At 55.5% G+C, this 65,511-nt stretch overlaps 2 protein-coding genes across 3 annotated transcripts in view; both read right to left on the bottom strand.

Annotated features, from left to right (window-relative positions):
* Positions 1-5,012: 5,012 nt before the first annotated feature.
* UGP2 (UDP-glucose pyrophosphorylase 2) lies at positions 5,013-43,410 on the bottom strand. Of its 2 annotated transcripts, XM_078617065.1 has the most exons (11): positions 43,304-43,402; positions 20,380-20,492; positions 18,336-18,483; positions 14,578-14,685; positions 13,980-14,165; positions 13,271-13,404; positions 8,855-9,152; positions 8,096-8,284; positions 6,126-6,368; positions 5,848-5,952; positions 5,013-5,209 (listed from the first exon to the last, which is right to left on the bottom strand). In XM_078617065.1, exons 3-11 carry the CDS (start codon positions 18,462-18,464, stop codon positions 5,102-5,104), a joined length of 1,500 nt encoding a protein of 499 aa, XP_078473191.1. In that variant the 5' UTR covers positions 18,465-18,483; positions 20,380-20,492; positions 43,304-43,402; the 3' UTR covers positions 5,013-5,101. The 2 variants fall into 2 exon arrangements, with proteins under 2 accessions (XP_078473191.1, XP_078473192.1); XM_078617066.1 differs by lacking the exon at positions 20,380-20,492 and having other exon boundaries at positions 43,304-43,410.
* Positions 43,411-60,151: 16,741 nt separating this feature from the next.
* The window catches only part of EXOSC5 (exosome component 5), a 19,903-nt gene continuing 14,543 nt past the window's right edge, over positions 60,152-65,511 (bottom strand). Inside the window, exons 3-6 of the mRNA XM_078616896.1 lie at positions 62,919-63,040; positions 62,208-62,348; positions 62,013-62,102; positions 60,152-61,446 (exon numbers count right to left, since the gene is read on the bottom strand). Coding sequence (XP_078473022.1) covers positions 61,354-61,446; positions 62,013-62,102; positions 62,208-62,348; positions 62,919-63,040 — 446 coding nt within the window. The 3' untranslated portion in view covers positions 60,152-61,353. The remainder of the gene's footprint in view (positions 61,447-62,012; positions 62,103-62,207; positions 62,349-62,918; positions 63,041-65,511) is intronic.

Raw genomic sequence — 65,511 nt, 5'->3', positions numbered from 1 at the left:
CCCACACACTCACCACACTAAACCCGCTGCACTACCGCTCCCACACACTCACCACACAAAAACCCGCTGCACTACCGCTCCCACACACTCACCGCTCCCACACACTAAACCCGCTGCACTACCGCTCCCACACACTCACCACACTAAACCGCTGCACTACCGCTCACCACACACTCACCACACTAAACCTGCTGCACTACCGCTCCCACACACTCACCGCTCCCACACACTCACCACACTAAACCCGCTGCACTACCGCTCCCACACACTCACCACACTAAACCCGCTGCACTACCGCTCCACACACACTCACCACACTAACCCGCTGCACTACCGCCTCCCACACACTCACCACACTAAACCCGCTGCACTACCGCTCCCACACACTCACCACACTAAACCCTCTGCACTACCGCTCCCACACACTCACCACACTAAACCCGCTGCACTACCGCTCCCACACACTCACCGCTCCACACACTAAACCCGCTGCACTACCGCTCCCACACACTCACCACACTAAACCTGCTGCACTACCGCTCCCCACAAACTCACCGCTCCCACACACTCACCACACTAAACCCGCTGCACTACCGCTCACACACACTCATCACACTAAACCCGCTGCACTACCGCTCACACACACTCACCACACTAAACCCGCTGCACTACCGCTCCCACACACTCACCACACTAAACCCGCTGCACTACCGCTCCCACACACTCACCACACTAAACCCGCTGCACTACCGCTCCCACACACTCACCGCTCCCACACACTCACCACACTAAACCCGCTGCACTACCGCTCCCACACACTCACCACACTAAACCCGCTGCACTACCGCTCCCACACACTAACCGCACTAAACCCGCTGCACTACCGCTCACACACACTCACACTAAACCCGCTGCACTACCGCTCACACACACTCACACTAAACCCGCTGCACTACCGCTCACACACACTCACCACACTAAACCCGCTGCACTACCGCTCCCACACACTCACCACACTAAACCCGCTGCACTACCGCTCACACACACTCACCACACTAAACCCGCTGCACTACCGCTCCCACTCACTCACCGCTCGCACACACTCACCACACACACACGCCACTTATTATACACATCCGGTGGAAACTGCTGGCGGAAATAGCCGCAATCAGCTGCTTCGTGACCTTTACGAGACGTGGGTCGTCGGGGTGGAGCCGGCGGCAAGAGCCACAGGTCACGTGGTTGCGCGCCGCTCAGCTGATCCACGGCGCCATTGAGGCTCGTCGACCTGCCGACAGCCCTGCAGAGCGCAGCGGCCGCCATTCCACATTGCTATGGTGGGGGCGAGATGATCCAAAGGAGGGCAACATCTTGTTTGACTTCCCCACGAACGTGGAGCTATTTTATCGACCCGAGAGGGGAGGTGGGGGGGGGAATGATGGGCTGAGTCAATGCCACCAACCAGGATTTCGAACTCGCGACCTTCCGATCGCGAACCGCTCGCTCCGAGCCAGTGGCGGAAATTCCACCTTCCTATGCTGGGGGCGAGATTATCCATAGGGGGACAACCACCGTTGACTTACCCACGAAGTGGTGCCCATTTTATCGACCTGAGAGGGCGGGGGGGGGGGGGAGGATGATGAGCCGAGTCAATGCACCAGCCAGGATATTGAACTCGCGACCCTCTCTCTCCGCGAACATCAACGTGGCAGCGCCGCTGTTCGAATCGACCCGCGCGGTTCCCCCCCAGCTCACGACGACTCGACGAGTTTCACGTCGCCTTTATTGCCAACGGATGCCGCGAGCCGGCGGCAGACCGACAGACCACACCGCGGACCCCCGCGACGCGACCACTTGCCCACACGGCGGCGGCGGGCGCTGGTTCACATCAATATATTATCGTCATTATTGTTATTATACCGTACCGTAATAGACATCTCATCTCGACCATCATCGCCACACTCGTACACCCAACGGGATTCTTTAAATACACAGCGACGACGACGACGCGTAGGTAGGTGGTGGTGGCGGGGGGGGGTGTAACGTCGTTCGTTTAAAACGCTCCGGGCCGCCCCCGTTATTCACCGCTCCACGCAAATCTCCGGGCAAGGGGGGGGGGGGGGGCACCGCCGCGTCGAGACCCACGGGGGGGGGGGGGGGGGCGAGGGTCTCGTTCCATCGCGCGGGGAGTTTAAAAGCATAAATAGACCAGGGTGGGAGTTCACTCCCGTGCTGGATTGTGGATCGGAGGGAGTAAGAGGAGCAGAGAAGCTGTCAGCGAGAGTCTCACCCCCCCCCACCCCCCGCGCTCAGATCCATTCGTGAGTTCCATCGCGCGGTCTGTGGGACGGCGGTTTGCTTAGCGACTTGTTAGCGGCGTGCGTCACAGCGGCGTGCGTCGCGACGAGGCTTCACCGGTTTTCCAGCTCGGTTTGGTTCCTAGGAGGCAACAAACATTGGTGGTGGTGGTGCGGGCGGGGGAGGCGGGAGGGGGTGGTGTGGTACGCTGCCTCCTCTGAGAAGCCGTGCGGCGAGGGGGATATGGGGGTGTGTGGGGGGTGAGAATCCCGTCGCGTGCCACCAACCCCGGGCCCCCCACGACTTGGGGCGGCTCCTCTCGCTCCTCCACCGCGGTGGTGTCGACGTCGCCACGGACGACGCCTCCCGCAGCCGCCCGGGCGAGAACGACGAGAAATACAATGAATAAATAAAGCCTCACCGCAGCAACAACAACCACAACAACAAAATGAATCCCTCCGAGCAGCGACGACGAGCGGCAGGAGGAGCCCGCCAACACATGAGGCACCGCGGGCACCACGGACCCGCGGCAGGGGTGGGGTGGGCGGTGTGCGAGGGGGTCGATTTCTCTTTTTCCACTACAACACGCGAGCCGGGGGGTAGTGGGGGCTCTCACACGATTGGCTGGCTGTCCACCGGACTATTCGGCGTGCCGACGCGGAACCAAACCATGCCACCGCGTGGCTACGCAAGGCAACAACATCGGAATCTGGCTCGGGGAGGGGGGGGGGCAAGCAGGGCCAGGGGACGGTGCGTTGCGTGCTACGTCCGCCGGCGTCACCGCGCCGGGTGCATCTCGGCGTCGATGGCACGGATTGGCTGCCGCGGTGGAAAAACGGACCGGAGGGGGCTTTGCCGAGCCACGCCGCGCCGAACGCCGGGCCTGTGGCGTGCGCACACCACAGGCAATACTCTGAACAAAACCCGTGCGTCCGCCTGCACGTGTCCCAGCAAGCAGCGATCACCACAGTGCAATGACCTCGGCGACCCGGGTTCAAATCCTGAATGGACGACGAAGCTGCCCTTAGGTCGACTCAGCCTTAAAAATTTCCACGGTGCGGTGTGTAAAACATCAGTACTGCGCAGGCGAAGGCAGCCCCGGGGGGGGGGGGTGGGGGTGGGGGGCCCAAGGTTCTAAGCGGAACCGCCGATGTGCCGTTCCGGCCTTAGCAGGCGCTCGCAAAAAATGGCGCTTTCCTTCACAAACGGGGGGGGGGGGGGGGGGGGGGGGGACACGCGCTTTGCCTTCAAGGTGAGCCCCGAGGCACGAGCGCCGAGCCGACGGCTGCCGTCGTGGCGGAGTAGAGAGTCGAGATTCAGCCGGGCCACGCGGCAAGAAGCTGCGAGTGGCCCGGCTAACAAAAAAGAAAATGGGTCGGCGTCGCCTGCTGCAGCTCTTCATTGAAATGCGGAGATCTCCCCCCGCGGGGATCGGCCGGATCAATTGGACAAACGCGCCAGGTAGCGGTCGGGGCTCGGTAGCGGATCCGCCTCTCTCCCGGCTGGACTTGCAAAGGGGGGGGGGGGGGCAGTGGCACGGGGTGGACAGAGACAAACGCCTCTATCCTCCCCTCACCCCCCCACCCCGCCCCCACGCCCCCCACCCCCCACCCCCCGTTGCCTTGAGACTGTTGGGGCAAAAGTGCTGTTAGCGAGCAGCGCCGAAGAAGGTGAGGTGGGGGGACCACACGCACACACACAAGACAAAGATCTCCTGTGTAGCCTTAACAGGCTGTGGGCGGCACGGAACACAAGGGGGTGGGTGGGTGGCCAACACCACGGCCGGCCGCCTTTGTCTCCCCGGTGGCGATGTTTCACAGGCCGGTTCAGACAACAGTCACCGGTGTTTGCCGTGAGCGGGAATCCAACTGGGGAGTTGCAGGTCTTCGTAGCGCAGCGCGCTATCCGCTGCGCTACCGCTCCCCACCACCACCACCACACACACACGCACGCGCGCGCGCATGCACGAACGCGCATACGAAGACCCTTAATTCAAGTAATTGCCGAGGGCTGCACGCGACTGATTGTGCAGCAGCTACAACCCGGCGACACCGAATCGCCGACGGCGGCGGTGCGCGTGGGCGATCGCTCTTCTACGCTGGTCAATGCACATTTCTCCGAGGCACCGACGGGATTTGTATCGGAGGCAAATCGAGGATTCCGTGTGTGGGCGAGATCGGGATGGTGGTGTGCATCTAATCGACGCTGGGCGTGCTTGCGATCGGACAACACCCGGGGTGGGTTCTATGATCGGATGACACGGGGGTTCCGTTTCAAATCACAGCTAATATGGCAAAAAGAGTCATTTTAAAACCGTTGTCACCGCAAACCGCAATTCGAGAACTACATCAATATTTGTTACAGCCGCTCCATCCATCCGCCTGCTGGATGAAGTCATCGCTGCGGCGTGTCAAGTCACGTGGGTGGTCTGACCATACTTCACCGTGCCGGCGAACGGAACGGACACTTGGGGAGGGGGCGGGGCGGGGGGGGGTGACGGTTCGGACGTCGCTCGCCACCCACCGCCTACCGCGGCCTAAAACCGACGGCGCCGCGGACGCGAGGAACCCACACGGCGACGCGTCACCGGCACACGACGCGTCACGGGGCGAGCGGTGGGGCGCGCGAGCGAGTCGGAGGGAGGCGGCGACGAGCCGAGCGCGAGACGCGGAGCGAAGTGGGCGACGCGCGACCGTCGCCATCGGCGTCGTCCTCGTCGCGGAGACTCCGTTGCCGCGGCGAGCGCGTTGCCGCGGCGACCCTGCTGCCGTGGCGACGCCGCCGCCGCTGCCGCCGGGACTCCTCAGTGGTCCAGGATGCGGAGATTGCCCGACACGATCTTGTTCTCGAGGAGGGCCCCCGTGGGGATGTCGATGCGGTCGCCGTGGTTTGCGATGATGATCACCGTGCCCTGCACGCCAACGCACGCCATGGGAGTCATCGGCAGGCCACGTCTGGATTCAAATTGAACGACGTTCATGTCGCCTCCACGGCGGCGTTTGGTTCCGTTCACAGGAGGCCGAGAAGGACGCAGGCATCCAGAACGAACGCCTCTCTTCCCAGAGCCAAACGTCATCGCTCCGTCCATGAATGGAACGTCACAGGAGGGAGGAGGGGGAGGAGCAGAGGTCGCAAACGGGTTTTGATTCCTTACCCGTACCCGGCCGCACCAGGGTCGCAAATGGGTACCCGTACCCGGCCGGGTACGGGTACCCGTTCCCTACTCGTACCCTACCCGAAATGAGTGACATGAGTGACAAACGGTTACTCACCAGTGACTCACAGCCTACCCGTACCCGGCCGCACCAGGGTCGCAAACGGCTACCCGTACCCGTACCCGGCCGGGTACGGGTAGCCGGGTATCGGGTAGGGTATGGGTATCGGATACCCGGTTGCGACCTCTGGGGAGGACGAGGGAGGGGGGAGGAAGAGGGAGGGGGGAGGAAGTGGGAGGAGGAACTGCAAAATCGAGAGCATCATCGCAGCTGGCGTTGGCCAACGGAGCGTGGGGCACGAGCCGAGGGAAGGCCCCGTCGGCTCGCCGCTCACCTTGAGAACGACGCCCTTGCCGAAGGTGACGTCCCCGGACACGGTGAGGTGGTCCAGCTCCAGCATGTCGGGGATGCTGGCAAAGCGGCGCAGGTAGTCTTGCACCTGCGCACCCCACAGGCAAAAGTTCCCCCCGTCAGCACGTGTACCTGCGTGTCCCACGTGTCCCACGTGTCCCGTGTTATCCACGTGTCCCACGTGCCCCGCATGTCCCACGTGTCCCACGTGTCCCTTGTGCCCCGCGTGATCCACGTGTCCCACGTGCCCCCGGCGCATGCCTTGGTGAAGGAGCTGCCGAGCTTGACGAGCGGCACCGTCTTGAACTCGCGCGCGTCGCTCATCGTGAGCGAGCCGGCGCTCAGGCTGTACAGGTTGGACATGACGAGCAGCAGGTCGGAGGTCGTCTTGACGGGCAGGAAGCGCGAGCGGGGCACGTTGATGCCCAGCGCGTTGTCGAAGTTCTTGAGCGCCGCGCCCACGGCCGTCTCCAGCTGGATCACGTTCAGGCCCCCGTCCAGGGTCTGCGCCGTGTGGGAATGGGAATCGTCGAGATAGTTTTTGACACCGCGGGAGGATTACGATGAGCTACAAAGATGTTTTCCACCAGGTGCTCATCAGCACGGGGGGGGGGGCACGGGGTCAGAATGTTACGCCAACGACAAACACGCCCCCCCATACCCCCCTCGCACGGCTGCTCAGAGGAGCCAGTGCCACACAACGCATGTTCCACCAAACTACGGGAAAGGTAAACAAGTCCCTTTAAAAATATATATAAACACAAAGAAAACTAATTTTTTTTTTATCTTACCACTGGAACTATTCGCTTATTCTTCTTGGTTCTTTTGGTAAAGTCACGTAGAAGGGAAATAATAAAATAATAAAACAATAAAACTCTCACGACGTTTCGATTGCAACACAAGCAATCATCGTCAGGTGTGAAAACCAAAACAAGAAAATGTGAAAAAAGTGGCGGGTTTTTCAAATTTTCTTGCTGTGGCATTTTTTAAAATTTTCTATTTTATTTATTAAATCGAAATTTATTCGCTTATTTTTCAGGTGTGCGCAGTGCGCGCAGTTGAGCGCAGTTGAGCGGGTGCAATTGGGGACGAGCAGGTGTGCGCGCGCTGGGGGCACGGGGTTGGCGCCGGAGAGGCGGGAGATGGGGGCGATGATTGGGGATTAGCGAGTGTGCGGTTTATTCCGGGACGATGAGTGCGAGTAGCGGGAGGGGTTGTTCGCGGATCAAGAGAGGAGACGTCTCCGCTGGCAACAACCGTCAGACCCCCTTCATGCCAGACGTACTCCCCCTCGCAATCCTCGCGCGCTGCGTCACCACAGCTGCCACTGGGGGGTCCGTCCCCCCGCCAGGCCAGACCACGTAGCAATCGGCGACCCCTCCCGGGCAGACTAATTCCCCGCTCTGCGGACCACGTGCCGAGTCACCTTGCCCCGCACGAGGACGGCTGCCACTGGGGGTGCCCGCCACGCCGATGCGCTGCGGTGGGACGCCCTCCCCAAGGGTGGCACAGTCAGGTTTCTTTACAATCGGGTTTAATTGTCTTTTTATATTAAACCCGATCATCTGAGATTGGGAGAAATCTGGTTTAATTGGTTCTAATTGCAGAAGCGCACTTCTCAACGATGGGCTTCATCCATTCCAAGCGAAGGAACTCACTGACGCCCACGATTGTGGAGGAGAAGCTCCTCGTGTTCATCAAGACCAACCTGCCCGCCGCATTCTACGACTACCCCGTGCCCGACGGCCCCTCCGAGTACGATAGCAGCACCGACGAGGAAGCAGCCTAAGCCTTGGATCAGAGTTTCGTATTCATTAAACCAGGGTTTAATTCCCCGAAATCGGGTTTAATTGTATTAAAGAAAAAACCCGATGCCTGCTGCTGGAAAAATCGGGTTTTTTCCACCCATGGCCCTCCCTAGCAGCAGTGTGCCAGGCGAGGGGTGGAGGTGAGTGGTGGAGGTGAGTGGTGGAGGTGAGTGGTGGTGGTGAGTGGTGGAGGTGAGTGGTGGTGGTGAGTGGTGGAGGTGAGTGGTGGTGAGTGGTGGTGGTGAGTGGTGGTGAGTGGTGGTGGTAAGTGGTGGAGGCGAGGGGTGGAGGTGAGTGGTGATGGTAAGTGGTGGAGGCGAGGGGTGGAGGTGAGTGGTGGAGGTGAGTGGTAGCGAGGGATGGATGCTAGCGGTGCAGGTTCGTAGCGGTGGTGGTGGTGGTCGTCGAGGGTCGAGATCGCACCTTGGGGTTCACGATGATCTCCATGTCCAGGTCCGTGTTCCTCTTGATGGCTCCGAGCGAGATCCACAGGTTGTTGGTGTTGAAGATCTTGAACTTGGTCACCGACTTGAACTCGTCCACGCGGTCCTTGGGCACCTGCGCGATCTCCAGCAGGCGCAGCTTCCCGTCGTACTGCATCAGCGTGCCGCCCTGCAAGGCCGCACGGGGAGGGGGGTCACGGTGGGGTCACGGCGGTGGTCAGCGGCGAATGGACGCGACGCGTGTGAGAAGCCGGGCCCGTCGGCGCTTCGACCTCCGAGCCGCCTGACCTCCGAGTTTGCCGGTGGCTTTTATGCGAGTCGGCGGCTCTCCGTTTCGAGTCGACGGAACGCGGCAAAAAAAAAATCGGTAAGCCAACGTCTCGGTGGTGCCGGCTCAAGCGGCTGTTGGGGCAAGTGCTGTTAGCGAGTAGCAGCACCTATGAAGGCCGGCACGGCACACGAGGGGGGTGGGTGGCCAACACCACGCCTCGCCGCCTCTGTCTCCCCGGTGGCGATGTTTACATTCTGCACCAGGTACTCATTTGAGGCCGAGTCGACCTAGGGGATGCCCATGACCGGTTCAGATAATCGTCAACCGGTGTTGGCCGTGAGCGGGAATGCAAACTCGGGTAGTGGGGTTCCAAGCGCAGCGTAGCGCTAACCGCTACTAACACTACCGCTTCCCCACACACGTACACATGCGCGCGTGCACACATGCACACACGCACACGCGACCAACCTTGACGTCGGCGCGTGTCTTGTCGGTGACCTCCATGACGAACTCGCAGCGCTTGCCGTTGGGCGGGTTCACCAGGTGGTTGAGGATGTGCAGGTCGACGGTGGCGCCCAGGTTGTCGATGTTGGAGACGAACAGGAACTCCTTGCCCTGCGCCAGCAGCTTGTCCAGCAGGCCCGAGTTGCGGAAGCTGTCGTAGATGTCGCCGTGGCCCGGCGGGTACCACGCCTCGTTGGCGCCGCCCGCGCTCGACACGTTCTCCGCCACGGGCAGCAGCGTCTCCTTGTTGATGCGCGGGTACCTGGGCGGTTGGGGAGGGGGGGGGGGCGGTGGGGGAGACGCGGGAGGTGTCACGGGAGGGGGGAGACGGGGTCGGGAGACGTGGCGACGCCACGTGGTACGGAGGAGGGGGGGGAGACGCGGGGAGGAGAAGGGACAGAGGACAAGGACGAGGGACATTGACGTGAGATGGAGGGGATCGGGGCGAGAGGCGAGAGATGCAGGAGACGGAGAGGGGGGCGTGGGCGGGAGACGCAGGGTACGGTACGGAGACGGGATGCGGGACGCGAGAGAGAAGATTACGGGACAAAGGGAAAATGCGTGGGACACAGGACACGAGACACGGGACACAGAGTGGGGGACAGCAGATACAGGACACCGATGAGGAATAGAGGAACACACGAGAGAGAGAGAGAGGGAGAGCGAGACATCGGCTAAAAGGCACGCGGAATGGATTTAGAACTACGATTCGGACAGAAATAAGTTTGATTCCACCAGGACGGGGAAACCGGGGCACGAGACGTTGTGATTGCTCCCCTCCCCCGCGGAACGGCGCTGGCGTGACCCAGGCGGCGTGGCTGTGGCACGGGGTGGAGGGGGGGGGTGGCGACTATTCTTATCCCCGTGCCCTCTCTGCCGTTGCCACGTTTAGACCGCTCGGCAGGGAGTGGCCTCCGTCCGCGTCTCTCGCTGCCCCTTTATTTTGGGGTCAGCGATCTTCATCGAGCCGCCCGCCGTCCGTCCCCTTTTTTAAAAATAAGCGGCTCATGCGTGCGTCTGCACGTGCGTGCGTACGTGCTGGTGCACACGCGCGTTTGTGTACGCACGGAAATACACACACACGCGTACGTATGCGCACGCGTGTGTGTGTTTGTGCGCGCGTGTGTTTGTGCACGTGTGCGTTTGTGCGCGCGTGTGTGTTTGTACGCGCGTGTGTGTGCGTGTGTGTGCTTGTGCGCGTGTGTGCGTTTGTGTGTTTGTGCGCATGTGTTTGTGCGCGTGTGTTTGTGCACGCGTGTGCGTGTTTGTGCACGCGTGTGCGTGTTTGTGCACGCGTGTGCGTGTTTGTGCACGTGTGTGTGTGTTTGTACGTGTATGTGTATTTGTGCGCGTGTGTGTGTTTGAACGCGCGCGTGCGTTTGTCCGGTGAACGCCTCCCGGACCGCTCCACCAGCAGTTTCAACGACTCATGTTCCATCTGAAAGTAGTTCACGTGAACCGATGAATTTGTGTTCCCTCTGGCCCGGCGATTCGGCTTATTGGCCCCGAAATCAATTAACCGCGAGTCCCATCTCAAAATGATACAGTGGATAGGCCGGTGCTCTGGGGGGAGGGGGGGGGGTGACGGGGGAGGGGGAGCGTGTGGTGCAGGGTGAGATTCATCGGGGAGTCGACGAACAGCGACGGGCTTCTCACTCCGTCGTGTAAAAGCTGGAATCGCGAGGGTCAGGCGGGGACTCATTAGGTGAGCGTTACGCGATTTCATTTTATTTTTGTTGTTGTTCAAATCTTCCGTGAAGCTTCTGGGCCCCTACCAACCCCCCCCCCCACATCCCGAACCGCAACCACGCAAACCCATGCCAAGCAGCAGATGCGGACACTCGGTGGTGGCGATGGTGATGACGACTACGACAAAGCACAAACGGGAGATTATAAACTCTGTGCAGCGACTGTGGTCACCGCCGCCGCCGCCGCCGCCGCGGCCACGCAGAACGAACGGAACCATGGAACATAGAAACGCGAAGGTGGCTCCTGACGCGTAATCGCAGAGACCACAATGCCGTTTGCTCCTGACGCGACCGCACGGCTTCGTCAACCACCTCCACGCTAAAAACAAAAGAAAATCACGGCCGTTGTCCTCTCTACATGAACATCCGGCGGCCGCGTGAACAAGAAGCAGCAGCGGCAGCAGCTTTTGTTGTTGTCGTTGTTGCGACTGCGCGTCAGAAACCGGGCCCCTGGCTTACGTGCCGTTGCCACACGACCAGCGGGACGCAAGGTGACCTTGGGGAGAGCGCGCGTGGGGGGGGCGGGGTGGAGGAGGGGCGTGCGGGGGCAGGTGTGGAGGAGGGGCGAGCGGGGAGGCGGGGGTTGAGGGAGCGCGTCCGACCTGACCCCCAGCCGCTCCCGGAGTGAGCCGTGCGGTTTATTCCGGGACGACGAGTGCGAAGCGCCCGGAATAACTGCAGGAAATGTCACGGCGCCAGGAATAGGGCGGCGGCAGTGAGACGAGTTCGCAAACAGCTCGGCGCGTTTGCAAACCGCCGTTTCCACACGCACGGGGGGGGGGGGGAGGGCGCAAACCAGCTGACCTCCACCTACTCGGAGAAAAGTCAGCCCAGTACGCGAGCCCGAGCCGCGACTGTCAAACGGCCGGCCGAGTCAAACGAGTGCGAGGACGCTACGGCTGCAGTCCTTTTGGGAAAGGGTCATCGGCCTTTCCTCCCGTCAGATCGATGCCCGCTCGCCGGCCATGTGCCGGAGTTGCCCAAGGCGAAACCACGAAGCAGCGTTCGCCGCCCTCTCCCCTGGTAGACCCGATGCCCGCTCGCAGACCGGCATCCGAGCCACTTTCTATGCCACACAGTGACAGCTACCCAAGGGGGTGCCCCCCTCCTCTCGAAATGATTTGAGACGCGACGCGGGGATGTTTTGAGAGGCAGGGGGAGTTCACGCGGGCGTCACCAAGCGCCCAAAGATGACTACCCATCAAGATTGTTGTCGCTATTTAGGGATTTAATGCAGGTGCAATACCAATTAAAGATCAAGTTACTAACGCAGCGGGCGCTGCCGTCTTACCGTGGATTATTACACCCGAGTTCATCTCCCGACTGGAGCGATTACACAGTAACCATGGTAATAGATTAACAGGGTGCCCCCCCCACCCCACCCCCCCAAAGTCAAAGATCCCCCGTGTAGCCTTAACAGACTGTTGGGGCAAGTGCAGTTAGCGAGCACCTACAAAGGCCGGCACGGCACTCGAGGGGGCTGGGTGGCCAACACCACGCCCGGCCGCCTTTGTCTCCCCAGTGGCGATGTTTACTACACACCGCACCAGGTACTCATTTGAGGCTGAGTCGACCTAGGGGAGGCCCGGGACCGGTTCAGATAAACGTCACAGGTGTTGGCCTTGAGCGGGAATGCGAACTCGGGTACCCGGGCTCGTAGCCACTACCGCTCGCCACCCCCCCCCAACCATGCCCGCCAGCGATCGCTCGCCGTACTTTGTGCCACACGCCTGGAGTTGCTTTCCGAGGAGGCCTGCGCCACACGCTGGGGCACCGTCGCTCTCACGCGGGTCCAAAGGTGCCAACGCCGGGGTGCGGGCGCGGGGAGGAGGAGGAGGGTGCGGGGAGGAGGAGGGGGGGGTCACGGGAGTCGGCAGTTTCGTAACGAGCTCCATTAACGAGTCATGAAAGATAACGTTTTCTTTTTCCACATCCCATCAGACGCACACGCGGCCGGCCTACTGCTAAGGAGTGCGTCTTGTCCGTCAGTTCTCATGTCAAGGCCGAGGTCGGCTTGGGGGAGGGCCCGTGCTAGCAGTGAGCGGGATTCGAACTCCAGTCGCCGCTGCGCAACCGCCACGCGCGCACACACACGGTCTCTCGTACACATACGTACGAGCTCACACGGACACGGCAACGTACAACAACCGCCATTCGCCACCAAGTGGCGGTGACGTTACCACGACGCTTGTGCCAGGCCATGTGCACCTTGAGGCCACGTGAAGTGTCGAACGCCCGCTGGCAGGAGGTCACGGGGCAGACCCAGGTGCCACGGGTCGACTGACCGAGATTACCGAGATGACTGGCTGATGCACCACCTGAGCCACCCGGCGCTCCGCTCGTTGTTGTGAGCGTCGCTCCTCCGCCCTCCGTTGTTGTTGGAGGGCGACTGCCTCCAACTGCCCAGTAGCGTCCTTCACGAGCCTCCTCCACAGAGGCCGATCTTGACACCGCTGATACCAGTCATCGGCAAATCCACTGAGCTCCACGTCCTCCTGTACCACATCACTCCATCTCTTCTCTAGCCCGTGCCGCGCCCGTTCAGCCCCCTCGATGCACGTACAGACGCACTCGCACACACGTACGCAGACAGATACGCACACTGCTTCCTGCTGGTGGGCGAGCGACGCACCTGCTCTGGTTGAAGGTGTAGATCTTGACCTGGAAGTGGCCGTACTTCTGCAGGATCTTCTGCGTGTCCTCGTCCGTGTTGAAAGAGTTCATCAGCACCAGCGGAACCTCGCTCTTGTGCGTCTTGTTGAGGTGCTGCAGCGCGGAACGACGGCGCAAGCGCAGAAAGTCGCGGGTCAACCCAGCGCCCTGCCGTGCCGCTCGCACCCCGCCGGGGTCAACGGGCGCAAGCCCTCGCAATTTCCGGCTCGTGCCACTGCCGGCGGATGGGTCTCCGCCGACTACGGGGAGCTTTCTAGGGAGCCCCTCTCTAGGTGGCATTTGGCCTACTCTTCCATGCTGGCCAGGCGTCTTGGAAGAGGTGGGAGCACGCACGGTTTGTGTCGTGTCGCCAGCTTTCACCGTCGCGCCTCTCCTCACTGTTGCACTCACCACTATCCTCACCACCACACTCACCATCATACTCACCACCATCATACTCACCACCATCATACTCACCACCACCACACTCACCACCACCACACTCACCCACCACACTCACCCACCACACTCACCCTTGCCTCACCACCACACTCACTACCACACTCACCACCACGCTCACCACCACGCTCACCACCACACTCACCACCACCTCACCATCACACTCGCCACCGCACTCGCCACCACCTCGCCTCACCGCCACACTCACCCTGGCCTCACCCCCGCCTCACCTCGATCTGCTGCACGGTGAGGTCCAGGAAGTTGTTGTCGCTGCGCACGCCGATCAAACTCTTGGGGCCCTTGCAGCCCATGCTGGTGCCCAGGCCGCCGTTGAGCTTCACCACCACCAGCTTGTTGAGCAGCGACGCCAGGTCCGAGGGCAGCTGCCGGCTGCGGATACTCTCGTACGGCTCGATCTAAGGGCGGTAGCGATAACAATCACGACGGTGATGATGACGGTAGCGTGGCGGGATGTAACGTGGTGTGACTGGGTGTCGCGTGGCCGAGTGTGGCTGGGTGTAGCGTGGTTGGAAGTAAGACGGTGTGACTGGGTGTCTTGTGGCTGGGTGTGGCTGGGTGTAGGTGGCTGGAAGCAAGGCGGTGTGATTGGGTGTCGTGTGGCTGGGTGTCGTGTGGCTGGGTGTGGCTGGGTGTAGCGTGGCTGGGTGTGGCTGGGTGTAGCGTGGTTGGAAGTAAGACGGTGTGACTGGGTATCGTGTGGCTGGGTGTGGCTGGGTGTAGCGTGGTATGACTGGGTGTAACGCGGTGTGTCCGAGTGTGGCTGGAAGTAAGGCGGTGTGTGACTGGGTGTCGCGTGCCCTGACGCACCGAGCCCTCGGGCGGGCGCTGGATCTTCTCCCAGTTGAGCGACGGCCCCTTCTCCCCAAGGAAGCGGTGGAACAGCTTCTGGAACCCATTGAAGTCCCTCTGAACGGCCTGCAGCAACACACAGAGGTCACACACACACAGAGGTCACACAGAGGTCACACACACAGAGGTCACACACACAGAGGTCACACACACAGAGGTCACACACACAGAGGTCACACACACAGAGGTCACACACACACACACAGAGGTCACACACACACACACACACACACAGAGGTCACACACACACACACAGAGGTCACACACACAGGTCACACACACAGAGGTCACACACACACACAGAGGTCACACACACACACAGGTCACACACACACAGAGGTCACACACACACAGAGGTCTTACACACACATAGGTTACACACACACACGCAGAGGTCACACACACACACACCACACAGAGGTATAACACGCACATCTCTACATCTCTGCTTTACTGTCCTGGTCAAGGCCTACCCATCAATAGACCAGGGCTCTGGGTTATTCTTCATGCTTTCGGGATCCCGGACCCATGCTCACAATCACGAAGGACCTTCGTCATGGCGGGAAGGTCAGGGGAAATTTACGTGGCAGGCAGTTGCAGCCTTAATCTGTTCATGTTTGAGTGCATACACGGATGTCATCTTGACTCCTACATTATTTAACATTCTTTTTTTGGGTTTAACACACACACACACACAGAGGTTACACAAAGCCAAATATCCCCCGTATAGCCTTTAGCAGACTATTGGGGCAAGTGTTGTTAACAAGCAGCGCCTGCGAAGGCTGACACGGCACACGAGGGCGTTGGGTGGCAAGCACCACACTCGACCACCTTTGTCTCCCCAGTGCGGGTGATTTACACACCGCACCAGGTGCTCATATCGAGCTGCCGGCCTTCATAGGTGCTCGCCAACAGCACCCGCTCCAAAAGCCTGTTCAGGCGACACGGGGTATCTTTGTCTGTGAGAAAGCGTGCGGAGTTTGTGTGTTCTCTCCCCATCCTGTGTGGGTTTCCTCCGGGTTCTCTGACTTCCTGCCGTAGCGAACAAAAAAAACCCCCTAAAACCACGTGTAACCGGTATCGGCCAAAACATCACCAATGCCCACACATTTCCTGCAAGTTACTCAATTGGGATCGCACAGCAGCAACAACATCGACCCCCTCTGCTGTGAAAACCTTGGCAGGACCCTCCCGAAAAAAACCCCCAGGAGTCTTGAGACTCGGCGAGGCTTCAACTGGGCAACCAAGCGCAAGTAGTCACGGCCTGAATCTGCGGTCAAACCCCAAACGACTCAACTGCAGCGTGCACGCGCGTTGAGCAACGCGCCAAATGTTCTCCTATCCGCTCGCCCGCTCAGTCGAGCTGACCGGCTCCCACAGCCAGCACCCTTGAGCCACGGGCGCTGACCCCGCAAAAGCAGAAATAGTATTCGTGCGGTTAGGTTCGGAGAGTCACGTGCTAACACCCCTCTCCCCTGCTGCGCCCGTTCTCAGCGACGCTGATGTTCTTTTAATGATTGTGGGGCTCCCTTTCTTTTGTTAGATGCCATCCACCTGCCCAGTAAAATAGCCGGGGAAACCGGCTGAACGGGATCATCTGCGTAAACACAAATCAAGACAGACGTCAACGCGAAAGGGGAGGTGGGGGGGCAAAGATATCCCCCGCGCGTAGCCTCAGCACACTCGTTGGGGCGAGTGCTGTTAAGCGTGCGCTGATGAAGGCCGGATTCGCGCACGAAGGGGGTGGGCGGCCAGCAGCACGCACGGCCGCATTTGTCACGAGGTACTGATTGAAGGCCGATCGACCGGGGAGAGACACGGGACCCATTCAACATGTTCGCGCCGCCGCTGTCGGTCGCGGGCAGGACTCCAACTCGGGTCGCGGGGTTCATAGCGCCGCGTGCCAAACGCCGTGCCACAGAGGTCGCAACCGGGTACCCGATACCCGTACCATACCCGATACCCGGCTACCCCTACCCGGCCGGGTACGGGTACGGGTACCCGTTTGCGACCCTGGTGCGGCCGGAATCGGGTAGACCGTGAGTCACTGGTGAGTCACCGTTTGTCACTCATTTCCCAACGTCTTGTCTCTTCTCACAATTCAAGTTCCTAGAATCAACCCACCCACGCCTGCAACATGGCTTCATCCCAGAGGTCGCAATCGGGTACCCGTACCCTACCCGATACCCGGCTGGGTACGGGTAGCCGGGTATCGGGTAGGGTACGGGTACCCGTTTGCGACCCTGGTGCGGCTGGGTACGGGTACGGGTAAGGAATCAAAACCCGTTTGCGACCTCTGCCGTGCCACTTGCACCTGTCAGAAAGACAAAGATCCCCCGTATAACCTTAAAAAGCTGTTGGGGCAAGTGCTATCAGCGAGCACGTACGAAGGCCGGAACGGCAACACGAGGGGAGATGGCTGGCCAGCACCACACCCGACCGCCTTTGTCTCCCCAATGGCGGTGTTTACACACCGCAAACAGGTACTCATTTGAGGGCGAGTCGAACGAGGAGTGGCACAGGACCGTTTTATGTATTTGCCACCATTAGATTTCGATTTAAAGCTTTCGTGACTGCAGGGATTCATCTTCTTGGTTCTTTCGGTAAAGTCACGTAGAAGGGAAATAATAAAATAATAAAAATAAAACATTAAAATAGTAAAAATAAAACATAATAAAATAATAATAAAACATCATAAAATAATAATAAAACATCATAAAATAATAAAAATAAAACACAATAAAATACAATTCTCACGACGTTTCGGCCACAATGCAAGCAGCCGTCCTCAGGTGAAGAACAGGGCTGTCGGAAAGACAGCGTCTGCCACCATCGTCGGTCGTAAGCGGGGCTCGAACTTCGGAGGCACACGCAGACCACCCCATTCCCGCATGGCCCACAGTTGCAAAACCATTTTGTTGTTTCTGTGTGGTGCTCTGTCCACAGCGGCGGGCGGCCCAGCTGGCGCGACCCCCCGTGACCCCCCGCGTCCCGTAGGGCCACCGCTGTGGGAGGGGGAGACTCGTTATGCCGCGGTGGCGAGATGTTAACTACCTCGCCTGGTATGCAGGAGGTCCTGGGTTCGACTGCGACCCTCACGCCTGCTGTGTATTTGGAGTTTGCGTGTTTTTCTCCCCGTGGGAGTGTGGTTTTTTCTCCGGGTCCTCCGGTTTGTCCCTCCACATTTATTGACATGCGTCTCTATTACTTTGATAATTTTTTTGCTTTAAATTCCCACATGATAGGGCTACTTTGCCGAGCTATATATTTGTGGCCGGGTCCCTTCTGAAAGGTAAGCTAATAGCTCCAGTGGCAAGATAGATTTGTTTAACTTTTATTTGTAAATATATCTTTTTCAAGTGATGAGTTTACCTTTCCTGCAGTTTACACTCCTATCGTGTTTGTCGTTGGCGTGACATTCTGGCCCCCCGTCCCCCCGCGCTACTGGGCACCTGGTGAAAAAGAGCTTCGTAGTGCTCGTCGAAATCCTCCTGCAGTGTCAAAAAATATTCCGACGATTCCCATTCCCACACCGCGCAGACCCTGGACGGGGGGGGGGGGGGGCCTCAACGTGATCCAGCTGGAGACGGTGGTGGGCACGGCCCTCAAGAGCCGTCACTCGTGGCGAGGTCGCTTCTTTAAAAAGAGCTTTATACACACCTCGGTGGGCCTTACCTGGCAAAATAAAAATTATTTCGAGTCGAGTTTTGAGTTACCTCCAGCTGGTCTTTGCTGCACGTGTGCATCAGCTTCTTGAGCTCATGGTCCATGGACTTTTCGATCTCCAGCTGAACCTGGGCCTGGAACTGCGAGGTGGCGTGAGCGGAGTCCATCGCTGTCGTCATCCCTGTGCGGGGTCACCGCCTGCAACAGAGACAACGGGAGGGTCCCACCCACCCCCGTGTCGCCTGTCACGGGCTGCTGGGTGCAAGCGCCGTTCGCGACGCCTGTTAAACGGGCGGCACGGCACACGAGGTGGGTGGGTGGCCAGCAGCACCACGCCCGGCCAGCTTTGTCTCCCCAGTGCTCATGTTTAATACACACCGCGCCAGGCGCTCAGCTAAGGTTGAGTTGACCCGGGTGATGGTCCAGGACCGGTCTAAACATTTGCCACCGATATTTGGTCGCGGGCGGGGAATTTAACTGTGGCTTGGACGGGTTCGTGGCGCAGTGCTCGGACCACTGCGCCACCGCTCCCCCCCCCCCTACCCCCCAGCACGCGCAGAATATTTCCGATGCAAGTTCGGCAGGTCTGCAGGGCGGCGGGTATTGTGCACAACGGAAACGCTCGTGCCTCGCAGCGTTCGATCCGCGTCGCGGGCAACTTTGTGCGTGGAGTGTTGTACGTTCTCCCCACCCCTGTTCTGCACGGGTTTCATCCGGGTTCTCCGGTTTCTGTCGCACAGCTAAAATAAGACGACACAACATAACCGATAATCTTGTCCAAACAACATTGCGGCGATCCTGGGCTCAAACCCAGGTGTCAGCTGCCCGTGATGAGGACGCCGCGGAGGCTAGGAGATGTTAACTACCTCGCCTGGTATTACAGGAGGTCGTGGGTTCGATCTCGACCCTGACGCCTGCTGCTGTATATTTGGAGTTTGCGTCTCTCTCCCTGTGGTCACGTGGATTTTTCTCCGGGTCACCCGGTTTTTCCCTCCACGTTGAGCAATGTGCTCCGGGTATAAATTTCCACGCGACAAGCCGCTTCGTCGAGCTATCCTCTGTGGTGGCCAGGTCGCTTCTGAAAAAGCGCTACATAGCTCAGTGGGGCCTTACCTGGTAAAAAAAATAGTAATTTTAATAGTTTAACCAATGACTGCACAAAAATCTCCCCCGTCATATCAACTTCGGACCAGCACTTAATTTGGACCAAAATCCCGGCTCCAGCGATTAAACAATATATTGACGCTCTCATGCATGTATGTATGCACGTGGAACTTCTTCCGCGCCGTACGTAGCCAACCGTGCTAATTGGAGCGGCAGAGCGGGTGGGAAAAATGCTGCTCCGAGCAGCGTGGTCTAGAGCGTCACTTGAAGAAGGCATCTCAGAGGTAGCTCTACGTTATCCGCTTCCGCGGAGAGTTGCGGCGCTCTGCGAGATGCGGCTGGACATCGGCTTAGCGATGCGACGCCGATAGCAACCGGTGGAACGACACAGGGGAAAAACAGGTTTGCAAAAATACGTTTGAAAAATGAGACGCCGTTTCGATTACAGGAATTTAAGCTCAGCTTCGTTTGAACCGATTGAAGCGAGCTCTCGAAGGAAGGTAGCGAATTAAATCCCCAGCACTCCGAAGGGGTTAACACTCACGCGAGGTTCATCCGAGGACAGAGACCGAACGACTCCGCCTCCCGTTCGCTTGGCAGAAGCACGTCATGCACGCTCTCGCGCGTCACGACATTGTTACACGGTGGCGGGGGATTAACGATAGCGACGGTGGCGACGATGGCGACGACGACGACAATGCCGATCGTGCGATCGCGTCGACGGAGTGACCGGCGCCCGAGAGCACGACCAGCGCGGAGATGGAGCGACGGAGGTCGGCACGCGTGCAGGCACCAGATGGATTGTGGCATCGCGAGACAGCGAATTGGTCACGTTTGACGATGCAGCAATCACGATCGTGATAATAAGATCAGAACCTTGACGACAACAACAACGATGATGATGATGCTAATATTGATCTCGATAACAATGATGATATCCGCAATGACAACGATGGCGAGGATGACGAGGATGACGCAACACACACTGACCGGCAACGCTCGTCGACCCGCAAGTACGCTGCGCCGATGAGCGGAGGAGAACGGAGGAGAGCAGTCGCTGAGCGGTCGGAGCAATGGGATCGGAGCGAATGAAGGTCAACAGACTGCACCAGCCAGGAGGGGAAGGAGGGGGGGAGATGGGGGAGGAGAGAGCGCGGGGCAGGGGACGGGGAGCAAGGGGGGGGGGCGGGCAGAGGAGGAGGAAGGGAGGCAGGGTGAGAGTGGGACAGAAGGAGATAGCGGGAGGGAGGGAGGAGGGAGAGAGAGAAAGGAGGAGGGAGCCAGCAGTGGAGGGAGAGTGAGAGGGAGATTTTGGAAAGAGCAGGAGGGGGCAGTGAGAGAGGGGGCCGGGGTGATGGCGGGGGGGGAGAAGGGAGGTGGAAAACGCTGAGCATTGCATTTTATCCATCAGTACGGCAGCACGTAGGCAGGCACGTATCCAAGAAGCGGCCAAATCGCCCGCACGTACGCACACGTACACACACGTACGATCTGGCACGTACACACGTACGCATGTGTATGATCTGGCACGTACGCTCTGTCACGTACGCTCTGTCACGTACGCTCTGTCACGTACGCTCTGTCACGTACGCTCTGTCACGTACGATCTGTCACGTACGATCTGGCACGTACGCTCTGTCACGTACTCTCTGGCACGTACGCTCTGCCACGTACGATCTATCACGTACGCTCTGGCACACACGCACACATACGCTCTGCCACGCACGCTCTGCCACGTACGCTCTGCCACGTACGCACACGTACGCACACGTACGATCTGGCACGTACGCTCTGTCACGTACGATCTGGCACGTACGCGCGCTCGCTCACGCATGCTCCGTTACGTCTCCACGGTGGGGGGGGTGGGTGGGTCTGGCAGGGTGAGGAGAACCCCGCGCCCTCCGACCCCTGCCTGGGGAGATGACGAGAGATGACGCACGGCAGAACGTGGGGGGGGGGAGAGAGAGAGAGGGGGAATCGATGGCGCTACAAGGACGGCCCGTCCGCCCGCCCGCTCGCGGGCACGATCAGCGTCCGTGCCGCATGGAAATGGGGGCACAAAGGCGGCGCGGGGTTGTGGCTCTCGAGATCGGCAGGGCGTGGGTTCGAGTCCCAGTCGGGGTTTCACGAAGCCCATCGGAGACAAAGATCCTCGGCGTAGACTGCAGAGACCGTCGGGGCAAGTGCTGTTAGCGAGCGCCGTTATTGGCACACAAGGGCGCGGGTGACGTTGTACCCCCAGCACAAAGGCAAAGTTCCCCCGTGTAGCCTTAACAGACTGTTGGGGCAAGTGCTGTTAGCGAGCTGCGCCTATGAAGGCCGGCAGGGTACTCGAGGGGGTGGGTGGCCAGCACCACGCCCGGCCGCCTTTGTCTCCCTAGCGGCGATATTTACACATCGCACCGGGCACTCATTTGAGGCTGAGCCGACCTGCGGGAGGCCCAGGACCGGTTCAGATAATCGTCACCCGGTGTTGGCCGTGAGCGGGAATCGAACACGGGTCGCCGAGTTCGTAGGGCAGCGTAGCGCTTACCGCTACACAACCGACCGAACCCATTACCACCACTACCACTATCACCACAGTCATTTTCACCTCCACGGTGATTAGTTCCATTTCCAGCTCAGAGGGAAGGGCAGGACTGTGTCCATCGTCATCATCACCATCAATCGTACATCAAAAGTAATCATAAGATGATTTGCTGCCACTGCTGTGTAGGCATCGTTGCGCATGCACAATGAACAACACTCGGAACATTCGCCGACAATAATAGCACCACTGTGGCCTGAATAGAACGACAAATAAATAAATCCGTGTGCCAATTTGTGAAACAAAAACTGGTCATCAGTGTAAACAAGTGAAGTATTATCCGACTCTTAACACATTCCTGCGGAGGGAGCTGAGAGGAATGTTGGGTTGCTCGGTCAATGGCCAGGGTCAACGGCGGCGTGGTGTTTTCCGCAAATATGCCCGACTGTGAGGGCGGGCACAAGCCGGCGTGAGTAGGTTAAACATTGAGCTTTATATGGGCACCACGGGGTGACCAGCCCCTCTCCACCCAGCCCCACCCCTCCCACCCCCCACCCAGCCCCTCCCCACCCAGTCCCTCCCCACCCAGCCCCTCCCCACCCAGTCCCTCCCCACCCAGCCCAACCCCTCCCATTTTTGGATGCACGACGGACGGACAGAATAATCCCCTGTGGGCTGGTCTAACCAGGAGGTTCCTACCAGTATTATCCACTCCATGTCTCTAGCACAGTCATCATCATCATCCGGCAACTAAACCCGGCGCACATCACATCCAAAAGACACAATCAAATCTATAATTCTGTGTCCGTAGCTTTACATAATTTATTTTCATTGTTACTATGAATAAGGGCCGTTGCCTGAAACGTCGTTCATTACATATATTTATTTAAGACCGCAGTTATCGTCGAACGTTTCGAGTTTTGCTTGCCTTAGACTGAAAACATTCATCCTTTATTATCATCATTATTAATAACCATCAGTAATCATCGTGATGGCCAGCATCACGACGTTGACGACGAGAGCATTGGGAGCCATCTTCCCAATGCCAAGTGGAAGTGTAGTGGTGATACGCGCTGGGTGTATATGTCGTGTGCCAGCGCGTATGTACGGGTGTGTGTGTGGTGACGCGCGCTGACGGGGAGGAGCAGGCGTCAGTGCGCGGGTGGGGGTAGTGCTGCTGATTGGCTGTGTGCCGGTGACGCGCCCAGAGGGAGTGATCGGGTAGCAGCGCGGTGTGATTGGTCGGGGAGTGGAAACACGCGCTGAGCGGAACCGGATCGTAGGGATAGCGCGTGGGGATTGGGTAACTGAGGAGCGGTGCCGACGTTGAGGTCCGCATCCGCTCCGTCTCCCGGGAAGAAGGGGTATATAAGGTGATGCACAGAGGAGCAGGGGCAGAAGTGGAACCATCTAAGAATGAAGACGAAGGTGCAGAGATAGAGCCCGGAGAGGAGAGTAATGGAGAGTAATGGAGAGGAGAGGAGAGTAATGGAGAGTAATGGAGAGTAGAGGAGAGTAAGGTATAAGTGTGTAGCCAGCGAGAGAGAACGGTCTACACGAGCTGAGTAATGTATAGTGTGTAGCCAGCGAGAGAGAACGGTCTACACGAGCTGAGTAATGTATAGTGTGTAGCCAGCGAGAGAGAACGGTCTACACGAGCCGAGTATGCATACGGTGTAGCCAGAGAGAGAGGAAGGTCTACACGAGCCGAGTATGCATACGGTGTAGCCAGAGAGAGAGATGCAAAGTCTACACGAGGCGAGTGGAGAGTGTAGCCGAGGCGCGGAGTCTACACGAGGCACAGAGAGCCAGCAGCACAGAATCCAGAGTCAAGAGAAGCGCATTGTGAAGAAGAGAGGCCACGCGTTGTATTGTTACAAGTCAAGATTTAATAAAAGAAGTGTGTTCCCGTCAAGGAGTTTCCTGCCGTCATTTTCCAATACTTCATCTGGCGTCAGAAGTGAAACGGGCTTCCAAGTATGGAGACGAGGAAGACCCGTAGGACCCACGGGATTGACCGCGAGGAAGACCTGGACGACTCGGGGCCGCTGGTGGCGGGGGGTGAGGAAGAGGACTTGCCCACGCTGCAGGGTCCGTCGACGGCGCCGGCCGAGCGACCGGGGACAGACGCCGGGCTTCGTGAGGTGCACTCCCGACTGGCGGAGCTGCTGCTCGCCGCCGCGTCCATCTTGGCGGAGATCAGCTCGTCGGGAGGAGCGGGGACGGTGGGGGACATTTTACAAGGTCGCCCCGCAGATTCCCGCCAAAACGAATGGGGGATTCCCGCCATTGCGCCTCGGCCTACTTTTGGCGGGAACGGCGAGCGCCACGTGGTGGTGGGTTCCCAAGCGCGCGCATCGACGTCATCAGCGCGCGAGGGGGTCCGCCATCTTACGTCTGCTGCTGGAGCCGCCATCTTAGGCACCGACGGACAGGCGGAGAGGAACCACGAGGCGGATGACTTCATTTTTCAGCAGCGCCTGCCCACGTTGTCAGCCTTCAAGGCGGAAGGCGGAGACTGGGGCCAATTTCAGCGAAGGTTTTTGGCGCATCAAGAGATGTCAGCGTGGTCCGATGCTACGGCGCTGCGGGCATTGCCCGCCATGCTGGACGACGATGCGCTCGCGGCCTTCAGGGCTGCACGGAAGTCGGACCGCTCCACGCTGAAGGATGCGCTGGGTTTGTTGGCCAGGGTCTACGGGCCTCCCTCTACGTGCCGCCATCAGTTCTACGCAAGACGGAAAGCGGCCACGGAGACCGCGCTGGCCTATCGCACGGCGTTGCTGGCTCTTGCTGATGCTGCGTTCCCTCGGATGGACGAGGAGGGCCAAGACGCGATGGTTTTGGAGCAGCTGCTCAAATTGGCGCAGGACCTGGGGGTCCCTATCAACACAGCTGACGAGATTGATATTTCTTCTTTGAGAGTCGCCACGAGTATTCAAGCGCACGAGGCCCTACAACGGAAGCAAGGCGTTGGTTGCAACGCTGCTGTCGTCGCAGCCCCGGGGTTGGTGGTCGCCGAACCCCAAGTCGTCAGCCCACGAGAGGAGGCGTTCGCCACGGGACGACTGGAGGCCGGGGGCCCGGTCGCCTCTGCGATCGGGCCGAAAGTCGGAGCAACCAAGATCTACTCCGACCCTCGTCACGTGCTATAACTGCGGCCTCCGGGGCCACGTGGCGTCCGGGTGCCGTGCTCCGCGGCAGCGCGCCATGGGAGCTCGGCTGGACGACGACCGAGAGCCCAAGTCATCTCTACAATCCCCGGCAAGTCGCGGCACCTCACACGCTCGGCCTGTTTATTCGGCACACATGGGACGCCGCGTTGCGGCGGAGGAGGGCCGGTTAAGGTTCGGGGATTCGGTTCGGCGAGGGGGGTTCGGCCGGGACCAGGGAGACATTGAATGGGCGGAATTGGGGCATAGAATTGTGGCTGCTTCGGCGGGTTCGTCCGTTGTTACGGGATCTATTGATGGGGTTGAGATTAGGGTGTTAGTGGACACGGGGGCATCGACAACTATTATATCGGACCTCATTTATAATATTCTTCCGGTCCAATGTCGTCCGCTGCTTCCAGTGGATGTGCCATTTTACGCCGCTAATGGGGGATCGTTGGGCATTATCGGTCAGGTTAGGGCGTCCATTTGCATTGGAGATATCAAATTGTCGGGACCCGTTTTCGTTTCGTCTTCTTTGGCAGTTCCGTGTCTTTTGGGCACTGACTTTTTGGCTAAAATGCCCATTAAAATTCTTATCGATCAACGATGCATTGAACTGCCATCGGGTCGCCGGATTTCATTTTTGACGGGCCCTACTGACATTCGGACGGCGTGCGCTACGATACAAGCGGTGGCGACGCAGACAGTGCAAGTGCCCCCGGGTTCACAGATGTTGATTCCCCTCCGGTTGCGGAAACCATGGGTGAGGGAGGCTTCGGGACAGAGTATGCTTTTGGGTCCTTCTAACAAGGCTGTCGGGGGTCTTGATTTATCGGTGGCTCACACTTTGGTGCGGGCTGACAGGGATCCGTTTGTGATGGTTTTGAATGCGGGGTCGCGACCAGCTGTCATTCCGCAGGGCACCGTGCTGGCTCACGCGGCGCAGGTCCCTGGGGATGATGGGTTGGTTGCGCAGGTGGGCTCGAGCCCCGCGCGGAACGTTGAGCCAAGGGAAGACCTTGAGTGGGTCCATTCGTTATGTGCCGCCTCGGACGATTTGTCGGCGGCGCAGTTGGGTGCGCTGCGCGAGTTGCTCATTGAATTCTCTGATGTATTCAGTAAACATAAGTATGACATTGGGTGCACGGATTTGTTGCACCATCACAATGAAACGGGCGATGCGGCGCCGGTCAGGCTAAATCCCTTCCGACTGAGTCCCGTGGAGAAGGAACATGTTCAGTCGGCTGTTAACGATATGCTAGAAGCCGATATTATTTCGCCCTCCTCTAGCCCGTGGGGAGCGCCTATTGTGCTGGTTAAGAAGCAGGACGGGTCCCTGCGATTCTGCGTTGATTTCCGTCGCCTGAATAAGATCTCTGTGGCTGACGCGTATCCGCTCCCCAGGATGGATGAGTCCCTCGATGCATTGTCTGGTGCGCGATATTTTTCGACTCTTGATTTGTTATCGGGGTTTTGGCAGTTGCCGCTCGACGAAGAGTCGAAACCTAAGACAGCATTTCGGACTCCAGGGGGGCTGTTCCAGTTTAACCGGTTACCCATGGGACTTCACTCCTCTCCAGCGACGTTTCAGCGACTTATGGAGCTGGTTTTGTCGGGCTTGCAGTGGGATACATGCTTGATTTATATGGACGATGTCATTGTTTTCAGTAAAACGTTTGAGGAACACCTCCGGCGATTGAGAGGGGTGTTCTTGCGAATGCGATCGGCTAAGTTGAAATTTAAACCGGCCAAATGTCACCTCCTTCGTAGGTCCGTTAGATACTTGGGTCACATTGTCGATTCTTCGGGGATCTCCACCGATCCCGCGAAGACGGATTGTGTCGGTTCGTGGCCGACACCTACGTCCGTTTCCGACGTGCGTAGTTTCATCGGGTTTGCTTCTTATTATCGGCGGTTCGTTGAGCACTTCGCCACTATTGCAAAACCCTTGCACGCTCTAACGGCGAAGGGAGTGAAGTTCAAATGGGGACCGGAGGAGGAGGCCGCGTTTCGCTCCCTCCGGGACGCCTTGGTGGGTGCCCCACCCTTGTGTTATCCCGATTTTGCCAGTCCCTTTTTGCTGGACACGGATGCTAGCAACACGGGCATTGGGGGGGTGCTATCCCAAGTCGTTGGGGGTGTCGAAAGAGTTGTCGCCTACGGTAGTAGGGTGTTGTCTCCGGCGGAGCAGCGCTACTGTGTCACCCGTCGCGAGCTGCTTGCCATTGTTTTTTTTGTGCAGCAGTTTAGGCCATATCTTTATGGTCGTCACTTTACAGTCCGAACGGACCACACGGCGCTACAGTATTCATTGAGGGTCGCCCAGCCCTCGGGCCAGTTGTCGCGTTGGTTGGAAGTCCTCCAGGACTATCAGTTTACGACTACGTACCGTAAGGGGTTGCGACACACGAATGCCGATTGCTTGTCGCGGTTGTTGCCTTGTGATGAATGCGCGTGTTTGTCGGGATCGGCGCGCTGTAAACCGACGCTTGCGGGGGAGATGGGGGCACTGGCTGCGACAGCGGGCGCACCGATCGGGGATGATTCCACTGCCTCTCAGGGTCGGGACTCGCTGCTCTCGCTGTCGCTCAGCGAATGGGGCCGCCTCCAGATGGCGGACAGCTCGCTGCTAGCATTGCGCCGCAAGGTTGGGGGTCCCGAGGGGGACCAGGAGCGTACCGGCTCCTATGTACTTGAGCAGGGCGTGTTATTGAAATGGGACAGTTTGTCCCGGCGGAACGCACTCGTGGTGCCTTCCGCTGTGAGGGAGAGGGTTGTCTTGGCGGCACACGAACGCCTCTTGCACTTGGGAGTTAACAAGACGCTTGCCCTGCTTCAGCGTGACTATTACTGGCCGGGAATGGGAAGTGATGTGGTGCATATTCTGAAGGGGTGCGTTGAGTGCGCCAGGCGTAAACCACCGGCCGTGGCAGCTAATCCACCGCTGCAATCTATTCAGGTCTCGCGTACCAACGAGCTCGTTGCACTCGATATTTTGGGGCCCTTCCCAGTCACGCCGAGAGGGAATAAATATTTGTTAGTGGGGGTCGAATACTTTACCCGATGGCCTATGGCGTGGCCTCTCGCTAACCAGTCGGCAGCGGCTGTGACGGATGCCTTCGTCCAGGGCTATGTCCTGGACAAGGGGGCTCCCGAACGCCTGCTGACCGACCAAGGTAAAAATTTTTCGAGTAAATTGTTGCAAGAGGTGTGCGATCTGTTGGGTACCAAGAAGGTGCGTACCTCCCCGTACCACCCGCAGACTGACGGGATGGTGGAGAGACTCCACAAAACCTTGACTTCCATGCTGTGCCAGCAGGTGTGCGAGGCACATGTAGATTGGGACCTGCAGGTCCCGGGAGTCCTTGCCGCGTATAGAATGGCCCCCCATGCAGCTACGGGGTTTTCCCCATTCTATTTGATGTACGGTCGGGAAGCTGACCCGCCAATAGAAACGCAACTTGGCCTGTCCGCTCCACGAACTAATTCTAATTTGGCAGAACATATTAAGTTTAATATTCACAAGCTGACAGAGGCGAGGGAGGCCGCGCGGCTTAATTCGCGGGCTCGCCAAATTGCTAATGAAGGGTTGCGGGCACGGAAGGTGTCCATGCACGAATGGAAACCAGGTGACAGGGCCTGGCTGCATTGCCCTCAGGCACCCTTGGCTACGTCGCCTAAATTGTTGAGACCGTGGAGGGGATCCGTGGAGGTCGTGCGCGTTGCACGGCCCCAGTGCGTTCAGATAAAGTGGGGAAAGCGCCGTTGGTACGTTCACCCCTCCCGACTGAAACCGTTCTCGCCTCCATATGGCCTCCCCTTGTGTCGTGATGGCCGGGCGTGTGACGTGACCGGCGACCCAGAGGGGGAAATGTCTCTGCCTGATCCACACGTATTTTCGCCTGATCTGCTCCCAGGTGTCTCGGAACTGACAGCTGCCGATCACCGGCGGCCGGATCTCCGCGGCGGGGCCGGCCCTTTCAGGCCCGTTCCGCGCCGTCTGGAGCAGCCGGAACCGCCGGACGGTCGTCAGTGTCCCGCCCCATACGATGGACCAGCCAGACGGACTCGCGCCAGGTCGTGCTACTTTGCATGACCTGCCTCGTGAGGAGTCGGGGCAGTTGGAGCGCCTCGTCACTGCGTGTAGTCGCAGGGACGTGGGGCGCGTTCGTTTCGAATTTGCTCGTATCGTGTTATTGTTGACTTTTCGGGTTCATTGTCAATCTGTACATAGTTATTCTTGTTGTTGTTGTTGTTGTTGTGTTATGTTACGGGGCACACTCGGGGGGTTACGGGGTTTTTTTTTTGTTGGTTGTCGTTTTATCGTCGCGGTTGGTTGTTGTTAGCAGCCGGGCTGGCTGCGAGCTATGTGGGAGGGGGTGATGTAGTGGTGATACGCGCTGGGTGTATATGTCGTGTGCCAGCGCGTATGTACGGGTGTGTGTGTGGTGACGCGCGCTGACGGGGAGGAGCAGGCGTCAGTGCGCGGGTGGGGGTAGTGCTGCTGATTGGCTGTGTGCCGGTGACGCGCCCAGAGGGAGTGATCGGGTAGCAGCGCGGTGTGATTGGTCGGGGAGTGGAAACACGCGCTGAGCGGAACCGGATCGTAGGGATAGCGCGTGGGGATTGGGTAACTGAGGAGCGGTGCCGACGTTGAGGTCCGCATCCGCTCCGTCTCCCGGGAAGAAGGGGTATATAAGGTGATGCACAGAGGAGCAGGGGCAGAAGTGGAACCATCTAAGAATGAAAACGAAGGTGCAGAGATAGAGCCCGGAGAGGAGAGTAATGGAGAGTAATGGAGAGGAGAGGAGAGTAATGGAGAGTAATGGAGAGTAGAGGAGAGTAAGGTATAAGTGTGTAGCCAGCGAGAGAGAACGGTCTACACGAGCTGAGTAATGTATAGTGTGTAGCCAGCGAGAGAGAACGGTCTACACGAGCTGAGTAATGTATAGTGTGTAGCCAGCGAGAGAGAACGGTCTACACGAGCCGAGTATGCATACGGTGTAGCCAGAGAGAGAGGAAGGTCTACACGAGCCGAGTATGCATACGGTGTAGCCAGAGAGAGAGATGCAAAGTCTACACGAGGCGAGTGGAGAGTGTAGCAGAGGCGCAGAGTCTACACGAGGCGAGAGAGGAGTGTAGCCGAGGCGCGGAGTCTACACGAGGCACAGAGAGCCAGCAGCACAGAATCCAGAGTCAAGAGAAGCGCATTGTGAAGAAGAGAGGCCACGCGTTGTATTGTTACAAGTCAAGATTTAATAAAAGAAGTGTGTTCCCGTCAAGGAGTTTCCTGCCGTCATTTTCCAATACTTCAGAAGGACGAGGCAGGGATGAGTGATGAGGTCTCCTCCCAGTGCTGCTGCTGCTGTTGCTGCTATTGCTGCTGTTGCTGCTGCTGCTACTACTGATGCTGCTGCTACTGATGCTGCTGCTACTGATGCTGCTGCTGCTATTGCTGCTGTTGCTGCTGCTACTGATGCTGCTGCTACTGATGCTGCTATTGCTGTTGTTGCTGCTACTGCTACTGATCTGCTACTATTGCTGTTGTTGCTGCTGCTGCTGCTACTGGTGCTGCTGCTATTGCTGCTGCTGCTACTGATGCTGCTGCTACTGATGCTGCTGCTGCTACCGATGCTGCTGCTATTGCTGTTGCTGCTGCTGCTACTGATGCTGCTGTTGCTGCTGCTTCTATTGCTGCTGCTATTGCTACTGATGCTGCTGTTGCTGCTGCTTCTGTTGCTGCTGTTGTTGCTGCTGCTACCACTGCTGCAGGCCCGGTTCTCTGACCCGTGCGACATTTCATTTAAAATTCATCACCGCGGCGCCAAGAGAAGCCAGGCTTACGGGCGAGGAGGAATGCGATAACGGCAAGGCCGAGCAACACCCCCCCCCGCCATTCATGCACGAGATGTACAATCGTGGGAGCAGTGGGGCAACGGTTAGCGCGCTGAACTGGGAACGCAGGCGCGCGCGTAGCCACATCCACGAAAGAAACAATTAAAAAAAAACAATTAAACCGCATTTTTATTTTACCAGTGTAGGCCCACCGAGCTGTGTCGATCTTTTTCAGCGAGCGACCTGGGCCACAAACGATCGCCCAACGAGGTGGCTTATCATCATCACGTGGAAATGTCGAGCAGCCAAAACACTCTAAGCACCTGACGTTGATTCTGACCGTGGAGGGAAAAAACGGGAGGACCTGGAGAAAAATCCACGCGACGAAAGGGAGTGAAAACACGTAACCTCCAAATATACAGCAGGCGTCAGGGTCGGGATCTAACTCACGACCTCCTGTACACAAGGCGAGGTAGTTAACATCTCATAGCCACCGTGATGATGAGAGAGACACGCAAACTCCAAATATACAGCAGCAGGCGTCGGGGTCGGGATCGAACTCACGACCTCCTGTATACCAGGCGAGGTAGTTAACATCTCCCAGCCACCGTGATGATGATGAGAGAGAGAAACACGCAAACTCCAAATATACAGCAGCAGGCGTCAGGGTCGGGATCGAACTCACGACCTCCTGCATACCAGGCGAGGTAGTTAACATCTCATAGCCACCGTGATGATGAGAGAGAGAGAGACACGCAAACTCCAAATATACAGCAGGCATCAGGGTCGGGATCGAACTCACGACCTCCTGTATACCAGGCGAGGTAGTTAACATCTCATAGCCACCGTGACGCTCCACACTGGTCCAATCAGCCCCACAGCGGCCTGCAATGATGGAGAGGCCCTCATCCGGCAGTGGATTGACAAAAGGTCTGCGGCTGTACATCAGTGGTGGTCTATCGTTGTGATACGTTCACACATCGCACCAGGTACTCATTTGAGGCCGAGTCGACATAGAGGAGGCCCACGACTGGTGCTAACCACTGCACGACTGCTTCCACATAGACATAGAAAGATTCCACCATAGCGTCAACAGACTTGTGGGGCAAGCGCTGTTAGCGAGCACCGATGAAGGCCGGCACGGCACACGAGGGGGCGGGTGGACAGCACCACGCCCGACCGCCTTTGTCTCCCCGGTGGCGATGTTTACACACCGCACCAGGTGCTCATTTGAGGCCGAGTCGACCGAGGGGACGCCGGCTCCGTAGCACAGGAAGTCAGCCGCGACACCGCAGCTCCCCCATAGAAATAAAGACAAACTCGCGCGCGCGCACACACACACACAGAGCTACCGCATTCCAAGACGCACCACCCCAGATTTTTCTTTAAAAATATGTTGGGCAGAGGGGGCGGGGGAGGGAGGGGAGAGGAGAGTCGTATCAACGGGAGAATGCGGTAAGCTGCGTATTCTTTTTGCAAGCTCAGCTGGTCCCTGACAACTTAAATATTTCGCCAGAGGCTGCAAGACTCCCAGGCAGCCACGTGGCTCACTCGCGGCTCGCGACCCCCGACGGTGCGTCCACCGCCCCCCCCCCGCCTTGAACCGTCGCCACCACCGCCCCCGCCTTGCGCACCAGACGATTTCGCCACTCCGTCTCCCCGGCTGGTGACACCGCGAGGAGTCACCGCCCCCCCCCCCTCCCGGCCATGCGTCACGCGGCCCGTGGTTCCGTCTCGGCGGTCGGTACGGCGCCTCCGACCTCGGCCTTCCCTCTCGTCCGCAGCGGCGGCCGTTCCTCATTCTGTTTCGGTCCCCGGTGGAAATTGCAGCGGTCGTGTTTCACCACGGGGTTTTTTTTTTTTAAAGCGCCCTTTGAAGTCGTCGCTCGGGAGCACGTTCCCCCCCCACTCTCTCCCCGCCGCCCCCCCCCCCACTTTGTTAATGTTTCCAAATCCACGCGTCAGGGGGGGGGGGGGTAAAGATGACACTACCTATGAGATCTTCACTCAAAACTGCTCTAGAGGAGTTGTACACCCCTAGCTGCCAGTGCTATTCAGTGACCTAAAATAAAATGTTTCGCTCCGGATGACCGCTACAAAGTATGACCTGTGTTTTGATTTAGTGTGCTGATCTTAAAGGTGGAGTGACTCATGCAGCCAGCTATGGCTGCAGGGTTTTGGTAGTACATGTTGTTTATGCCATTTATTGTGAAAATTCTGTCACAGTTCCTATGATTGCTTTTTCATTGCTTTCATGGCTTTATTTTGGTGATTTCGAAAAGTGTATTGGTTTAGCCATGTTTGTTTGTTGTAGTACAGAGTTAGACTGATGGCCTTAATCTAAGCTGTCTTGTGGTTGTTGTTGTTGTTTGACTTGCATCCCACTGGGATTTTTGCACACAGCGTTGGTGTGCGGTGTTTTTTCTGCAATATTTTGCTGCCTTTTCTTGGATTTTCTGTTTGCACTTAGTCACATATTCACTTTAAGATGTTTTTTGTTCATGTTTTTGTTTTTTGTTTGTTGCGGTTGCACCCGATTCAAGAGCTGAATGGCTCACAGGGCTATACCTAATAAATGAACTTGAACTTGAACACGCGGATTATCGAAATCACTCGTGCGTGGCCGGCTTCGGGCACATCGGCACGTCGCCTTCCGGAACTAAAAAAATAAGGTCAATGCGTCGTTCGCCAACAACACCGTGTGCTCGTGGCCTTGAAAACAATAAAACAAATACAACTACGTACAATAGGCGACGTTTCAGGCAATGGTCCTTCATCAGAGCACGTAAAAGAGCATCTGCTACGGAGCACCACAGCCCGAAATGTCACCTATCACATATCCTTCTTTGATGGCCACGGTGACACCGACGGAGTTTGTGTTGCTTGCGCAGCGTCGCCAATGGAGAGGCGGCAGCAGCAGCAGCAGCAGCAGCGGCAGCACCGGCGGCGGCAGCAGCATCATCATCATCAGCAGCAGCAACAGCAGCAGCAGCGGCAGCAGCAGCGGCAGCAGCAGCAGCGGCATCAGCAGCAGCATCAGCAGCAGCAGCAGCGGCAGCAGCGGCAGCAGCAGCATCATCATCATCATCAGCAGTGGCAGCAGCAGCAGCATCATCATCATCAGCATCATCAGCATCAGCAGCATCAGCAGCATCAGCAGCATCAGCAGCATCAGCAGCATCAGCAGCGTCCCCCCACATCGTTGTTTTTGCCAGAGCTCGGCCGCCCTTTAAATCGACGGCAGAACCCCCGACTCCCCCTCCCGTTCGGTGCCGGAGAGAAGGCGGCAAGCAATACGAACGAGAGCGCAAGAGACGCGCGACGTGGAAACGCGAGAGCGGTGAAACCGGAGTGCCCCCCCCCCTCCACACCACGAGGGTCAGGGGGCATTCCTCACTAACGAAGCCCGGGCCAGCCGCCAATCAAACCCCCCCCCGCCACCCCCCCCCCCCTGCACCCCGTAAGGAACCCCGAACAAAGCTTCTCCCTTGTGCGGCAAAACGCCACGACGGCAAACGCCGAACACAACTGCCAACTCGGCCACGCCGCCGGGTCGCCGCGGACAACTCGATGACAAAGACGAAGGTTCCCCCCCGTGAATAGCCTTCACAGACTGTAGGGGCAAGTGCTGTTAGCGAGCACCTTTGAAGGCCGCCACGACGTTTTTTTGACACACCGCACCAGGTACTGATTTAAGATCGAACTTGGGTGGTCGGGTTCATGGAGCAGCAAACTGTTGCACTACTCGATGACAAAGACGAAGTGTACTCTTAGGTTTTTTCGGCAAAGTCACGTAGGTAAAAAATAAATTAATAAAAGTAATAATAGAAATAAAATGATAAATCACTGCGATTTAGAATACATTTATTTTATTTCTATTATTACTTTTATTAATTTTAATTTTATTTTTTACCTACGTGACTTTACCGACAAAACCTAAGAGTATGAATCCTTGTAGTCACGAAAGCTTCAAATCTACAAAGACGAAGGTTCCCCCCGTGAATAGCCTTCACAGACTGTCGGGGCAAGTGCTGTTAGCGAGCACCTATGAAGGCCGCCACGGCACACGAGGGAGTGGGTGGCCAGCACCACGCCCGACCGCCTTTGTCTCCCCAGTGGCGACGTTTTTTTTGACACACAGCACCAGGTACTGATTTAAGGTCGAGCCGACCTAGGGGAGGCCCAGGACCGGTTCAGATAAATTGTCACCGGTGTTGGCCGTGAGCAGGAATCGAACGTGGGTGGTCGGGTTCATGGAGCAGCAAACTGTTGCACTACTGCTCCCCAACAACAACCGCCATGCACCGCTAAGTGGCGGTGATGTCACCACGACGCTAGTGCCAGGCTATGTGCACATTAAGAAAGTCACGGGACAGACCCAGGTGCCATAGGTCGACTGACTGAGACGACTGGCAGATGGATCACCTTTGCCCCCTACTGTGCCAATTTGCTGTGTTTAAGCCACCCCGCGCTCCGCTTGTTGTTGTGAGCGTCGCTCCTCTGCCCTTTGTTGTTGCTGGAGGGCGACTGCCTCCAACTGCCCAGGATCTTTCAAGGATTTGTGAGCTCCTCACACAATGCAGCCAGGATGGATCGTAGGCAGGCCAGCCTAAATGTTTCTAACCGGCGAAGATGCTCCGTTAGGGAGGTCCACGTTTCGCAAGCGTAGAGAAGGGAGGGCATGACCATGGCCGAGAAGACCTGAAGCTTCGTGTGGAGCGACAGAGCAGGTAGCTTCCACACAGCGTTATGCAGCCGATGAAAAGATGCCACTCGACTGATTCGAAGTGCTGTAAAACAAACTGGAGCCAGTCATGAGAAAACTGTCCAGATATGGACAACTCTGCACTCTCTCCACAACTGCCTCATCACCAATTGGGAGTTGTGGGGGTGGAGTGTCAGATGGTACAAAAATACTCAGGTAGGTGCTTAGTTTTGGTGGGGCTGATGGAAAGGCCCCACCTCTTAGTGGCATGCTCCAGGTTCAGCAGCAGTGCCTCCAACTCCTCCTCTGAGTGAGCAGCAATCACCAGATCATCGGCATACTTAACATAATTGACCAATTGGGAGCCATCCCTTTTACCAGACCCGGGTAATGATCATCCTCCCATTGTATCTGTACCAGATGGAAATTCCTCCGGTACAGCCATCGAAGGCTTCACGAACTACGTAGTAAAAATAGATGTTAAATAATGTGGGAGCCAGAGGACATCCCTGTCGCAGCCCAAGGTGAACAGGGAATGGCTCCGACTCCCGGCCACGTAGTTTTACCCGGGCCCGCTCACCATCATGGAGGTCATTAATGATTGTGAGCAAAGAGTCAGGGACTCCGAAAGCACGAACAACAACCCAGAGCCCAGGCCTACTGATGGTATCATAGGTCTTGACCAGGCCAATAAAGCAGAGATGTAGCAGATGGACAGAAAATATGGCATCTATGCAGGACCGCCCTTTCCTGAAACCACATTGGGGCTCCGGAAGCCTCTCCACAGCATGCCTGGCAAGGCGATGTTGAATAATCCTTGCGAGGACCTTTCCCGGCACACTGAGGAGTGATATGCCCCTGTAGTTGTTACAGTCTGTGCGGTCCCCCTTCTTAAAGAGGGGGACCACCAGGGCATCCTTCCAATCCTGCAGAACCCGCCCAGTGGTCCAGACTGTTGTGATGATGGCATGTAGGGCAGTCTGTGCACAAACGCCACCCTCCCTCAGCATTTCGCTTGGGAGATCATCTCTGCCCAATGCTTTTCCTGGTCTCAGACTCCGGATCACCTTCTGTACTTCCTCAGCAGATGGCACCTCAGCCAGCCACTCACAGGGGGTGACTACTACTTCCAAAATTTGAGGTCTCGCAGCCTCAGCAGGGTCATACCCACTTTGCCTCATGATGTTTTCCAGGCTGAGGGATTTACCCTGCCTCAAAACCTCACATAAATGCTCAGAAAATCTGCAAACCTGTTCCTGGGGGTCGGAGATCAGATTACCTTCCTTTCCCCTAATGATGGTGATATGTGGCACTGCAAGTTACTTTTTTATGGAGTGAGAGAGTGATTTGTGATCGTGGGCCACTGAGGCAGATTCCATCTCCCCAGCAACCCACGGCCACCACCCATTATTGCAGCACCTCACGGCTCTCAGAGCGAAGGCTGCAGTAAGCCTCCTCATTATCTGACATAGGATGCTGTAGCCGATGAGAGTGGGCCTGTCGCTTTTTTTCAGCCAGCCTGAACACCTCCTCTGTCAGCCAGGGTCTCTGGGGAGGTCTGGACCATGTGCCCAACGCAGCCATTGCAGCTGCATGAGCCACAGTCCTAAACCTCGCCCATTTCCCCTCGGCATCAGGAGGAGTGGGGAACGATGCCAACCCCAGCTGTAAGCGATGATGAAATCCCCGCTTGCAAATTTCATCTGCTAGCTGAGACCAGGCCACTGTGGATTTGAATGGGGTCCTGGGTGTACACCCACCACCCGAGTCGAAGAATGGCAGGCACATCTCACAGATGACAAGCCGATGGTCAGTGGACACATATTTACGTGATCTGATCTAACAAAAAAACCTCTATCATGGATAATATTGGTAGCGAAAGCCTACAACGTGTCAAACTGACAAACCTCACCAATTGGCCGTGTCGGGTGGTGCCCGATTCAACAACAAATTCATATTTACGCAATCTAACCCCAAAGAAACCTCCATTATTGATATTGGTCGCGAAAGCCTCCTGCCACGTGTTAAACCGAGTCAGCAGATCGCACTCCCAATGACCCCCCCCCCCCCTTGGGCTCTCCTTGTGTAATGTCTCTTTCACGATGGCTGGTGGGTAGACTGGATTCTGGCAGCCCAATTAAACCAGCAGCATCGTCGTCATCATCGTTGTCATCGTCATAGTCGTCGTCATCGTCGTCGTCACCGTCGTCGTCATCATCGTGTGCCTCCCGCCCCACGTACGCCGCCGCATTAGCAATTTTAATGAGGGGCTGTGCGTCAGTCTTGGCGTGGTCGAGGACTGGTTTTGCTGTTGTTTTGCCGCAGGAATGTATGTCCTTGTGCAATTTGCATAATGCATGGGCATAATGACTTTAAACCCCTCGCCAAACCTCCTACGCATTTCACAAGTAGTACTAATCGCATATCTGCATTTCCCATAAATATGCTAAATTCCTCTTGATATGCAAATTCTTTTGTCAAGACGCTCTTCGCCCCTCCACCCCAGCATAAATAGTCGCTCCAAGCCTGGGGCGTGCCATTCAGACTCTGCCTTCTCGACAGACCTGTTCTCCACCTGAAGACGGCTGCTTGCGTTGTGGCCAAAACGTCGTGAGAATTATTTTATTATATTTTTTATTATTATTTTATTTTCCTTCTACGTGACTTTACCGAAAGAAGCAAGAAGATGAATCCCTGCAGTCACGAAAGCTTTAAATCGAAATTTCCTTTATACTTTTGTAATGACATAAATGAGCCATGCTATGGCGCCAGTGGGTGTACTATACCTAGAGGCTCACGAGAGGGCAGATTCCGGTTGTCACGGAGGTCTGGTCAGGACATGACAGTTTGGGTGAACGCGCGAGAGCACGTGACCGGACGAGGGGGCACGGGGGCCCCCAGGAGGGGGTGAGCGGGCCACGTGATGTGGACCCAGCGCCTCCTGGAAGGATCGAGATGGGGGCGTGTCCTGAGAGGGAGCGTGGCTGTTCGACGCGGGAATGAAGCAGAATTTCTTCGATCCTCGCTCTTCAGTCTCCGCATACACGACGACCCTACGGCGTGTCGGCTGTTCTGGTTCAACCATATCGTGATTCTGTTCAAATGGTTAGGTAGTTAGGAATGGCCACCACCTTACGTAGTTAACCCGTAATGTACATAGTTAACCTTGGAACGTTGAGCAGTGTTGGTTGTGTTCGTGAACAAACGTGTTGTTCCCAAGGCTTGGTGTGCGCCTGATTAGAACCCACTATACTTATATATATCTTTAATAAGTGACTTGCTTACCCAGTCTTTATTTTATAGATTTTTTGCATTGTTCACTGTTGTACACTTGTTGAAGCCTGTGCTCCTACTGGGCATCCTCATCAGATTCCTCCTCCAGTCGAAATAAAGATTCTGATTCTGACGGCAAGGTGTGTGGGGTGTGTGGTCAGCACCAGGCCCAACTGCCTTTGTCTCCCCACGGCGCTTAACGCCGAGTCGACCTCGGGGAGGGTTCCAGGATCGGTTGAGTTATTCGCTGGTCGTCGTTATCGGTCGCGAGTGGGAATCGAACAGGATAAAATAAAGATTCCGATTTCTGATCTAATACTTCACTGGAGATCGACGATAATGATCATATTTCAACTCCAGTCCCCCCGTGAACTGCCACATCCAGTTCCCACTCCTCCACGTTTACAAAGTCAGGGTCGAGTAAGCCATTACTCACTGCACACACCACATTATTGCTAAACAGTAGCCCCAAATGGCTACTGTTTAGCAATAAACAAAAATCCTCCGTATAGCCTTCAACAAATAGTTAGGTCAAGTCTGGCTTGGCACACGAGGGACGTGTGGTGGCCAGCACCCTGCCCGGCCGCCTTTGTCTCCCCAATGCTGATATTTTTACACACCACACTTGCTACTCGTTCGAGGCTGAGCTGACCTAGGGGAGGCCCAGGACACGTTTCGGATATTCGTTACCGATGTCGGAAGCTGCGAGCGGAATCGACCGTGTGTTTGCCGGGGGGTTTCGCAGCGAGCGATGCGCTCCCACAATCTTAGGGCACGCAGAAAGTGCGTCGTGATTATAGGGCACGCAGAAAGTGCGTCGTGATTATAGGGCACGCAAGGCGTGTGCAACAACGCGATTTGCAACATTTACGGAGGGAAGGAAAGTCGTAAAGTTGGGCGGGGGGGGGAGTTGCGAGGACCAGGAGCCGAGTGAACCGTGCCCTCCGGGAACACACCTTCGTGACGTGCGCGATCTGCGTTGGTTGAAAAGAAATGTTCTCCCAACGCCTCTTAAATGAACCGGTCTGTCGCAATGGCATGGCAAGCGAGTGACACTCGCTTGCAAAAATTCATCGCAGCCGCCAGTGCGTTGGGGAATGGGGTGGGGGCGGTTTAACTCAGGATTCAGAACAACCGAAGCGATCGAAGCCTCCGCTGCTCAAGTTTCGGTGCGAGGCTGCTCACTCTCCTCTGGTGACCCCAAGGTTTGCAACTCGCTTCCCCCAGCCGTCCACGTTGTCGGCTCCCTGTCCAGTCCACCGTCCAACTCCTTCCCCCTCTTGCCCGTCGACCGATGGCCCCCTCTTTGTCGCTCTTACAAAAGAAGCACGACCGCCGTTTCCGTACGGCGTCCTGAGCGTGCCCTCACAAGCAGGCTCCGTACAGAGCAACTTTTGAGTTGTGTAATCTGGATCGTGTGTGCGCAACGCTTCAAAGCGAGCCCGTCCGCTTCACGCGAAACACGCAAAACGCCCGCATCACTTTTCTACTCGAACGGAAACAATCGCAGCGACCGGCCACATTCCAAACTACACGGTTGTTGAATGCGTAAACTAAAAATAATCGAACATCCCAAAAAAAATACAACAGCGAAAAAGCCCAACCCAACGCCGACTCCTCAACAGCTGGTCCAGACTCATCGATTCGGAGGAGCTTATTTACGAACCCCGGGAGGGGAGATAACGACGACATTGATGATGTCCCCCATTCGATGAGCGCGGTTGGCTACGAACGGTGGGAAAGAAGTTCGAACAAACGCACGCACGTGTCAATGATGACGACGACGACGGCGATGATGGGACTCCGCAAACTTGGCCTCGAACTGAACTCGTGGCGAGGACGTCCGCCGCTTAAACGAGCGACATCGCGGCTGGCGACGGCGACATTCAGAGCTCACCTGAGCCAGCGGCCGCTTCCGCTGGACACACAACTCACACGAAGGGAACGGTTATCGACTCATCCAAGGGCTGCTCCTTCGCCAAGATACTTTTGGATGAAGGTCTCCCCCACCCCGCCCCCCTGGGTTTGTTTGACCTTACTTCACTGCACCGCGTCGAGCGCACGCAGACGCGTCTTCGCCCGCATGCAAATCTCAGCTTTCTAAATACAGGCTCGAGAGCGGGTGGCACCAGACGACTTAAATGCGCGAAGGGCGCACGCGAGATATTACAGTGGCCTGGCGTCCCACCGTGAATGAAAAGCAACCGACAGTGACCTTTGGTTCCGTTCATTTGATTGTTTTTTTATTGAACAAGCCCAGAACTCTGGGAGACAACCCAAGATAAGGCGAGGGTCAACCTGGGGGTACTTCTTCAAACCGCAAATCCTCACGTCTCAAACAAATCTCTGAACACGCGAGTCCAGGCGTGCGTTGCGCAATAGCCAACAGCACTTGCCCCAACAGACTGTCGGGGCAAGTGCTGTTAGCGAGCACCCATGAAGGCCGCCACGGCACACGAGGGGGTAGGTGGCCAGCAACCATGCCTTGCCACCTTTGTCTCCCCAGTGGCGATGTTTACACGCCTTACCAGGTACTCATTGAGGCTGAGTCGACCTAGGGGAGGCCCAGGACCGGTTCAGAAAATCGTCACCGGTGTTGGCCGGGCGCGGAAATAGAACTCGGGTCACCGGGTTCGTAGGGCAGCGGAGCGCTAACCGCCACACTACCGCTCCTCACCCACCACCGCTCACCATCATCATCATGATCAGCCGTGGTTAGTCCACTGCTGGATGGAGGAGGCTTCTCCAAGTCGTCGCCACGTCCCACGATCGTGCGACGTGACAATCTATCAAAGGACCCGCCACGCGTGCCGGTTTGAATCGCTCCGTCTCCACGGTTGATGTCCTCTCGGACGCGTTCCAACTCCTTGACTGCCGCTCCATCACCGTTCATGACCATCGGTCATCCTCCCTACCAGCGACGTGTCGGTCACGGTGGTGAGATGTCATCTCCCTCGCCTGGTATGGAGGAGGTCGTGGGTTCGATCGCATGTATATTTGGAGTTTGCATGTCTCTCGCTCTCTCTCTCGCCGTGGTCGCGTGGATTTTCTCCGGGTCGGCCTGGTTTCTCCCCTCCACATTTAGAAGCAACATCGTGTGTTTAGAGTAATTGGCCGCTATGAATTTCCACGCTATAAGCCACTTCGTTGAGCCTTTTCTGAAAAGGAGCTACGTAGCTCAGTGGGGCCTTACCTGCTAAAATAAAACAAATAGTTTATCATTTTAGTGTTTAGTAAACCGCCCCAAGCCCTTGACTTGTGCCCCGACAAAGCGTCATTTAGCGGGAGTTAGAAAAACATTAAAGTGTCACCGGAACACGCAGAGACCGGCACTCAAATCTGTTGGCAGCCCTGAGCCAGAGGTGGAAATTCCACATTCCGATGGCAACCAAAGCCCATCCCCCCACCACAGCAACCCGACCTAATTCCCATGACGAAATCACATGAACTGCACCCAATCTCGTCCGATATCGTAAGCTAAGCAGTCACCAACTAGTCACCACCTTCAATAATCACTCAACCACCAACTACCACCTCTATCACTAGCCATACAATAGCCACTTTGGATACCAAAATACGGCCGAACACTCACGACTGGCAACTCCACGAGTCAACATCACCTCCACTGTGACCAGCAGCACCATCCACCATCACCTCCATCATCACCTCCACTATCTCCACCACTACCACTCATCACCATTATCACAACCACCACCACCACCACTATCACCACCACCACTCATCACCATCCACCATCACCTCCACTATCACCTTCATTATCACTCATCATCACCATCATCATCACAACCACCACTCACCACCACCACACCACTCATCATCACCATCATCACAACCACCACCCCTCACCACCACCACACCACTCATCATCACAACCACCACCACTCACCACTCATCATCACCATCATCACAACCACCACCACCACTCATCATCACCATCATCACAACCACCACCACCACCACTCCACTCATCATCATCATCATCACAACCACCACTCACCACTACCACACCACTCATCATCACAACCACCACCACTCACCACTCATCATCACCATCATCACAACCACCACACCACTCATCATCACCATCATCACAACCACCACACCACTCATCATCACCATCATCACAACCACCACCCCTCACCACCACCACACCACTCATCATCACCATCATCACAACCACCACCACTCACCACCACCACAACCAACACCACAACGCACGACCACCTCCGGTATGACGCTGTCATCCGCACTGGGGTGTACGCGTGAGGTTACCCCGTGGAGTGAACGAGTGAGGTTACCCCGTGTGTTGAACGCGCGAGGTTACCCCGTATGGTGAACGTGAGGTTACCCCGTGTGGTGAGCGCGAGGTTACCCCGTGGAGTGAACGCGTGAGGTTACCTTCAGAAGTCACTGCGCCAGCGAGGAGGTGAAACGAAACGCGCCGCCTCGGCCGTTTTGAACTCCTCGGCCTCCCGTAGCCGCGCAACGTCACCTAGGGTAGTGACGTCATCGAGAGATTATATTACCCCGCCCCTCAAACACAATGCCCCTCACCCTCCCAACCCCGCCCCTCACCCTCCCAACCCCGCCCCTCACGCGCCTAACCCCGCCCCTCACCCTCCAAATCAAGACCCTTACCCTCCAAAACCCGCCCCTCATCTTTCTAACCACGCCCCTCACCCAAACCCCGCCCATTACCCTTCAAACCCCGCCCCCGAACCCTCCCAACCCCCAAACTCCGCCCCTCATCCCCCTCCCCTAAGTCTGTCCCCCCCCCCCTGAACCCCACCCCTTCCCACCCCGAGCACGTGCGAGCCCGGTTGCCTCTGTCAACACGATCAATGCAGACAAGCGTGGGGGTTTTCAACCTTGCCCCTAGACCTCAACCCCAGTTGCACGCTGAGTGAAGACGTTTATCCCAGCCCTACGGAATTCTCGGGATAATTGAAAGACGCACATCCCTCCAAAGTTGTTTTTAGTTTTGCCCCTGTCCCCAATACTGCGATAAAAGTCTGCTCACACGCGCACGCAACGCACCGGAGTATGAAATGCAACCTTGGAGTTTTTAATTTTGATTATATTTTCTTGCTGTGGGTTTCACACCTGATAATGGTTGCTTGTGTTGCAATCGAAACGTCGTGAGAATTTAATTGTTTTAGCTTAATTATTTTATTATTTCCCTTCTACGTGACTTTACCGAAAGAACAAAGAATACGTGGAGTTTTAGTTTGTTTTGTAATCTTTAATTCCAGGTGAGAAAATGTGCGGAGCGGTGGCGCGTCGCGCTATGAAAACCTGCGGACCGAGTTCGATTCACGGCTAACTGACCAACAACACTGACGAACATCTGAACCGCTGCTGGGTCTCCCCCCTAGGTCGACTCAGCCCTAAACGAAGACCTGGTGCGGTGTGCGTACCAACAGCACTGGGGGAGACAAAGGCGGTCGGGCGTGGTGCTGTCACACCACCTGGTGTGCCCTCACAGTCTGGCAAAGGCTGCACCTGGGACCTTTGTGTGACCTCTGCGGAGACATCCCTGCTCGCTAACAGCACTTGCCCCAACAGTCTGTTAAGGCTACACGGGGGAACTTTGCCTTGGTGCTGGGGGCAACTGCTGTGGCTGTTGTTTCTACAACGCCGATAAGGAAACTTGACCCTTGGGTTTCGCACGTAAACAGTATAAAGATAAAGCCCCCCCCCCCTGTGTAGCCGACACCGTTACGTTGGGGGCAAGTGCGGTTTCGGGAGCACCTAAAAATAAAAACCCGGCACGGTCGGTGTGGCGAAAAACCACGTCGGGCCGCCTTTGTCTCCCCAGTTTTAAGACGCCGCACCGGGGGTACTCGTTTGAGGCCGAGCCGACCTAGGGGAGGCCCAGAGCCGGTCTCGGATAATCGCCTCTGCGTTGTCGGTCGTGGCGCAGGAATCAAACGCTGAGGGTTTGTAGCGCGACGTTTCAATCGCTGCTGTGTGCGCGTCTCTGGTTTGGCCATGTTTGTTTTTTGTAGTACAGAGTTAGACTGGTGGCCTTAATCTAAGTTGTCTTGTGGTTGTTGTTGTTGTTGTTTGTCTTGCATCCCACTGGGATTTGTGCACACAGGGTTGGTGTGTAACGGTGTTTTTTCTGCAATATTTTGCTGTCTTTTCTTGGATGTTCTGTTTGCACCCAGTCACATATTCACTTTAAAATGTTTTCTTGTTCATGTTTTTGTTTTTTGTTTGTTGCGGTTGCACCCGATTCAAGAGCCGAATGGCTCACAGGGCTCTATACTTAATAAATGAACTTGAACTTGAACTCGCCAGAGCGCCGTGACTCACGGACTCGGTCACTTGCCGCTGTAAGGGGGGGCACTCCGTCCTCTCTAAAACAAAATGCAGCCCTGTGCAGTGCTGCCACCTATTTGCAATAGCCGCTGCGTTGACTACTGCAATTGACAATTGAGAAGGTGGCACGTGAGTGATGATGGCATTTAGATTTAAAAAAAAGTGAATTTAAACCGCGTTTTGAAATTTAAGTGATGTCGTTCTTTCACACAGTTTGTCGAACACACAATATCATGGTGGTTATCAAGGGGGGACCCCCCCCCCATCCACTCCAACGCGTAGCTTTGGCCAAGGCACCTCCTGCCTGCACTCACGCTCGTTACGCCGCTACTGGCTTTGGGCGATGCCACGTCAGGCCGCCTTTATCTCCCCAGCGGTGACGAAGATTCCCCCGTGTAGCCTCAACGGACTGTAGGGGCAAGTGCTGTCGGCCAGCGGCGCCTATGAAGGCCGGCACGGCACACGACGGGGGGGTGGGTGGCCAGCACCACGCCCGACCGCCTTTGTCTCCCCAGTGGCGATGTTTTACACACCACACCAGGTACTCATTTGAGGCTGAGTCGAGCTAGGGGGAGGCCCAGGACTGGTGTTGGCCGTGATCGGGAATCGAACTCGGGTCGCCGGATTCGTCGCACAGCGCGCTAACCGCTCCACCACCGCTCCCCACAAAGACCAACATCCCCCGTATCGACATACCAGACTGTTGGGGCAAGTGCTGTTGGCGAGTAGCACCAGTGATGACGACGCGCGCACGCACACGCACACGTGCGTTTTATCTTCTTGGTTCTTTCGGTAAAGTCACGTAGAAGGGAAGTAATAAAATAATAAATAAAAATTGTATTTATTTTTATTATTTTATTATTATTTCCCTTCTACGTGACTTTACCGAAAGAACCAAGAAGATGAATCCCTGCAGTCACGAAAGCTTTAAAACGTGCGTTTTACTGAAGCATCCAGGTGAGCACGTGTCACCTGGCACAGGCCCAAAAGGCCCAACGGTCAGCAACAAACGGCACTTTCACCGTGAACGTCGCGACACGTGAGAAGCGTCTCGCGCGTCTAATTGCGCAGGGCTGAGTGTTAATGACACCTTGGAACGAGAGAGAGAGGGAGGGAGAAGGTCGTTTCAAGTTTCAAGTTTCATTTATTAGGTATAGTCCTGTGAGCCATTCGGCTCTTGAATCGGGTGCAACCGCAACAAACAAAAACATGAACAAGAAAACATCTTAAAGTGACTAAGTGCAAACAGAAAATCCAAGAAAAGACAGCAAAATATTGCAGAAAAAGCACCGTAAACCAACACTGTGTGCAAAAATCCCAGTGGGATGCAAGTCAAACAACAACAACCACAAGACAACTTAGATTAAGGCCACCAGTCTAACTCTGTACTACAACAAACAAACATGGCTAAACCGAAAACTTTTCAAAAATCACCAAAATAAAGCCAAAAAAAAAACCCCGTAAAAACAAAGTTTTTCACTATAAATCCTTACTATGCGTGGCGGCTAGAGTCCTCTTGTCCTCTGGCTTGAGATGGCTGCCACCTATGGGTAAGATGATTGCCTGCCACCATTAAGCAATTGGTAATTAAATATAATTTTTTTACCTAAAAAGTGTAAAAAAAAAAAAAATTCACGAACATTAATTGTCACGCACAACGAGCCTGTGTGCAAAATGTCAGCTCGATTGGATCACGGGAAGTGGGTTAAAAAACGACTGAAAGATTTGCACGGTCGTAAGCAAGCAAGCAAGCGCGCAAGTGAACTTAATATAAAGGATTTAACAAGTAAACCCGTAAAAACAAAGTTTTACACTATAAATCCTTTATATGCGTGGCGGCTAAAGTCTTCTCGTCCTCTGGCTTGAGATGGCTGCCACCTATGGGTCAGATGATTGTCTGCCAGTATTAAGCAATTGGTAATTAAATATTTCATTTGTTTTTCCTAAACAGTGTACAATTTAGGGAATTTTTTTTCACGAACATTAATTGTCTCGCACAACGAGTCTGTGTGGAAAATGTCAGCTCGATTGGATCACGGGAAGTGGGTTAAAAAACGACCGAAAAATTTGCACGGTCGTAAGCAAGCAAGCAAGTGCGCAAGTGAACTTAATATAAAGGATTAAAAAAGCAATAAAACAGTGGGAGAGGGTGATGTGATCTTCCATTCAACTCCACTCACCTGGATCATCTGCGGTTGCATCACGCGTGTGGAGCTCGGAGTCGTCATGCTCATTGCAGACACGACCACTCATCACCATCGTCGTCGTCCGCAAAACTCAACACGGCGTACGCGACGCGGACACCAGATGTATTTTGCTCTGCTGTGGATGTAACTTTAAATCGTTTGTATGTCCAACGATGAATGACCACTGCACGACACGTGACCTATCATATACAGGGTGTCCGTGAAGTCTGTATTACTGGTAGGAACCTCCTGGTTACACCAGCCCACAGGAGATTATTGTGTCCGTCCGTCGTGCAGGGAAGGGCTGGGTGGGGAGGGTGGGGAGAGGCTGGGTGGGGAGGGGCTGGGTGGGGAGGGTGAGGAGGGGCTGGGTGGGGGGTGAGAGGGGTGGGGCTGGGTAAGGGGTGGGTGGGTAGGGAGGGGCTGGTCACCCCGTGGTGCCCTTATAACAGGACCCTGCGGGGTGGGCTGGTAGGAACGAATAACCAAAGAATATAAACATCATGTATTATTACACTTGTTTAGCCAGGAAAGCCCCACTGAGTCTAAAGGTTTTGTAGGGTCCTGCCAAGTGTTTGCAGTAGGGGGCGATGTTGCTACACCGAATCGGACGATACGAAGGGAGAGTGTGAGGCCTAGTTCTAGGCTTTAGGCCTAGCTGTAGGCGTTAGGCCGCTGTGAGTTAATTTGTAATTTAAATGTTTAATTATTTATGTAAAAGCTTTAAATGTAAATGTTTCTATTTAAAAACATCAGGGAATGTAACATTGTAAAACATTAACTCCCTTTCACACATGCGGGGGTACGATATGAAGGGAGAGGTTGAGGCCTAGTTCTAGGCTTTAGGCCTAGCCGTAGGCTTTAGGCCGCCGTGAGTTAATTTTAAAATGAAATGTTTTTATTATTTATGGAAAAGCTTTAAATTTAAATGTTTCTATTTAAAAGCATCAGGGAATGTAACATTGTTAAACTTAACTCCCTTGCACACACGCGGGGGTACGATACGAAGGGAGAGTGATAGGCGTAGTTCGAGGCTTTAGGCCTAGCTGTAGGCTTTAGGGCGCTGTGAGTCAAATTTGAATTTAAACGTTTTAATTAAAAGCTATCTGAGGGAATTATAAGGGAATGTTACACTTGTTTAGTCAGGAAAGCCTCATTAATTTAAATGTTATAAAGCTATCTGAGGGAATTATAAGGGAATGTTACACTTGTTTAGCCAGGAAAGCGTCACTGAGTCTAAAGGTTTTTGTAGGGTCATGCCAAGTGTTTGCAGTAGGGGGCGATGTTGCTACACGGTCGGACGGACGGTCGGACGGACGGACGATATAATCTATTGTAGGCTGGTCCACTTCGTTCCTACCTGTAAAACTCAACGTTTAACCTACTCACGCCGGCTTGTGCCCGCCCTCACAGTCGGCCATATTTGCGGAATACACCACGCCGCCGTTGACCTTGGCCATTGACCGAGCAACCCAACGTTCCTACCAGCTCCCTCCGCAGGAATGTGTTTTATTGAACTAATGGTATGTACAGGGACTTCTCTACTTACGAACATTCTACTTACGAACTTTCAAAGATACGAACAAACCTGTCCGTATGTCCAGTTGTCCGTTCGGACCGCGAGTTGTAAATTCAACTGCCGCGCAATAGATGGCGGTGGTGACATCTACATCTGCAGAATGTGAAGAACGAGTGGCATCTACATCTGCAGAACGTGAAGAACCAGTGGCATCTACATCTGCAGAACGTCAAGAACCATTGGCATCTACATCTGCAGAACGTGAAGAACCAGTGGCATCTACATCTGCAGAACGTCAAGAACCAGTGGCATCTACATCTGCAGAACGTGAAGAACCAGTGGCATCTACATCTACAGAACGTGAAGAACCAGTGGCATCTACACCTGCAGAACGTGAAGAACCAGTGGCGTCTACATTTGCAGAACGTTAAGAACCAGTGGCATCTACACCTGCAGAACGTGAAGAACCAGTGGCATCGACATCTGCAGAACGTGAAGAACCAGTAGCATCTACATCTACAGGAGATTGTACGACTTTTTAAAGCCATTCCCAGTGTTTCGTGTACATGCCGTGCAACATGTTTGGAATCGCCAGGAGTAAAGTTGGACCCCCTCACTCCCCTCCCCTCCCAGCAACGCCGTTTCCATCTCTCGCAATCCCGCGATGTAACAATAATCCCATCGGATGCGACACGCGAGTCGATTTAGTCGCTCCGTCTCCACGAGGGTTGTACATCACTCGTGCGCGTCCCGTCACGTGGGCTGCCACTCGGCTGCTCGTCTCCTGTGGCAATCAGTTAAGCCCCTCAACGTCATCATCATCAGCAGCAGCGCCACCCATTCATCATCAGCATCAGCAGCAGCCTCCACTCATTCATCATCAACACCATCATCAGCAGCAGCGCCACCCATTCATCAACACCACTATCATCATCAGCAGCCTCCACTCATTCATGATCAACACCATCATCATCATCAACAGCGCCACCCATTTATCATCAACATCATCATAATCAGCAGCAGCGCCACCCATTCATCATCGACACCATTATCATCAACAGCAGCGCCACCCATTCATTATCAACACCATCATCATCAGCAGCGCCACCCATTCATCATCAACACCATCATCATCAGCAGCAGCGCCACCCATTCATCATCAACACCATCATCGTCATCAGCAGCGCCACCCATTCATCATCAACACCACCATCATCATAATCAGCAGCAGCGCCACCCATTCATCATCATAATCAGCAGCAGCGCCACCCATTCATCATCAACACCATCATCATCATCATCAGCAGCAGCGCCACCCATGCATCATCAACACCATCATCATCATCATCAGAAGCAGCGCCACCCATTCATCATCAACACCATCATCAGCAGCAGCCTCCACTCATTCATCATCAACACCATCATCATCAACAGCAGCGCCACCCATTCATTATCAACACCATCATCATCAACAGCAGCGCCACCCATTCATTATCAACACCATCATCATCAGCAGCGCCACCCATTCATTATCAACACCATCATCAGCAGCAGCAGCGCCACCCATTCATTATCAACACCATCATCAGCAGCAGCCTCTACTCATTCATCATCAACACCATCATCGTCATCATCAGCAGCGCCACCCATTCATTATCAACACCATCATCATCAGCAGCGCCACCCATTCATCATCAACACCATCATCATCATCATCAGCAGCAGCGCCACCCATTCATCATCAACACCACCATCATCATAATCAGCAGCAGCGCCACCCATTCATCATGATAATCAGCAGCAGCGCCACCCATTCATCATCATCATCATCAGCAGCGCCACACATTCATCATCAACACCATCATCATCATCATCATCAGCAGCGCCACCCATTCATCATCAACACCACCATCATCATAATCAGCAGCAGCGCCACCCATTCATCATCATCATCATCAGCAGCGCCACCCATTCATCATCATCATCAGCAGCGCCACCCATTCATCATCAACACCATCATCACCATCAGCAGGCGCGATCTGTCCACTGCTGGATGAAGGCCTCCTTCCCTAAGCTGTCACCAGCTCTCATGGCACACAAGCCGATTTCCATTTCATCTCGGGCTCGTTTCATCCTTCGGCTGCCAGTCCAACGTTCGTCTCGACCACCGGGGGCCTCACAGCCGCGACGCTTCCTGCTCCGGCCCAACTTACTTTTCTCGAGGCCATACGGGGGTCTCTTTGTTTTGTAAATACGTTGTTCGGTTTTCTTTTGGTGTGGTTTTTACAAAAGCCCTCTTGGGTTTCCAAGCTCACCTGCACACTTTAAAAAAATGTAAATAATAAAATAATAATTAAATGTGTGTCTCTCGGTGTCCCCCCCCCACCCCATCCCGAGTGTGCCATATCATCTCCGCGCCTCTTTGCGACACGTTTCAGATGTTGTTCTGTTGGTTCAAATAATTTCCGGGTTTCTAACTCGAGGGTCGGCGCGCGTCTGACACTTTGTGGCCGTGGTTTGGCATTTTTAATCTCGCTCAGCCACACGATCGTGGGCACCTGTGACAAAAAAAACGACTGTCACCATCCTCTAGGGTTTTTTTCGGTAAAGTCACGTAGGAAAAAATAAATAATGAAAGTAAAAATAATATAAATAATAATAGAAATGAAATTATAAATCACGACGTTTCGGAGGCAACACAAGTCTCCGTCATCAGGTGGGACCGTCAGTTTCCGTCACCATCGGTGACAAAGACTTGGACACGCGTGAAAGAGACTGAACATGCGTGGAAAAAGAGCTTTATCGCTAATCGGATTCCTCCGGTATAAATAAATATTCAGATTCTTCGGAACAAAAAAAACATCCCGAAACAACAACATCGGATGGGACCCGACAAACGAGCAAAACTCGTTTCGCTGGCCTACGGGGAAGGTTTACAGCTGGAACACAAATACAAGATCCTTCCCCAGACAATCACTCAGCTGCCCGAGGGCTTGTCGCGCCCGGTGAATACTGCAGCGTGTGTGGTGGTGTGTCGCCCGGTCCTGGGCGTCCCCTAGGTCGACTCAGCCTCAAATGAGTGCCTGGTGCCATGTGTGAACATCGCCACTAGGGAGACAAAGGCGGCCGGGCGTGGTGCTGGCAACCCACCCGCTCGGCCTTCGTAGGTTCTACTCGCTAACAGCACTTGCCCCGACTGTCTGGTTAAGGCTATACGGGGGATCTTTGTCTTTTTGTATTAACCGTGAACCAACGACGTCAGTCGCGAAACAAAGTGACGTCACCGTGGAACAAAGTGAGGTCACCCTGAAACAAAGTGAGGTCACCGTGGAACAAAGTGAGGTCACCGTGGAACAAAGTGAGGTCACCGTGAGACAAAGTGAGGCCACCGTGGGTCAAAGTGACGTCACCCTGGAACAAAGTGAGGCCACCGTGGAACAAAGTGAGGTCACTGGAACAAAGTGAGGTCACCGTGGACAAAGTGAGGTCACCGTGGAACAAAGTGAGGTCACCGTGGACAAAGTGAGGTCACCGTGGACAAAGTGAGGTCACCGTGGAACAAAGTGACGTCACCCTGGAACAAAGCGAGGTCACCGTGGAACAAAGTGACGTCACCCTGGAACAAAGTGAGGCCACCGTGGAACAAAGTGACGTCACCCTGGAACAAAGTGAGGTCACTGGAACAAAGTGAGGTCACCGTGGACAAAGTGAGGTCACCGTGGAACAAAGTGACGTCACCCTGGAACAAAGTGAGGCCACCGTGGAACAAAGTGACGTCACCCTGGAACAAAGTGAGGTCACTGGAACAAAGTGAGGTCACCGTGGACAAAGTGAGGTCACCGTGGAACAAAGTGAGGTCACCGTGGACAAAGTGAGGTCACCGTGGACAAAGTGAGGTCACCGTGGACAAAGTGAGGTCACCGTGGAACAAAGTGAGGTCACCCTGGAACAAAGTGACGTCACCCTGGAACAAAGTGAGGCCACCGTGGAACAAAGTGACGTCACCCTGGAACAAAGTGAGGTCACTGGAACAAAGTGAGGTCACCGTGGACAAAGTGAGGTCACCGTGGAACAAAGTGACGTCACCCTGGAACAAAGTGAGGCCACCGTGGAACAAAGTGACGTCACCCTGGAACAAAGTGAGGTCACTGGAACAAAGTGAGGTCACCGTGGACAAAGTGAGGTCACCGTGGAACAAAGTGAGGTCACCGTGGACAAAGTGAGGTCACCGTGGACAAAGTGAGGTCACCGTGGACAAAGTGAGGTCACCGTGGAACAAAGTGAGGTCACCCTGGAACAAAGTGACGTCACCCTGGAACAAAGTGAGGCCACCGTGGAACAAAGTGACGTCACCCTGGAACAAAGTGAGGTCACTGTGGAACAAAGTGAGGTCACTGGAACAAAGTGAGGTCACTGGAACAAAGTGAGGTCACCCTGGAACAAAGTGAGGCCACCTTGGCGGCGTGCCACCCTCATGGTCCAAATTCGTGAAAAATTCGAGAAATTGCTTTACATTCCAAATCACTCACATTGGGGTTACACCACAAGGCAAGCGGGCAACATCGCACAGGCATCTTGGGCCTGTGCCTGTAAGCGTCACTGAAACACACGTACACACGATTGCTCAACGAAGTGGGCTCATCTTCGCGTGCATATTTATAGCAGCAGCCAAAGACTCTAAACGGGTGCTGTTGATTCTAAATGTGGAGAGGAAAAACCGGAGGACCCGGAGAAAAATCCACGCGACCACGAGGAGAGAGAGAGAGAGCTAGAGACGCAGACTCCAAATATGCATTAGCAGGCATCGTCAGGGCTTGGATCGAACCCATAACCTCCTGTATACCTGGCGAGGTAGTTAACATCTCCTAGCCACCTATGCTGCCCACTGCACCAACTTGCCGCGTTTTATCCGCCCCAGCGCTCCGCTAGTTATTGTGAGCGTCACTCCTCCGCCCTCAATGTACATATGTACGTTGAACTTCTTCCACATCGTACGTAGCCAACCGTGTTAATCGGAGGGTGGGTGTGCGTGGGTGAGTGACTGTGTGTGTGTGTGACTGTGAGTCTGTGTGTGTGTATGTCAAGGACAACAAACTAAATAACAAGCAGCAGTAGCTGCATATCACAACCACGCAAACTCCAAATATACAGCAGGCGTCAGGGTCGAACCAACGACCTCCTGCATACCAGGCGAGGGAGTTAACGTCTCTCCACCATGCAAACTCCAAATACACAGCAGGCGTCAGGGTCGGGATGGAACCCACGACCTCCTGTATACCAGGCGAGGGTGTTAACATCTCACCACCATGTAAACTACAAATATACAGCAGGCGTCAGGGTCGGGATCGTACCCACGACCTCCTGTATACCAGGCGAGGTAGTTAACATCTCTCCACCATGTAAACTACAAATATACAGCAGGCGTCAGGGTCGGGATGGAACCCACGCCCTCCTGCATACCAGGCGAAGGTGGTGGTCCTAGCCACCGTGACTATGTACCCGTTTGCAAGGCGGCTGAACTGAGATACACCTGGCCACCACCACCACCACCACCACGTTCATCCCCATGCTCACACACGACCCAGCAGCAAAGTTCACTCAGCACAGAGACATTCGAGTGCACGCTCTACCGCAGGCCTCCCCAAGCCCCGTGCCGCGGCCTGCTAGGAACCGGGCACCAAAGCAGCACGAGATGAGAGAGGTGATTAATTCTAGATTTGAAGCTTTCGTGACTGCAAGGATTCATATTCTTGGGTTTTTTCGATACAGTCACGTAGGTAAAAAATTAAAACTAAAATTAATAAAAGTAAAATAAAAATAAAAATCACGACGTTTCGGAGGCAACACAAGCTTCCGTCTTCAGGTGGAACCGTCACAGCACGATAGCTGTATCAAGTGATACACCACCTACACCACTACACAGCTATCGTGCTGTGACCGTTCCACCTGAAGACGGAAGCTTGTGTTGCCTCCGAAACGTCGTGATTTTTATTTTACTTTTATTAATTAGAATTTAAAATTTTTACCTACGTGACTTTACCGAATAAACCCAAGAATATGAATCCTTGCAGTCACGAAAGCTTCAAATCTAGAATTAACGCCCTCTACGGGGAGGAATTCCACCTATCTGTTAGAGTTTTTAACAGACAACGAGACAAGAAGTCACAGCTTCTCGAGACGCTGGCCTTCTAAAGAGATGCCGAGATAACAAGGTAATACCCATCGCTTTCACACTCACATCTGCTGACAAATACTGTTTCTTGGAATTTCTTTCACTTGATACAGCCATCGTGCTGTGACGGTTCCACCTGAAGACGGAAGCTTATGTTGCCTCCGAAACGTCGTGATTTTTATTTAATTTTTATTTTACTTTTTTAATTATAATTTTTTACCTACGTGACTTTACCGAAAAAACCCAAGAATGTGAGAGCGGTGAGTCCGTGCGTGGAACCCGCCCGCCCCCATTGTTTCAGCACGTTCCTTCGGAGTGGGCAGGTGGGAACTCGGTTGGACAGTGCATTCGTGCCATCCGTGTTGGATACCGTAGTCGTGTTGGAGGTTGTAGTATGCACGACAGACAGACAGATAATCCCTGGCGGGCAGTGTGGAACCTGTTGCTCTTACCTGTATTTTTAAATCCTTTATATTAAGTTCACTTGCTTGCTTGCTTGCGCGCTTACGACCGTGCAAATCTTTCGGTCGTTTTTTAACCCACTTCCCGTGATCCAATCGAGCTGACATTTTGCACACAGACTCGTTGTGCGTGACACTTTATTTTCGTGAACATTTTTTCCAAAATTTTAGGATTTTTTTTTTATATTGAATTACCAATTGCTTAATGGTGGCAGGCAATCATCTGACCCATAGGTGGCAGCCATCTCAAGCCAGAGGACGAGAGGACTCTAGCCGACACGCATATAAAGGATTTATAGTGTAACACTTTGTTTTTACGGGTTAATTTTTTTTACCACTTCCATCCGCGTCTCTTTCCCGCACTGCGCAATTGTCTCAGTGTCACCGTTTTGGTGAGCCCACAAGCTCTAACCCCCTAGTAGCCACAATTAGTAAAACACAAACGTCGCTGGAGTGCTTCTTCGAAAAGGGTGAAAGACCCAATGATGACCCCCCCCCATCCCGGTCAGTGAAAAAATTGCTGCTGTAACGGACAACGAAAAATAATAAAACACGCTCGCCCTTTCTGCCCCCAGCCCCCCTCTAACTCGCTCTCCGTTATTGCCCCCCCCCCCAAACTCCCGCCTCTTCGAGAATGCCCCTTGGCTCCTCTGTCATCTAAAAATAAAAACAAATCTCCATTCGACGCCGAGCTGTGTGTGTGGGGCTCTTTGTGAGGCCCTCGACTTGTAATTGCGAGCGGCTCGCGTATCGCTCTCCGATTACGTGTTTTAGTTGTTGTTGTGTGTCAGGGTGTGTCGGGTGTGTGTATGTCGGGTGTGTGTGTGTGGGATGTGTGTGTGTGTCAGGGTGTGTATGTGTGGGGGCGTGTGTGTGGGGTGTGTGTGTGTGGGGTGTGTGTGTGGGGTATGTGTGGGGTGTGTGTCAGTGCGTGTGTGTGTGTGGGATGTGTGTGTGTGTCAGGGTGTGTATGTCGGGTGTGTGTGTGTGGGGTGTGTGTGTGTGGGGTGTGTGTGTGGGGTATGTGTGGGGTGTGTGTCAGTGCGTGTGTGTGTGTGGGATGTGTGTGTGTGTCAGGGTGTGTATGTCGGGTGTGTGTGTGTGGGGTGTGTGTGTGTGGGGTGTGTGTGTAGGGTATGTGTGGGGTGTGTGTCAGTGCGTGTGTGTGTATGTGCGCGGTAGTGTAGCGGTTAGCGCGCTGCGCTATGAACCCGGCCACCCGGATTCGATTCTAACTCACGACCAACACCCAGTGACGATTATCTGAACCGGTCCTGGGCCTCCCCTAGGTCGACTAAGCCTCAAATGAGTACCTGGTGCGGTGTGTAGTAAACATCGCCATTGGGGAGATACAGGCGGTCGGGCGTGGTGCTGGCCACCCACCCCCTCGTGTACCGTTCCGGCCTTCATAGTTGCTCGCTAACAGAACTTTCCCCTACAGTCTGTTAAGGCTATATGGGGGATCTTTGTCTTTACCTTTGACAGCCCACCCTGCCCTATTTCTGCTCGACGTCTCCGAAACCGAACATCGCACCACGATAACAACACGGCACACACACACAGACACACACACACACGGCACACACACAGACACACTACACACACACACGGCACACACACACACAGACACACACACACACGGCACACACACAGACACACTACACACACACACGGCACACACACACACAGACACACACACACTACACACACACAGACACACTACACACACACACGACACACACTACACACACACACACAGACACACACACACAGACACACACACACTACACACACACAGACACACACACACACGGCACACACACACACACGGCACACACACACACACACACAGACAGACACACACACACACACACAGACAGACACACACACACACACAGACACACACACACACAGACACACACACACTACACACAGACACACACACACACGGCACACACACACACAGACACACACACACGGCACACACACGGCACACACACACACAGACACACACACACACGGCACACACACACACAGACACACACAGACACACACACAGACACACACACACACGGCACACACACACAGACACACACACACTACACACACACGGCACACACACACAGACACACACACACGGCACACACACACAGACACACACACACACAGACACACACACAGACACACACACAGACACACACACACACGGCACACACACACAGACACACACACACGGCACACACACACAGACACACACACACACAGACACACACACAGACACACACACAGACAGACACACACACACAGACACACACACGGCACACACACACGGCACACACACAGACACACACACACACAGACACACACACACAGACACACACACACACACACAGACACACACACACACACGGCACACACACACACAGACACACGACACACACACACACGGCACACACACACAGACACACACACACAGACACACACACAGACACACACACACAGACACACAGACACACACACACACAGACACACAGACACACACACAGACACACACACGAGTCGGCGGTGTGGCCAGCACCGCGCCCGGCCGCCTTTGTCTTCCCCAGTGGCGATGTTCTTCGTTTGTCTCGCACACCCGCAGCAGGTAGTCTCATTTGAGGCTGAGCCGACCTAAGGGGAGGCCCAGGACCGATTCAGATAAGCGCAATCACCGGCGTTGGTCCGTGAGCGGGAATCGAACCCGTGTCGCCAGGTTCACAGTGCAGCGTAGCGCTAACCGCTGCACCACCGCTCCCCATGCATCCGCGTAGACTCGCACAAAGATTGCCCCGTGCAGCCCCGAACAGACGTGATTTGTTTGATTTGATTTCTAACTACGTGGAATTTACCGAAAGAACCAAAGAGTGTGGAGTCACGAAAGCTTTAAATCAAGACCCCAACAGGCTGTTGGGACAAGTGCTGTTAGCGGGCACCTAGGAAGGCACGAGGGGGTGAGGGCAGAGGTCGCAACCGGGTACCCGATACCCGTACCTTACCCGATACCCGGCTACCCGTACCCGGCCGGGTACGGGTAGCCGTTTGCGAGCTGGTGCGGCCGGGTACGGGTAGGCCGTGAGTCACTGGTGAGTAACCGTTTGTCACTCATTTCGGGTAGGGAACGGGTAGGGAACGGGTACCCGTACCCGGCCGGGCGACCCTGGTGCGGCCGGGTACGGGTAAGGAATCAAAGCCCGTTTGCGACCTCTGGGGTGGCCGGGATCACGCCCGGCCGCCTTTGTCTCCCTTGTGGGGATGTTTACACACACACACAGCACCAGCCACTCATTGGAGGTTGACACACAAACACACACAAACACGCGCGCACACGCAACAGGGGACCCACAGTGATGCTCGCGTTTCACTTTCACGGCAAATTAAAAATAAGGAATAAAGCACGTGGGTCTAAACTGGGAGCAGATGCGGGGCTTGCTTAATCTGGGGGGGGTCACGCAGGCGACGGGGAAGTTCTGGTTGGCCGCACGCTACCCCCTCTGAGAACCCGCGGGGGCCTCCGAGCGAGTGGCACGCAGCACGGCGCCAGCTGCGGTCACAGCCGCAACGAGCAGACCCGTCACTCGGGCGCCGGGGATTAAATAAACAACCCACAGCACCCCAGCACGCACCACAACATACACAGCACACCACCCCCACACCACCCCCACACACCAGCCCATACCACACCACACCAGCCCGCACCACAACACACCAGCCCGAACCACAACACACCACAACACACCAGCCCGAACCACAACACAACACACCAGCACACACCAGCCCGCACCACAACACACAATCCCCACACACCAGCCCGTACCAGCCCATACCACAACACACCAGCCCATACCACAACACACCACCCCCCCACACCAGCCCACAACACACCACACCAGCCCACACCCCAGGCACACATAGGGTGCTCTCTCTCTCGATTACACACACGTATCAACAACTCGTCAATGGGAGTTGGCCAAACGTCCTTGTGTAGGATCACAGAGCTTGGGCAATTGTTGGCGCTCGTGCTGGATCCAAGGTGGGGAAAAAGGTGGGGGGAGGGGGGGTATACCGTGCCGATACCTCGAGTATTTTACCACGGATATTTTACCACTTGACGCCGTACATGGACTAGATTGTTGCGTGTTGGTGTAGGACCCGAGTTACTAGACGATAAACATTTATTTTACATTTTAGACCAGGTAAGACCCCACTGAGCTGTGTAGCTCTTTACCGGAAGCGATCTGGCCATCGCAAAGGATGGCCCCAAAAAAGGGGCTTCATCATCATCACCATCACGTGCAAACGTATTGCAGCCAAATACTCCGAAATGCACGGCGACTCTAAATGTCGAGGGGAAACCGGAGGGCCCGGAGAGAAATCCACGCAGCCACGGGGAGAAAGTGTGAACACGCAAACTCCAAATATAGAGCAGGCGTCGAACCCACGACCTCCTGTACACCAGGCGATGTAGTTACACAAAGCCTCCCCCCCCACTGGTTTGAAATTCCACCTCTCGCCTACGAAGAACTAAAACCCCGGCGACCGCTACAATCGTTTTCAACAAGTCATTTATTCAAACGCCTCTTGCAAAACATGGCAGCCCACCGCCACCGCCGCCGCTTTCCTCTACAAATATATAAAAAAAACAGCGACACACAAACGTCCAGTGATCCGGCCGGCGCCGCGCGTTCAGGTCGCCGCGCGTTCAGGTCACCGCGCGTTCAGGTCACGTGGGCACGGCGCCCCGTGCCAGGCGAGCTGCACCTCGAGGCCGCGTGAAAGCGAGGAAGTCTCGCCTCTGCTGGGAGATCACGGGGAGAGACCCTGGTGCCATGGTGTTGACCGACTGCGACGACCGGCACGGCACACAACCTGTGCCCCCCCACCCACTGTGCCGACCTTGCAGCGTTTTAGCCGCCCGGTGCCCCGCTCGTTGTTGGGAGCGTCGCTCCTCCGCCCTCCGTTGTTGCTGGAGGGCGACTGCCTCCAACTGCCCAGTAGCAACAGCAGTAGCAGCGTCCTTCACGAGCCTCCTCCACAGAGGCCGATCTTGACACCGCTGGTACCGGACATTGGCAAGTCGCCATCGAGTTACGCTTACACACTCACACACTCACACTCTAACACTCTCACACACACACTCACACACACACACACACTCTCACACACACACTCACACACTCACGACTCGCAGCAGTTGTTTTTGCTCCGATTTCTATTCGTTTTTCCTTGAGAAAGGCATGAACATGAATGGAGAAAGTAAGAGCTCTAGAGAGCTGCTCTCTGTTCGTCCACGAGTTCGTGTCTCCATGTATCCGTGCGTTCGAGTCTCCGTGTCTCCTCCACGTCTCCTCCGCGTCTCCGTGTGTCCGTCTCCACGTGTCGGTGCGTTCGTGTCTCCGTGTTCATGCGATCGTGTCTCCATGTGTCCGTGTCTCCACGTCTCTGTGCCTCCGCGTGTCCGTCTCCACGTGTCTCCGTATTCGAGTCTTCGTGTCTCTGCGTGTCCGTGTCTCCACACGTCCGTGTCTCCGCGTGTCCCCGTGTCTGTGCATCTCCCCGACTCCACAAATCCGTGTCTCTGCGTGTCCCCGTCTCCGTGTCTGTTTATCTCCCCGACTGCACATATCCGTGTGTCTCCGCGTGTCTCCGCGTGTCTCCGCGTGTCTCCGCGTGTCTCCGCGTGTCTCCGCGTGTCTCCGCGTGTCTCCGCGTGTCTCCGCGTGTCTCTGCGTGTCTCCGCGTGTCGGTCTTCAGCACTTGGAGTAGCGCCTGCTGATGGAGTCGCGGTAAAACTCAAAAACTTTGGTGGACGCCTCCCGGCTGAGCGCCACGCAGCGCTGGTACTGGGGTAGGGGGAGGGGGGGGGGGTGCGGGGAAGGGGGGAGGGGTGCGGGGAAGGGGGGAGGGGTGCGGGGGAGGGCAGAAATCATCAATCATCAGATCACAGTCTCGACACGGGCAGCAAGTTGCCGTTTAATAACTAAACTATTTTTACTGGTAGGAACCTCCTGGTTACACCAGCCCACAGGGGATTATTGTGGCCGTCCGTCGTGCATACAAATATGGGAGGGGTGGGGCTGGGTGGAGAGGGGAACCGTTGACCCTGCAGGCCATTGACCGAGCAACCCAACGTTCCTACCAGCTCCCTCCGCAGGAATGTGTTTTATTTTACGAGGTAAGGCCCGACTCAGCTCCGTGGCTCTTTGTCAGAAGCGACCTGGCCACCACAAGCGACCGCCGAAGGAAGGGGCTTCATCATCATCACGTGGAGATTTATAGCGGCCGAATACTCCGAATGTGTGACGTCGATTCAGCACCCTGCCGCTGTATACGATGGGGGGGGGGGGGGGTGCGACACTCGTGGGTGGTGGTAATTCCACGTTCATATGGCGAGGGTGAGTGGGGCTACCTCGGTGGCGTCGAGTCGCCCCTTGGTGGACGACGCCAGGATGTTCTTGCCGCTGCTGTCCAGGGCGATCGTGACGAGCGCTCGGCCCTCCTGCGGAGAGGGGGCCACGCGGATTGAGTCCACAACCTCGCTCGCACGCAGCCTGGCTCACCCACGGCCTGGCCGGGGTTCGCGACCCCTGGGTGACCTCCTCACCTTCTCTGCGCTGGTGTCGGGGTCGAGGCCGATGGTGCCGTCGCGCGCGATGGCGCAGGCCACGCCGCAGAAGAGGCAGCGCAGCGCTAGCCCCGCGTCGGCCAGCGCCATACAGGCGGCGCTCACGCAGCACGCCAGCAGCTGGTGCTGCGTCAAGGAAGGTGGGGGGCACGGTGGGGGGAGGGGGGGCACGGTGGCGGGGCACGGTGGGGGGGGCACGGTGGGGGGCTCGGGACGGGATGATGTGGGGAGGGGGGATGGCGTCAGGGGTCATGGTGACGATGAGGGGGGTCAGGATGACAGCGAGGAGCATGATGATGAGGAGGAGGTAGAGGAGGAGGAGGTACAGGAGGAGCTGTGTGTTTGCTAGCGGCGGTGTCTCGGAGCGCTTTGCCACTCGCGACGTGCATCTCGCGCCCCCACCCCCGGCGTGTCACCATCAGCTCCCCCCCCCAGCGGCGGCTGTCGCCGTGCGGCTCCAGGCGACTCGGCTCCAACGCGGCTACGAGAGAGAGACCGCCGGTCGGGGGCGACGATCGTGCCACGGGGACCCGCTCCGACCCACTGCTAACCCGCTAAAACCGGACACACGATCCTTCCCCAGACACCTCTCCGATCGGCGCGGTCGGCTCACGCGGCGCGACAAGATGTTGTCCGCGCGCACGGACTGAGCCCGCTACGAAGCGAGCGCGAGGCGGTGTGCGAGGATACGGCGCCGGCGTCGTGCACCACCTGCAGGACCAGCGTGATGGAGGTGCGGGGGTGCAGCGACGAGAGCAGCGTCGCCTCCAGCACGCCGCGCACAAACTGCTCCTGGCTCTTCTCCCGCACGCCTGCGCGCAACCAACGCACGGACACACACACGTACGCACGGACACACCCACGTACGCACGGACACACACACGTACGCACGGACACACACACGTACGCACGGACACACACACGTACGCACGGACACACACGCGTACGCACGGACACACGCACGCACGGACACACGCACGCACGGACACACACGCGCACGGACACACACGCGCACGCACGGACACACACATGTACGCACGGACACACACGCGCACGTACGAACACGCGCACGGACATACGCACGGACACACACACGCATATACACACACACTCACGCGCACACACATACACACACACAGACTAACGCAAACACACACACACATACATACACACACACAGACACACGCAAACACACACAGACATACACACACACAGACACACACAAACATACACACACACACACGCACACATACACGCACACAGACACACACACATACACGCACACAGACACACAAACAAACACACACACAGACACACAAACATACACACACGCACACACACACACACGCACACACACACGCACACACACACGGGGTCACGGTTAGGGTTGCGGTGAGAGTAAGGCTCTGGCTGGGTTTGGGAACGAGTTCAGGCTAGGGTCAGAGGAAGGGTCCAGGTGGGGTTGGGCTCTCAGGTGCAGGGTTCACAGACAGGGTGGAGCGATGTTCGATACAGGAGCAAGGTGGACCAGGGGTGGGTCAGGGGACGGCTCTGGGTCAGTGAGCGTCGCTCTCAGCGACGGTCGAGGTCGGGCTGAGCGAGGGCCCTCTGCTTTGGGCTCAGAATCAATGTTGTTTATCCTGCAGGAGGAATCCGATGAGCGATAAAGCTCTTTTTTCACAGACGTCCAGTCGGGGGCACGGGGTCAGATCGTTTCAACGAACAAACTAGGCAAGTGGATTGTTTAGGAAAGGTAAGCAAATCACGTGAAATGAAATAGAAATAACACGTAACTCTAAATGCTATATTTAGATTTAAAGCTTTCGTGACTGCAGCGATTCATATTCTTGGTTCTTTCGGTAAAGTCACGTAGAAGGGAAACAATTAAATAATAAAAATATAAAACGATAAAATTCTCACGACGTTTTGACTGCAACACAATCATCATCAGGTGTGAAAAACACAGCAACATTTTTTTTCTTGTTGTGAAAAACACGGCAAGAATTTTTATTCTTGATGTGTTTTTCACACCTGATGACGATTGCTTGTGTTGCAGTCGAAACGTCGTGAGAATTTTATTGTTTCAGATTTTTATTATTTTATTATTTCCCTTCTACGTGACTTTACCGAAAGAACCAAGAACACGAATGTTTTTATCTTACCAGGTACAGCGCACTGAGCGATTCACTTAATTTCACGAAGAGACCTAGGCTCTCACGAATGACAGCTCAACTAAAGTGACCCATCAGGTGTGGATGTTCCCGGCAATCCTGGCCGCGACCTCAACTCCAACCCGGGTGGTCGGGCCCCACACGCTGGGGTCCACGGTCAGGGCAGGGTCAAAGGGCAGTGCCGGATGATCCTAGTTGCAAAAGTAGCTGCACGTGTAGCAGCTGCACGTGTAGCAGCTACAACACGTGTAGTAGCTGCATGTGTAGTAGCTGCATGTGTAGTAGCTGCACGTGTAGTAGCTACATGTGTAGTAGCTGCATGTGTAGTAGCTGCATGTGTAGTAGCTGCACGTGTAGTAGCTACATGTGTAGTAGCTACATGTGTAGTAGCTACACGTGTAGTAGCTACATGTGTAGTAGCTGCATGTGTAGTAGCTGCATGTGTAGTAGCTACATGTGTAGTAGCTGCATGTGTAGTAGCTGCACGTGTAGTAGCTACTACACGTGTAGTAGCTGCATGTATAGTAGCTGCACGTGTAGCAGCTGCACGTGTAGTAGCTGCACGTGTAGTAGCTGCACGTGTAGTAGCTGCACGTGTAGTAGCTGCACGTGTAGTAGCTGCATGTGTAGTAGCTGCATGTGTAGTAGCTGCACGTGTAGTAGCTGCATGTGTAGTAGCTGCACGTGTAGTAGCTGCACGTGTAGTAGCTGCACGTGTAGTAGCTGCACGTGTAGTAGCTGCATGTGTAGTAGCTGCACGTGTAGCAGCTGCATGTGTAGTAGCTGCACGTGTAGTAGCTGCACGTGTAGCAGCTGCATGTGTAGTAGCTGCACGTGTAGTAGCTGCATGTGTAGCAGCTGCATGTGTAGTAGCTGCACGTGTAGTAGCTGCACGTGTAGTAGCTGCACGTGTAGTAGCTGCACGTGTAGTAGCTGCACGTGTAGTAGCTGCACGTGTAGCAGCTGCATGTGTAGTAGCTGCATGTGTAGTAGCTGCACGTGTAGTAGCTGCACGTGTAGCAGCTGCACGTGTAGTAGCTACATGTGTAGTAGCTGCACGTGTAGTAGCTGCACGTGTAGTAGCTGCACGTGTAGTAGCTGCACGTGTAGCA

This window comes from Lampetra planeri, chromosome 52 (assembly GCF_965212315.1).
Source record: "Lampetra planeri chromosome 52, kcLamPlan1.2.h2, whole genome shotgun sequence".
Lineage (NCBI taxonomy): Eukaryota > Metazoa > Chordata > Hyperoartia > Petromyzontiformes > Petromyzontidae > Lampetra > Lampetra planeri.
The sequence above is the reverse complement of the archived record's forward strand: the minus strand, read 5'-3'. Positions and strand labels throughout refer to the sequence as shown.

What these genes read in the sequence shown, in the direction of transcription:
- UGP2 (XM_078617066.1), bottom strand. Translation starts at nt 18,464, where the DNA reads ATGACGACAGCGATGGACTCCGCTCACGCCACCTCGCAGTTCCAGGCC. An exon ending in GCAGCAAAGACCAGCTGGAG is followed by an intron (nt 14,686 to 18,335) that starts GTAACTCAAAAC and finishes GTGTTGCTGCAG; the next exon opens with GCCGTTCAGAGGGACTTCAA. An exon ending in AGACACGCGCCGACGTCAAG is followed by an intron (nt 8,285 to 8,854) that starts GTTGGTCGCGTG and finishes GCGGCCTTGCAG; the next exon opens with GGCGGCACGCTGATGCAGTA.